General features: G+C 35.9%; 1 pseudogene; it reads right to left on the bottom strand.

The window, feature by feature from the left end:
* Nucleotides 1-47,201: 47,201 nt before the first annotated feature.
* Nucleotides 47,202-50,935, bottom strand: LOC114208832 (small ribosomal subunit protein eS26 pseudogene; annotated as a pseudogene).
* Between the last annotated feature and the right edge of the window lie 21,154 nt (nt 50,936-72,089).

Below are 72,089 nucleotides of genomic sequence, written 5' to 3'. Positions count from 1 at the left end.
TTGTACTGTTACTTTAGTCGGTTAATTTCTACCACTCTGAGCTAGAAGCAAAAAGCAGAGCCATTCAAAAATCTTTCTGAGTTTTCCTTGAAAATCACTGCCATCAAAATAATGATTTAAATAATTCCAAATCATGTTACTTTATCGAATATCAATGATACCACTATGAAAATTTCCCTTAAGCACCAGTATATGCTCTTGATAGAATCCTAGTATACAGGATCATTGAAAATATGTGCCTGTACATCTTTCACACATCCGCAAATGAAAAATTGAAGGAGAGTATATCCAATACTACACGCTCATTCTCATGTCTATTTGAAATTACCCAGTACTAATTATTTACTTTTGTTTTCCCTGGTACCTGGCCCTGAACCCACTGATTATGTCAGTTGTCCTTTACACCTTCTGAAGCACTATTATATCTTTCATGTATTGGGCTAGGTTCTACGTGCAAAATACGACAAGCAAAGTTGAGCAAAGAAGGGCATCTATTTTGTATTTTGAGTCGGCCCTGTGCTATTATACTTAGCATAATGATATTTGTCTCTAAGAATAATATCCAAGGTATTGGATTTAAGGAGCCAGTTTACAATGACTTCTAAATTTTGTTTGTGCTGGTTTCTCATTTTCAACCATATATAATTTATTTTTGCCCACATTATTTGTCTTTCTGTTGTTCACGGTTTTTATTATATGGCGGAAGTTCTAGAGAGTTTTGTTGAATAAAAGTGACCTAAAGGTAATCAATAACATCATTTAAGATAAATCCTATGCATATCAGGTGGTAATAATGTCAGACGCATCTAGCAAAGAATTTATGCAGAAGCCATTATCTTTCTCTATCAAAATAATACTACTACTGAGAAGAACATAAAAGTAAAAAACACAAAACATTTGGTTGCTTTAAATATACACTGTCATTTAATGCTCATAACAACCATTTGATTTGGATATTATTACAAACCTTTTTATCTTTTCAGGGAAAGGGATTGAAGCATACATTAAGTTATATAAATGGGATATGTTTCCTTTTTTTACCATTCAACCTTCCTGATTCATTCTCTTATGAAATACAATCTTTCCCTAGGGGGATTGTGGGGCGGAATTAGGTGGGAGAATTAGATAAAGAAATATGTCAGGTGTGTGTATCATCTCTAGACTGATTCTGCAGAGGTCATATTGGGGAGAGAGAAGGAAATTCTTTTTTTTTTTTTTAAGATGTTATTCATTTATTTGAGATAGAGAGAAAGAGAGAGAGCATGAGGACGGTGGGGGGTCAGAGGAGAGGGAGAAGCAGGCTTCCCGCTTAGCAAGGAGCTGGATATAGGGCTCGATCCCAGGACCCCAGGATCATGACCGGAGCTGAAGGCAGGCGCTTAACCAACTGAGCCACTCAGGCGCCCCCAAAATCCTTTAATTCAGAGATGTCTTGCCCTTTTTGAATTGGGAATTCTGGAAAACGAATTCTGAGCTGGAGGAGCCTGTTCCAATATGGTGGATATGGATGTAAGCTGACTTCACAGTGGCGGGGGTTAATACGGGCGCCTAAATTAGTCCGTTCAGCTATGTCAGATGTCCAGGAGTTCTTCCATGTGCTTGGGACGATATGTAGATGGGCCAAGGGATGCAAGGGACAGAGAGGAAACTTAACATAAAGATGCTGCAGCATACAAGGATTTCAGCGTGGCTGCTCGCCTTGTCCATGCTGATCACAAAGGGAATAAGCTCTATTTGTGAAGTTATCATTCTGGCATGCATATGAGCAATCCTGTGGAGATTATACAAAATCCAGGTTCCACCGCATGAAGCCAAAACCCCACAGCCTCCCTCTATTAGATCACATAAGCTCCCTGATATCGAGACATACCATCTTACAGATGAAAGAGAGGATATGAGACAAGGACATTTCCCCACAAATAACTGATTATCCAAAAGAGGTAATATTGAACAGAAAGACACGGAGATCAAATTATGGGTGGTTATAATATTTGACTGCTTCCCTTCCCCAATTCCTAGTAGGATGAAGGGGGATAGTTCATGAAGAAGTTGAGAATGATTATTTAAAAAACAAACAAAATTACAATAGCTTACATAAAATCTAACATCTTATAAGTGACAGACATCCATCCTCTGACAACATATTGTATGTGTTTCAAGTTATTTCTTGTCATGCATGGTAGGAAACTTCGTTCTCAATGTTCACTAACTAGAAATGGGCCTAATGATAGCAGTTACTTTCTATTTTTTTCCCCACTGTTCTTTTTTTGTTTTGTTTTGTTTTGTTTTTTTGCCTTGTTTAGCACCTCGCACATGGTAAGCACTTAATAGATACAAAATGCAAAATTAAGGAATAAACTAAACCAGACATTTTAGAAAGGCAACCTTGAGCTTCCCTGCATTCAGGCTTTTTCCTTTAAATATGGTAAGATTCAACAATGGGATGAGAATAAAAATGGAAATGATTATTGCAATGTATTTGTTCATGATCAATGCAACTTAGAGCTTGTTTCAGAGTGATATTTTGATGGATAAACCAGAGTTGTTTTCTGTATACTCCTACTCACTGCACACAATGACCACACAGCTTGTCCTTGGCCTGGGTTTCTTGATTTTCTATTTTTTTTCCCACTCCATGCATTTTCAAAGCAACATCTATGCTTCATATCAATCTTGACAATCCACTTATTGAGGATAATGCTTGTGAGGTTTATCTGAAATACAGTTTATAATTCTAGATTGAGTTATTTTTTAAACATTTGTAAACAATTGGGCTATTGAAAATGAGATGTATTCTATAATATATTGTATTTAAAAATGAAAAAAAAGTACAATATCTACACTAATTGCAGCTGCCCTGAAAATTGACATTGAAAATGCAGCTATAAACATGAAATGAAAACGAGATAAAAATGCAAAATAGCTTAATGTTTAATTCTCTGTGATTCTAATTTCCGTAAACACAAAGGTCAAGTATAGAATGACCTTCATCTCGTTTCTAGTCAGGAGACATTGGTCCCACCTGATCTCCACATTCATTACAACTCAAGGAAGCTCTTCCTTAGGAACCCATTGTCGAATCTCCCAGGAAGTAGTTTTCATATTCATAAACATTCCCATTGCAAATTTTTATGCTGTATTTGGGAGTACTAGAATTCATAATTGTCACATACAGAGACTTTTTCTCTTTAATCTCTAACCTAATTTTGGATGACGGATGCTGGTCATTAAGTGATATGTATTATGTGAAAAAACTTTCAATCAATTTTTAAACAATATTCATTATTTTAAGTAATTGTCACTAAATATTTAAGGTATACATTGGTAGATTTGCAGCTCAACATAACTACGATTGGAGCTACTATTTGCATCTTGAAATATGAGTGCCTTCCTTTTCTTCCTCTTTCCTTTCCTCTCTCCCTCCCTTCCTTCCTCCCTTCTTTTCTTCTTCCTGTTCTTCCTCTCTTTAATGTCAGAAAAATATGAAACAAAATCAACCCTTTATAAATCACAAAATAAAACAAGTAATGCTGTGTTAAGGAACATCTGGTATTCAGGTGTAGAGCTGTCAAGTGCCTTTTGAATATTCACTCAGCAGGGTATCTGCAATTTAAATACCTTGTTATAGTTAATAAGAGTTGTCAAAGAAGCATATTAACATGCCTTAGGGATTAATTCTGCACTTTACAGACTTCATGTGTGTGAATAAGGCAAGCCTATAACATGAGTTGCACAATCCCAAAAGGCTATACTTACATCTTTTAGGCAATTATAGTTTGGACAATCAAATATTATGTCTCTGATTGTATTTTAATAAAAATAATTATTTACATATACATTATTGAAGATGCTATTTAAAAGTGCATCTTACACTTACATTTTTGAATTAATAGCAATGTATTTACATGTCTACAACAAATTTTTCTCTTTAAAGGTAAAAAAATATTTTAGTATTTAGTGGACAATGAATTTTTAAGTCAAGAAGAGGGTAATTTAGATAAAAAGTAAGAATTGCTTGATTTAAGCAAGTTCTGCATCTCGCTGCTACTTTAGAGAAAACCTTTAGTTTAACTGTTATATCTTATATCAAACTCTATAGTAACAGAAAAATGACTGGAGATCATCAAAGATGATTGGAGATCTTGCTTTTCGAAAGTTTGCCTGATGCCAGGTCACGTTTACAAAAGACCTACATTAGTAAAGTCTGTAATTGTTGTCACTAACTGAAACTCGAGGACTTTTGCTTTTACAAACAAAAGGTGAAGAGCAAAAATATCTTCCGTGTTTTTTCTGCAGCCTCCCAGTTTGGGGGCAGTGCTTACAGGAGCCGAGAGAGTGGTGCTCTCCAGTTTCTTTCCCAGAACTACCCTCAGCATCTCAGCATCAAGCTGCTAGAGCCTGGAACTGTGTCTGTGAGCATCTGGGCTTTATCTGGATTTATTTTATGCATCTGTTCACATGCATCAGAAAAGCCTAAGAGAGGTTATTTGGGGGTCTGAAATGCTAAAAAAAAAATTTCCATATAAATTAACGGTAACTGCTTCCTTGCTTTAAGTCATTTCGGCTTAACCCAAAGTTTCTTTTCTTTTTTTTTTTTAAGATTTTATTTATTTATTTGAGAGAGAGAGAGAATGAGAGATAGAAAGCACGAGAGGGAAGAGAGTCAGAGGGAGAAGCAGACTCCCTGCTGAGCAGGAAGTCCGATGCGGGACTCGATCCCGGGACTCCAGGATCATGACCTGAGCCGAAGGCAGTCGCTTAACCAACTGAGCCACCCAGGCGCCCCTTAACCCAAAGTTTCTTAAAAACATACTACTTTCAGATAGGAGGGGGAACCTCTCTTTCTTTTCCTACATTTTTGTCATTGAAGGTGAGATTTCTTACACAGTTAATTGATGTACTTGTTTCAGTGAGGTCACAACCATCCCACATTATGTGTTTAACACGATTCCTTAAAACTATATACCCAAGTCTCTTATATGAATACTATTTTATTTCTGCACTCTTGCAGCTAGAAGTAGCTGGAGAGAAACACATAGTCCTGTTGGTGCTATCATTTCAAATGCATAATAACTATCCCCAAGGGAATAACCACACTTCTATTTTGAACTTGCTCTTCCAAATTCCTTGATTTCTATTGTAAGCCTTCTTTTTCCTCAGACTTCGGACAACTTTAGATATTCTTTTTTCAACCGAATGGTCTTACTCCATAGTTTTCTGGCTTGCTAGATTGCTAGTTTGCCACATTCACTACCTGCCTAGATGCATGCATGCCCATATTCTCTGCCTTGAGGGGCGGGGGGGGGGGGGGGACCATATCTTGAAAATAAACACTATTAATATTTTTGTAAGTTTCTTTCAGCTCTTAGATTTATTGCAGTGTTTTCCGTTATATATAGCATAACTGCAATATTATTGCATATAGAATTTGTTTCTGTGAGGGCAAATGATTTTTATAAGCATAATTTTCCCAGAATACATCATTCTATTTGCTTGAAAACTTAGTAGAACTCCAATAGGATTTTTTACACCCTTATATAGTTTATCATTGAGTTCATATGATCTAAATTGTAGAAATAACACAAAGTATTATCTCATTATTCAATTAATAATTTCCCTGTGGGTTCTTTCTACAACATAATAGATAAGTGTATATGATTACGTGTTTTATTAATAAGGTAGTTTTTTAACTGTGTTTAAAATAAGTCTTAAAATAAGTCTCAACTTATTTGCATTACTATTTCTCATCAAAACAGAAGACCACATTCTTTTGAAAATGACAAAAGATGTACAGAATTATATCTAACAATCTGAGCACACAGTTTATCAATAATGTTAGTTTAGTGAACTGGTTTTCAATCTCTAATATATTTTACACACGTGCATTTTACTACATTATTTTTTTTTAAACGCTAATAAGAGATCATATCCATTTAACTTTGGTATTCACCCAGATCTGCCTATAGTGGCTGTGGGCTGCTCACCAACACATTAGATTATCAACTTCGACTTAGAGGCAGTCAAGCATAGGTTGCTGTTGACAGAGGTCAGGGAGCAGTCTATGACCACTGGTCAAGCTATCTCGCTGAGCAGAGAGAGTAAGTGGCCTGTGTGAATTATAATTGTAATGCTCAAAACGTAACATCATTGTTAAAATTGCTACTGCAGTTCACAGAGTTTTCAAAACACAAATGGGCATGGTAAAGTGTTCTGGTGGTTTTGAGGGTAAAATGTCCTCTCTGCCTAAGGAACAAAAGTGATAAAATATTATACAATTGTTTTCTTCTGTTTTTAAATATGTATACACACATGTAATTGATAGAGTAAGCAGTGAGTTAGATAGGAGCAGGGAACAAATGTATTCCAACTGATAAAAAACGTGGAAACTAAGTTCCAAACAAGTAGGAAAGACCCCTGGGGATAAGCATGCATTCTTTGCTGTAACTGCTTCCCCACAGTAGTAACCTACAGTTTCATTATGATATATTTGCCCTGCGGTTTTACCCTCCCCCCGACTCGCGGGACGAGGCCTCCATGACAAGGACCATATAGGAGCAAAAACCTGTAGAAGGAGTCCCTTTGATGATGGGAAGCAACCTCAGTCAGAGACCACACTATGACCCATAACCAATGCAAAGATAGAGGGAAAAGGCCAGCCTGACCCGAGGGGCAGCCTCCAACTCTGGGCCTGCATCGCTCCCCCTCCCCCGGGGGTGCACTTTCACTCTGACCACTATTAAATGCTTGCTTGCTTAAGAGTCTGGCTCTGAATTCATTCTTGGAGGAACTCAAGAACCCAGGCCAGTGAACAGGACTTGCCACTAACAATTACTTTTGAATATTGTAGTACTTGAAAGATATCTAGATAAGATTGAAGCAATCTGTTGCTTTGCAGTCTTGGACCTCTTGTTCTAGCAACAAAAATAACTTTTTGTTTCTTTTGCTAATGACCTCTTCTCCGCACTTTACGGGCAGCCCTACTCATGAACCTGGAGGAATAATAGTAATATACGTCTTCCTCCCCATCAAGTTACTTAACCCATCCATCACCTCACATATTTATCTTTTGTGTATGTGAGAACATTTAATTTCTACTCTCTTAGCATATTTCAACTACACAATACAGTGTTGTCAGTTGTAGTCATTCTCAGACGTTATTCATCTTACGGCTGACAGTTTACTCCCTGTCACCAACATCTCCCTATTTCCTCCATATCTTAGCTTTGGGCAGCCACTTTTCTAGTCTCCGATTCTGTGAGTTTGACTTTTTGTTGGTTTCTTTTGTTTTTGTTTAGGTTGGGAATATAAGCAATACCATGTAGTATTTGTCTTTCTCTGTCTTACTTATTTCACTTAGCATAATATCCTAAGGGCATGGGAATACAGATATCTTTTTGATAACCTGTTTTCATTTTCTTGGGTTATGCTGGATCATATGGTAGGTCTATTTTTTTTAAAAAAGATTTTATTTATTCATTTGCGAGAGAGACAGAGAGAGAACAAGCAGGGGGAGAGGCAGAGGGAGAGGGAGAAGCAGACTCCCTGCTGAGCAAGGAGCCTGATGCGGGACTCGATCCCAGGACCCTGGGATCATGAGCTGAGCCGAAGGCAGATGCTTAACCATCTGAGCCACCCAGGCGCACATGGTAGGTCTATTTTTAACGTTTTGAGGACCATCCATACTGTTTTCCATAGTGGCTTCACCAATTTACCAATAATATTTAAAAACTAAAATATTGGGCGCCTTGGTGGTGCAGTAGGTTAAGCAATGACTTTTGCTTTAGCTCAGATCCTGATCTCAGGGTCATGAGATTGAGGCTTACCACAGACTCCTCACTCAGCATGGAGTCTGCTTAAGATTTTCTCTCCCTCTCCCTCTGCTTCTCCCCCTCATGCCGTCTCGCTCAAATAAATAAATAACACTTTAAAAAAAGAAAACCTAAAATATAACGTGCTGGGTCCATGCTAACCCGATTATTACATTTTAGTGTAATGCTTTACATATGGTAACGTAATCACAGTGAGGCCATTTAGAATCAATTCCAGAAAGTTCACTGGAGTTACACAGAAAGAGACTTGCTCTCTATCCTAAGATTCTTTTTCTTTTTTAAAGATTTTATTTATTTATTTGATAGAGAGAAACACAGCGAGAGAGGGAACACAAGCAGGGGGTAGTGGGAGAGGGAGAAGCAGGCTTCTCACAGAGTAGGGAGCCTGATAAGGGGTTTGATCTCAGGATCCTGAAATCACAACCTTGGCCAAAGGCAGACACTTAATGACTGAGCCATCCAGGCACCCTATTCTAAGATTCTTAACTATAAAATTATTTAAGACTAAATACTAAAAACTGAAATTATGTAAAGACTAAAGTCACTGATAACCACTATGAGGGCAGAATGTCAAAGAATAATGCCAGTCCAGGGAAATCAGCAGCAGATGAAGAAAGAGAACATCTATATGCTAAGCCTTTAAGTACTTAGCCTGATACCATCCAGATGCATGAACCATTTTTTTTCTAAAAATTAATTTGAATTAATTTTATATTGGGTAACATCTGAGAAATCTCTTGGTTAAAACTATTTTATATTTTTTCAATTAATCTGCTTAAAATTTTGAACAAAAATTTGGCATAATATATGAAAACAGCACAGATTGACTGAAGTTTAGTTAATACAAGGTTTTTTAGTTTTGTCTGAAAACAGTGGAGAAAACATATGTATTTGGAATTAATTTCCACAAAGATAAAATATTCTTTCACGTTTTCCTCTTCTTGCCTTATTGTTTGTTCTTTCTCAGAATCAAATAGGCTTTCTTTTTCTCCATAGTCATTTTAGATAATTTAAATAGGCACTGAAAGAAGTTGTTAAAGTACAATTTTATCCCATGATAGAAAAAAAAACATTTTAATAATTACTACAAATTAAAATGTAAATTTTATTCACTTGAAAATAGCACATCATAAAACTAAAAATGACTATTGAAATGTAAGTATTTTGTTTTGTTAGAATTTCCCATCAGAATCAGATTCAGAGAATAAATTAAGCTAGAGAGTTTTATAAAATTAAACTTAATCTCCATTGAAATGAAGGCACAAAATAATGGGAGAAGGCACAACCATTACATCCTGTAATAATATAGTATACAATTCATGTAAAAAAAAATCACTGATTAAATAACTTTTCATTTCTATGAGCAGGAAAAAGAGGAAAACCAAAAAGAAGCATGATAAATATAAAAATTCTAGGGTTAGAAATTCTCATGTGAGGGTGTAAATTGTCATGCAATTTGCATTGTTTAGATTAATGTATTTAATTTACAGTAGAATTAGGAAAAGCCTATCCAAAGGAAATAAGATTGCACTGCTAAACCATCTAATTAGTGTTAGAATCAAACATTACATATATTAGCTATGCAATGCTAGCCATTTATTCCTTACAGTATTTGAGGGAACTTTACAAAAGTAATCATATGCTTAAGATAGGAAACATTTGTCAGAATGAGAAGAAATGTTTCAGAAAACTCATTCTGCCTTTTGGCCTTCCAGTATCCATTTTACCATAGCAGGTGTATGAGTGCAAAATGGCACAGCTGGATCTCTGAACTTTGGTTATTTGACACTTTGGATACATGTTTTTTGTTTTTTGTTTTTTTCTGATAAACTTAATTTGTATATCAAGACACACGAATGGAGGCTGCCTCGGTGGCCTGGTCCACATCATGAATCTAAACTGAAGTCAGCCTGCACTTACGGGAAGTGCCCGTCAAGGAAAGCTAACACAGACAATCGTCCCACTCAACTTTAGCTAGCTTGCCTTCCCTAGAAAACAGAACATGCAGGCAGTGGGGGGGGGGGACACCTGCGAGGCTCAGTTGGTTAAGCATTAGGCTCAGGTCATGATCCCAGGGTCCTGGGATTGAGCCCCACATGGGGCTCCCTACTCAGCAGGGAGTCTGCTTCTCCATCTACCTGCCGCTCCCCCCGCTTGTGTTCTCTCTCTCGATCTCTCTCTGACAAATGAATAAATAAATTCTTTAAAACAAAAAAACAGAACCTGCCCACCTCGCAAGGACATCTTACACCTCGTAGGGAATCATGCCATGTTTCCACTTGCCTCTTCTAATGTTTTAAAAACTCACTCTTGCCCAAAATCCTTTGGAAGAGTATTCCATTGTTTATGAAGCATTGTACTCCCCTGAGCCATGCATTGTTTTCCTTGGATAAATGATATCAAAGTCATTGTTAAATTGTCTGAGTTTTGTCCTTTAAGATTTCCTGCTATCTTAAATGTCCTCTATGGTAGGTATCCTGTGTTCCTGGCTCACTGCATTGAACCTAGTAATTTAATATTTTTAAATGAATATATTCAAATAATTAAGCATTTTTTCACGATAAAACACATCATGAATTTAAATGTTTATTCTTTGTTAAATACCTTATAGTTTTCCTGGCATTATTTGGGAACGGATTCTATCTCTAGACTCGTGTGACTGCTAACTTTGTGAATTTGAGCTAAGTGGCTTGGGATCTTTGGCATGTGAAATATTTGCAGAAATGTCACTGAGCACATGGATGGAGCAACAGAAATGATTCACCTCTTTATTTCAGCATAGGATTTGCATGCCCTTTATTCCCATCAATTAGACAACAATTAGTAGATATATTTTGTAGATCTTCTTCCCAATATATTTTTTTGTTTCTCTGAAAATCAGTGGTTGGGAAAAGTTTTGCAAACCAATCTATTTTGCTATTTAAATAAGAACCAACCAGAGGCACCTTATAAATCTCACCATCTCAGATTGGCAATGAATTTCTGTTATCAGAATTAACTTCCTAAAACACACACATGAGAAAATGGAATAGATTATACACATTTTTGCATGAGATGAATTGCACTTCATAACTTGGACGCAGCTTACCTTTCTACACTCAACCGAAACCTCAAGCTAATTGCAGCTTAAGTCTAAGATATTTCTCCTCTAACTACCAGAAACACGGCTTTTCAGCAAAGAACTACAAGTTCTTTTGACTCTACGTATTTGCTCAATCTCTTCTTACTTCTGAGTCTTTTTGCCTCTTTCCTTTGCTTCAACTGCATGAGTAAATACCATTACTCTCATTTCATTACTTTCTATTAATCTTCGAGACATCATAACTGGCTTCTTTAACATGTTAACAAGGATTTGCAAACATGGGGTTCCACCCAAATGAGTCAGAATGCCCTATCAGATTCATGCAGCTTATGGGAAGAGTCTCGCAATGAGGATATATTCAGTTTTGTATATTCTCCCAAATGTCCCTCCAGAAAACAGCATTGCATGTTTCAGTCTGACTTCATTTATTCAATTGACTGATAAATATCCAAAGCAACAAATTCTGTATGGTAAATATGTTTAATTAGGATTTTTTCACTTTGTAGAGGAAGTTTCTAGGATGAATAAAAATTTATCTAGACTCTTCCATTTACATGTCTGCCATTTCTTCAACCTCATGGCATAGCAATTTCTTTCCATCCTCTTTCTGCTTTAATTGAAGAACTATGCATAAATTGAAGTATATGCGACGTGGTTTGAAGTGTTGGGTTCTGGAGCTGAGGGCCAAGAAAGAATTCTTGAGATGTGTTTGGTGCAAAAAAGGAAGTTTTATTAAAACACAGGGATAGGACTTGGCAGAAAAGGCTGCCCGTTGGTTAAGAGGAATGGCTGAGGGCGCCTGGGTGGCTCAGTTGGTTAAGCGACTGCCTTCGGCTCAGGTCATGATCCTGGAGTCCCTGGATCGAGTCCCGCATCGGGCTCCCCGCTCAGCGGGGAGTCTGCTTCTCCCTCTGACCCTCTTCCTTCTCATGCTCTGTATCTCTCATTCCCTCTCTCTCTCTCAAATAAATAAATAAAATCTTTAAAAACAAAAAAAAAGAGGAATGGCTGATTCTCTGCTTTGGAGCTGGGGGAAACAAAGACAAAGGGACATTTCCAAAAGGACTTTCACGTGGGAAAGACTCACAGGATTCTGGAGGCCCAGCTATTGTCAAGCTAGCACTGTTTTCCCTTTAGCAAAGCATTGACATCAAGAATGTTGGAAGTTCCTGGAGGAACGTTATACTCTGCCGGCCTCACGCATTTGTCAATGGGCTGCTGGTGATAAGGAAATTTAACTTCATCTACATTTCCTTCTGCCTTTGTTCCTCACATCATATGTATCATTGAATTATGTCAACATGAATACATCTTAGTAACCACAAGATCAAGAACATTCCAAGTCTTTCTTGCCTTTGTCCAATTCACTCTCCTAATCCATCCTTTTTTTTTTTTTTTTTTTTTTTTTTTGACAGAGAGAGAGCACATACAAGCACTGGCAGTGGGAGAGGAAGCAGGCTCCCCACTGAGCAGGGAGCCAGATGCTGGACTCAATCCCAGGATCCTGAGATCATGATCTGAGCCAAAGGCAGATGCTTAACTGGTTGAGCCACTCAGGCATCCCCTACTCCAGCCTTTAAACTGTGACCATTGTCTTGACTTGTAATACAGGGATTAGCTCTGCCTGTTCTGAATCATCTATACGAGTGCCTTGGCAGGCATTTTTAATGGATACTTTCTGTCAATCATCCTTATGATTAGGAAATTTAGCTATATGTTTGCATGCAGTTGTGGCTTTTGTAGTGTTTTATTGTATGAACGTACTCTGCTCTTAACAGACATTTAAAGGAGCACCTGGGTGGCTCAGTTGGTTAAGTGTCTGACTTTGGTTCAGGGATCAAGCCCCTTGCCTGAGTCCCTGCTCAGCGGGGAGCCTGCTTGTCCTCCTGCCCCTCTCCTGTCCCCTCCCTGCACTCCTGCTCCAGCTCCCACTCTCTCTCTAATAAATAAATAAAATCTTAAAATAAAAACAACATGCGATTCACTATTGATAAAATTTGGGTTGCAATTAATTTTGAACCCTTGTGAATTAAAGCTGTGATGAATATTCTTGTATAAGACTTTATGTGAGTATATCCATTCATTTCTTGTGGGTATTTACAACAGTAGTACAATTGCAGGATCACAGGCTTAAATCCCTTTTGTTTTTCTTAGAACAATTTTTATAGGATTTTTTTGAGATTGAAGTACAGTTTATGCAGAGCTAAAATCCTCTACCTAATTTGTCTTAAGAATGTATGCGATTTGAATATTTATCTTAGTGCTATATGAAGCCATGACAAATGTTGGATTTGACATGTCTGAAAATAGACATCCTTGGAATCAATCATGTGCAGGAGAGAGTTTCATCAGACACCAAGGAGAAGGTATTACTTAATCATAAAATGACAACAATCCATTTGCAAATGACATATCAGATAAAGGGCTAGTATCCAAAATCTATAAAGAACTTTCAAACTCAACACCTAAAGAACGAATAATCCAATGAAGAAACAGGCAGAAGACATGAACAGACATTTCTGCAAAGAAGACATCCAAATGGCCAACAGACACATGAAAAAGTGCTCAACATCACTCAGTATCAGGGAAATCCAAATCAAAACCTCAATGAGATACCACCTCACACCAGTCAGAATGGGTAAAATTAACAAGTCAGGAAATGACAGATGTTGGTGAGGATGCGGAGAAAGGGGAACCCTCCTACACTGTTAGTGGGAATGCAAGCTGGTGCAGCCACTCTGGAAAACAGTATGGAGGTTCCTCAAGAACCTGAAAATAGAGCTACCCTATAACCCAGCGATTGCACTACCGAGTATTTACCCTAAAGATACAAATGTAGGGATCTGAAGGGGCACATGCACTCCAATGTTTATAGCAGCAATGTCCACAATAGCCAAACTGTGGAAAGAGCCTAGATGTCCTTCAACAGATGAAAAAGAAGAATGTGGTAGACACACACACACACACACACACACACACACACACACACACACACACACACACAATGGAATATTATACTGTCATCAAAAACAATGAAATTTTGCCATTTGCAACGACATGGGTGGGAACTAGAGGGTGTTATGCTAACCGAAATAAGTCAATCAGAGAAAGACATGTATCATATGATCTCACTGATATGAGGAATTTGAGAAACAAAACAGAGGGGAAAGGAGGGAAAAATGATACAAGATGAAACCAGAGAGCGAGACAAACCATAAGAGACTCAATCTCAGGGAACAAACTGAGGGTTGCTGGAGGGGAGGGGTGGGAGGGATGGGGTGGCTGGGTGATGGACATTGGGGAGGGTATGTCCTATGGTGAACGCTGTGAATTGTGTAAGACTGAAGAATCATAGACCTGTACCCCTGAAACAAATAATACACTATATGTTAATTTTAAAAATTTTACAAAAATGACAACCCAGAATAGAGGGTTTGATTCAAAGAAGAGAAAACCTAAAGATAAACCTAAGTGAGGGGAAACAGTGAATGAGTACATAGACCATAGGAAAAAGTAAAGGATCACAAAAGGAAACAATCAAATCGGAATAGAAAAAGATGCAGCAGTATTCACAAGAATTTCCAAAATGTTTCACTTTTAGCACTTTTTATGTTTTGACATTTTAAGTGCACGTTTAAAGAGATTGCCTCAATCAGAATAGTGCAACAGAACATTCCAAGATAAAGGAACTGTTTACCTAACATCGGAAATGTCTTTCATACAATTGAGCCGATGAGTTTCTAACTACTTTTAATTTTAACTAATTAACCTAAATTTAAATAACCACCAATGGCTATTAGCCATCATTAGCTACCATACAGGACGAAATATCCCAAGTGATCCTGAATGAGGTAAGCCAGAGGGACTTTATTTTAGAAAGGCTTCATCTCTGCTGTTTTTCTGCTAAGCCCCATTAACTCACATTCCATATTTTGCCGCTGAATAAATCAAAGAAGCTATGTTCCCACTTCAAGGGGGAAGCAAGAAAGTTCATCATTCTCTGAGCTTTGTCCGAGGCCCCAGACACCTGATAACACCTAAGAAGAACTAGATCTAAAACACATTCCAGGATATTAGCTTCAAACACATCTTTGCTGATGCTGGCATCCATACCCTGACCTTCTGTAATTTATGAAATAACACTCATTGTCCACCTGCCTTTGATTGGACTCTACCCTGGATTCCTGGAGGAATACCTCCCACAAACCCTTTTCTAATTTAAACCCCATACACCCCAGCAACTACCAAGACTCATTCTTCTCTCCTTTCTAAGTCTCCAAGACACTCCATCTGGTATTCTCTGTCACTCACGCTTTCAATAAACTGTTTTCATTTTCTATGACTCACATTGGATTTCTATCCTGTCTGAAGCCAAGGACCCTCTTGGTTGGTCCTGTGGGACCCTCCCCTGGGTTTTCAGACCCAACCTGCCTGCAATCAATATATTCATTGATTTTTTCTTCATTGTGTGTCATTTACAAGTATTAGAAATAGCATGTGTATCAGTTTTATTGAATGTAATTTAATTTTATTTATATTTTTAATAATTTTTTATTGTTATGTTAATCACCATACATTACACCATTAGTTTTTGATGTAATGTTCCATGATTCATTGTTTGTGCATAACACCCAGTGCTCCACTCAGAATGTGCCCTCTTTAATACCCATCACCAGGCTAACCCATCCCCCCACCAGCCTCCTCTCTAACACCCTCAGTTTGTTTTTCAGAGTCCATCATCTCTAATGGTTCCTCTCCCTGTCCGACTTACTCCCCTTCATTCTTCCCCTCCTGTTAACTTCTTTTTTTTTCTTAACATATATTGCATTATTTGTTTCAGAAGTACAGGTCTGTGATTCAACAGTCTTGTACAATTCACAGTGCTCACCACAGCACATACCCTCCCCAATGTCTATCACCCAGCCACCCGATCCCTCCCACCCCCCACCACTCCAGCAACCCTCAGTTTGTTCCTGAGATTAAGAATTCCTCATATCAGTGAGGTCATATGATACATGTCTTTCTCTGATTGACTTATTTCACGCAGCATAACACCCTCCAGTTCCATCCACGTCATTGCAAATGGCAAGATCACATTCCTTTTGATGGCTGCATAATATTCCATTGTGTATATATACCACCTATTCTTTATCCATTCATCTGTCGATGGACATCTTGGCTCTTTCCACAGTTTTGCTATTATGGACATTGCTGCTATAAACATTGGGGTACACGTACCCCTTCGGATCCCTACATTTGTATCTTTGTGGTAAATACCCAGTAGTGCAATTGCTGGCTCGTATGGTAGCTCTATTTTCAACTTTTTGAGGAACCACCATACTGTTTTCCAGAGGGGTTGCACCAGCTTGCATTCCCACCAACAGTGTAGGAGGGTTCCCCTTTCTCCGCATCCCAGCCAACATCTGTCGTTTCCTGACTTCTTAATTTTAGCCATTCTGACTGGTGTGAGGTGGTATCTCATTGAGGTTTTGATTTGGATTTCCCTGATGCCAAGCGATGTTGAACACTTTTTCATGTGTCTGTTGGCCATTTGGATGTCTTATTTGAAAAAAATGTCTGTTCATGTCTTCTGCCCATTTCTTGATTGGATTATTTGTTCTTTGGATGTTGAGTTGGATAAATTCTTTATAGATTTTGGATACTAGCCCTTTATCTGATATGTCATTTGCAAATATTTTCTCCCATTCTGTCGGTTGTCTCTTGGTTTTGTGGACTGTTTCTTTTGCTGTGCAAAAGCTTTTTATCTTGATGAAGTCCCAATAGTTCATTTTTGCCCTTGCTTCCCGTGCCTTTGGTGATGTTTCTAGGAAGAAGTTGCTATGGCTGAGGTGGAAGAGGTTGCTGCCTGTGTTCTCCTTTAGGATTTTGATGGACTCCTGTCTCACGTTTAGGTCTTTCAACCATTTGGAGTCTACATTTGTGTGTGGTGTAAGGAAATGGTCCAGTTTCATTCTTCCGCACATGGCTGTCCAATTTTCCCAACACCATTTGTTGAAGAGACTGTCTTTTTCCATTGGACATTCTTTCCTGCTTTGTCAAAGATGAGTTGACCATAGAGTTGAGGGTCCATTTCTGGGCTCTCTACTCTGTTCCATTGATCTATGTGTCTGTTTTTGTCCTAGTACCATACTGTCTTGATGATGACAGCTTTGTAATAGAGCTGGAAGTCCGGAATTGTGATGCCGCCAGCTTTGCTTTTCTTTTTCAATATTCCTCTGGCTATTCGGGGTCTCTTCTGGTTCCATACAAATTTTAGGATTATTTGTTCCATTTCTTTGAAAAAAGTGCATGGTATTTTGATGGGGATTGCATTGAATGTGTAGATTGCTCTAGATAGCACTGACATCTTCACAATGTTTCTTTTTCCAATCCATGAGCATCTTCTTCAATTTCTTTCATGAGTATTTTATAGTTTTCTGAGTACAGATCCTTTGCCTCTTTGGGTAAATTTATTCCTAGGTATCTTATGGTTTTGGGTGCAATTGTAAATGGGATCGACTCCTTGATTTGTCTCTCTTCTGTCTTGTTGTTGGTGTATAGGAATGCCACTGTTTTCTGTGCATTGATTTTATATCCTGCTAATTTACTGAATTCCTGTATTAGTTCTAGCAGTTTTGGGGTGGAGTCTTTTGTGTTTTCCACATAAAGTATCATATCATCTGCAAATAGTGAGAGTTCGACTTCCTCTTTGCCGATTTGGATGCCTTTGATTTTTTTTGTTGTCTGATTCCTGTGGCTAGGACTTCTAATACTCTGTTGAATAGCAGTGGTGACAGTGGACATCCCTGCCGCGTTCCTGACCTTAGGGGAAAAGCTCTCAGTTTTTCCCCATTGAGAATGATATTCGCTGTAGGTTTTTTATAGATGGCTTTTATGATATTGAAGTATGTACCCTCTATCCCTATACTCTCAAGAGTTTTGATCAAGAAAGGATGCTGTACTTTGTCAAATGCTTTTTCTGCATCTATTGAGAGGATCATAGGATTCTTGTTCTTTCTTTTGTTAATGTATTGTATCACATTGATTGATTTGCGGATGTTGAACCAGCCTTGCAGCCCAGGGATAAATCCCACTCGGTCATGGTGAATAATCCTTTTAATGTAATGTTGGATACTATTGGCTAGTATTTTGGTGAGAATTTTTGCATCCATGTTCATCAAGGATACTGGTCTGTAATTCTCCTTTTTGATGGGGTTTTTGTCTGGTTTTGGGAGGAAGGTAATGCTCGCCTCATAAAATGAGTTTGGAAGTTTTCCTTCTATTTCTATTTCTTGGAACAGTTTCAGGAGAATAGGTATTAATTCTTCTTTAAATGTCTGATAGAATTCCCCTGGGAAGCCATCTGGCCCTGGGTTTTTGTTTGTTGGGAGATTTTTGATGACTGCTTCAATTTCCTTAGTGGCTATAGGTCTGTTCAGGTTTTCTATTTCTTCCTGGTTCAGTTTTGGTAGTTGACACAGCTCTAGGAAAGCACCCATTTCTTCCAGGTTATCTAATTTCCTGGCATAAAGTTGCTCATAATATGTTCTTATAATTGTTTGTATTTCTTTGGTGTTGGTTGTGATCTCTCCTCTTTCATTCACGATTTTGTTGATTTGGGTCATTTCTCTTTTCTTTTTGATAAGTCTGGCCAGGGGTTTATCAGTATTGTTAATTCTTTCAAAGAACCAGCTCCTAGTTTCATTGATCTGTTCTACTGTTCTTTTGGTTTCTCTTTCATTGATTTCTGCTCTGATCTTTATTATTTCTCTTCTCCTGCTGGGTTTAGGCTTTATTTGCTGTTCTTTCTCCAGCTCCTTTAGGTGTAGGGTTAGGTTGTGTATTTGAGACCTTTCTTGTTTCTTGAGAAATGCTTGCATTGCTATATACTTTCTTCACAGGACGGCCTTTGCTGTATCCCAAAGATTTCGAACAGTTGTGTTTTCATTTTCATTGGTTTCCATGAATTTTTTTAATTCTTCTTTAATTTCCTAGTGGACCCATTCATTCTTTAGTAGGATGCTCTTTAGCCTCCATGTATTTGAGTTCTTTCCGACTTTCCTCTTGTGATTGAGTTCTAGTTTCAAAGCACTGTGGTCTGAAAATATGCAGGGAATAATCCCAAACTTTTAGTACCAGTTGAGACCTGATTTGTGACCTAGGATGTGATCAATTCTGGAGAATGTTCCATGGGCACTAGAGAAGAATGTGTATTCCGTTGTTTTGGGATGGAATGTTCTGAATATGTGTGTAAAGTCCATTTGGTCCAGTGTTTCATTTAAAGTCTTTATTTCCTTGTTGATCTTTTGCTTAGATGATCTGTCCATTTCAGTTAGGTGGGTGTTAAAGTCCCCCACTATTATTGTATTGTTGTCAATGTGTTTCTTTGCTTTTGTTATTAATTGCCTTATATAATTGGCTGCTCCCACGTTAGGGGCATAGATATTTACAACTGTTAGATCTTCTTGTTGGATAGACCCTTTAAGTAGGATATAGTGTCCCTTCTCATCTCTTATTACAGTCTTTGGTTTAAAATCTAATTTGTCTGATATAAGGATTGCCACCCCAGCTTTCTTTTGGTGTCCATTAGCATGGTAAAGGGTTTTCCACCTCTTAACTTTCAATCTGGGGGTGTCTTTGGGTCTAAAATGAGTCTCTTGCAGACAGCATATTGATGGGTCTTGTTTTTTAATCCAATCTGATAACCTGTGTCTTTTGATTGGGGCATTTAGCCCATTTACATTCAGGGTAACTATTGAAAGGTATGAATTTAGTGCCATTGTATTGCCTGTAAGATGACTGTGACTGTATATTGTCTGTGTTCCTTTCTGATCTATGCTGCTTTTAGGCTCTCTCTTTGCTTAGAGGACCCCTTTCAATATTTCTTGGAGGGCTGGTTTTGTGTTTGCAAATTCCTTTGGTTTTTGTTTGTCCTGGAAGCTTTTTATCTCTCCTTCTATTTTCAATGACAGCCTAGCTGGATATAGTATTCTTGGCTGCATATTTTTCTCGTTTAGTGCTCTGAAGGTATCATGCCAGTCCTTTCTGGCCTGCCAGGTCTCTGTGGATAGGTCTGTTGCCAATCTAATGTTTCCACCATTGTAGTTTACATATCCCTTCTCCCGAGCTGCTTTCAGGATTTTCTTTTTGTCTCTGAGACTCGTAAATTTTACTATTAGATGTCGGGGTGTTGACCTATTTTTATTGATTTTTGAGAGGGGTTCTCTGTGCCTCCTGGATTTTGATGCCTGTTACTTCCCCACATTAGGGAAGTTTTCTGCTATTATTTGGTCCAATATACATTCTGCCCCTCTCTCTCTTTCTTCTTCTTCTGGGATCCCAATTATTCTGATGTTGTTTCATCCTATCATATCACTTATCTCTCGAATTCTGCCCTTGTGATCCTGTAGTTGTTTATCTCTCTTTTTCTCAGCCTCTTTATTTTCCATCATTTGGTCTTCTATATCACTGATTCTTTCTTCTGCCTCATTTATCCTAGCACTTAATGCCCCCATTTTGGATTGCACCTCATCAATAACCTTTTTGATTTCGACTTGGTTAGATTTTAGTCCTTTTATTTCTCCAGAAAGCGTTTCTGTAATAACTTCCACACTTTTTTCAAGCCCAGCTAGTATCTTTAAAGTCATGAATCTGAACTCTAGGTCCGACATCGTACTAATGTCAGTGTTGAGTAGGTCCCTAGCAGACGGTACTACCTCTTGTTCTTTTTGCTGAGTTGATTTTTTTCGGCTTGTCATTTTGTCCAGAGGAGAACAGATGAATGAGAGAACAGAATGCTAACAGGTTAACAACGTCTCCAGCAAATATACTCTATACAAATCAGAAAAGTCCTGAAACCAGGGGACAAGAAAGGGAAAGAAAGAAGAGGAAAAAAAAGGAAAAAGAAAAAGATAAAAACAAACTAAAACAGAACAAAACAAAAAATAACAGAATATGATCAAATATGATCAGGCTAGTGCATAGATCAGTGCCACACACTAGCTTTTGGGCATATTTTGGTCTGTTAGAAGAAAGTGCTTGCTAAAATTTTAAAGGAAGAAAGACTTATATATGTACAAAATAAGGGTTGAGACAATGAAGGGATGGAAGATGACTGTAAAGATGAAAATTATAAAAGATTTATAAAAGGAATTTATAAGATAAGAAGTTGATTTTAAAAAGAAAGAAGAAGATTTAAAAAGAAAAAGAAAAAAGAAAAAAAAAGGGAGGGAATGTGATCAGGCAGGAGACTAGAACAAAGCCATACACTAGTGATTTACGGTATATTTTGATCTGTTAGGAGAAATTGTATCTCAAAATTTTAAAGAGAGAACAACTTATATATATATGCCAAAAATAAGGGTAACTACTATGAAGGGATAAAAATATGACTCTATAAATGAAAAATAAAAAATGTTTTTTTTAAAAAAAGGGATTGATAAGATGTTGTTTGAAAAAGGGAAAAAGAAAAATTCAAAAAAAAAAACAACAGTTAAAAAAATTAACTTTGAAAAGCTAATGAATTATGGTAAAAAAAGCCATGAATTCTATGTGCAGTATTCCCCTAGCGCTGGAGTTCTCCCGTTCTCCTTGATCGGTAAACTTGGTCTTGGCTTGCTGGCTGTTCGTGCTGATCTTCTGGGGGAGTGGCCTGTTGCCCTGGTTCCCAAATGTCTTTGCCGGAGGCGGAATTGCCCCGCCCTTGTGAGTCCAGGCTAAGCAAGCTGCTCGGGGTGCTCTTAGGAGCTTTTGTTCCCTGCAAGCTCTCGGTACAGCTTTGGAGGACTGGGGTGAAAATGGTGGCCTCCCAATCTCCGCCCGGAGGAGCTGAGAACTTGGGGCCCCACTCCTCAGTGCGCCCCCAGAGAAAAGCAGTCAATCACTCCCGTGTCCCCGGTCTCCGGCCGCACTCCGTGCTCACCCGGCCTGTGACCGAGCGTTTCCATCTCTGGCACCCGACCCCGTGTGGAGTCTCCAAACCCAGCAGATGCCTGCGGTGCGCTCCCGCGCCGCTCCTCCTGGGGGAGGAAGGGGAGTCTCCCCGGATCTGCCGCTTGTTGGGTCCCTGCTGGAGGAGCAGTGGCCCGACTGGGCCGCGGATCACAGTTTATGGCCACCCCGAGCTGAGAGCCCGCGCCTCAGCTCCGTCTCTGCAGCCGGCTTCCCCGCTCCGATACCTGGGAGCTCTGCCGCACTCAGGCACCCCCGGTCTTTCTGTGACCCCGAGGGTCCTGAGACCACACTATCCCGCGAGGGTTCCACCCCCGCTTAGCCACGGGAGCGACGTCCCTCCGCAGAGCTGACTTCTAAAAGGTCCGATTTTGTGCTCCGCGGCTCTAGCACTTGCCAGAAGCGGCCGACGGAGGCCCCCTCCCCCGCATCTATCCTCCCGAATATCGCCTCGGATTCACTTCTCCGCACGTCCTACCTTCCAGAAAGTGGTCGGTTTTCTGTTCAGAGAGTTGTTGCTATTCTCATCTTCGATCTCCTGTTGAGTTCGTAGGTGTTCAGAATGGTTTGATCCCTATTCAGCTGACTTCCTGAGACCAGACGAAATCCAGGTCTCCTACTCCTCTGCCATCTTGCTCCGCCCCCTGAATGTAATTTATAGTATTACTTTTGCCTCCTTATGAATGTTAGTCACGATTTATACTAAAATATTGATTTTATTTTTCTTTATAGAAATTTTCAAATTGATTACTGATGAAGCATATACGTGTGTTGTCTAGTAAATGTGCAGAATTTGTCATTCATTTAAAGATGTTACATTTACTCTCAAACTCATCTTAATTACCTGATGTGCAGCGCTTTTATATCTTTCAGGGTGTGTTTATTTTGTTTTGTTCTGTTGTGTGCATAACTCCCTGATATCAAGGTGCATATAAGTTTGGTTCACCATGGCATCCTTAGTACAAGCATGGTGCCTACATATACAAGTTACAAAGTAAATATTTATTGGTTGAAAGAATTAATTATTGAGTAAGCTGCTTTCAAACCTCTTTTAGAATTTAATTAATTCAATAAGTATTGAATAAGAGTCTGAGGAAATATATGAACACTTTGTAAATGTTGAACTGCAACAATGAGTCATTTTTTGAGATTACTTTTTCTCTTAGTAAATCCTCCAAATGCTATGGCTTATTTTTTTGTAGATTATTTAAAATATAAGGACAATTATCTAAAGACTTAAAAGGCAATCACATGTATATCTTTTTGTTTGCTAATTTTCTGAAGGAATAGTTTCTGCATATGCTAATTGAATAGATACAATTTGAACCACCTGCTGTAAAATGAATCCATTTAGCAACATTCTCCATATAATAGGACTAATCTCATTTACAATTTCTCTTCTGTTAGAACAATAATGAATGCATATGGTGTTCTAAACAGTTTATTTTCATATGGTTGGTGAAGGTTAGCTGGTTGCAGAGTAAGTAGGCAGGGAATATGTTAGTGTTAATTTTTTGGTAAAGGTATTGCCTTATAACTGAACAGAGATCAGGTTCATAAAGAAGTCGATTTCTGGAGGTGGACTTTCTAAGAAAATACCCCTGTAAGGCCCTGTTACATTTTGTAGAATATATCATGGAAAAACGAAACAAAACAAAACGCTGCTAGAATGGAAAAAGTAAGCTAGACTAGCAGGAAACAGCGAACTGGGTTTTATTTGCACTTCCTACATGGTAACAATGTGAGCTTATACTTTTACATCCTATTGCCTTAAAATATGCTGAAACTCAAAATGACGTCCCAAATAATTTGAAAAAAAAAAAAGATCTAATTTGACTTTCAGATTGTGGAAGCATTAATGATTCATGATCCAAATAATATTCCATTTATCACAAGATAATTTATTGAATGTAATGTATCATTTTCTAAATTTTCTATTAATTGTTCCATTCTTGAATCCCTCTCTCATATATATATATCTTTCATTGTAATACTTGCCATAAAAAACCCATCTTGTAGATAAATCTAACTCTTCTCACTGCATCTGCACTTGTCACTGATCATGGCTGAAAACAAACAAACAAAACATGCAACCTTACAGACCTATCAGCATTTGGGAAGGGGGTTAATAAGGACAGTACAGCTTTTGAGTAAGGAGCAAAGCCTGGCATAGGCATAATTCATGAAAAATTGTCCCAGTAAATTGCGTTTCCCCATCACCAGATAGATAAATTGGAATGCCCCAGTTAGAAAAAAAATAATAGTTTTCAGACTCTGTGAATGCCATAACATTCCGATTGCTGAATGCTTCAAACCAAGCAACAATAAACATACAAATACATAATCAAAATCTATAGTATGAAGCAATTGCTAAAAATCCATTTGGAGGTGCCCAAAGTTTCTCCCCTTTCACTTTTTTAAACTTCCCAGGGTTACTTTGCTTAAAAAGAAGGCATGCAACAGCAGAAAACACTGTTAGCTAAAAAAGTTTCCCCACTGATGTTTGTTCAAAATACAACCAACTTGTCCTATACGTTGTCCCACAGATTTTGGCAATCACCTAATTAAGATTATCTGGTGCTCCCAAGGAGATCACTTGATTTTACCGGGTTTTATGAACCTCAGTATTCTTAAAATTGTTTAAAACAAAAATTGTAGCATTGTCTAATAATGATAAAGTATATAGATGTAATATATATGAAAATTTTCATAGAAGAATGAATAGGTAACCCTAAATGGTTATAAGGTTTCCACATTTCCCATTAACTGACACATGTTAAGTGTAAGTAGATTAGGCAAAATCAAGGATGTATGTTTTAATCTGTAGAGTAACCACCATGATTTAATACACAAATGTAGGACTAAAAGTCAAATAGACACATTTTTTTTTTAAAGATTTTATTTATTTATTTATTTGACAGAGAGACACACAGAAAGAGAGGGAACACAAGCAGGGGGAGTGGGAGAGGGAGAAGCAGCCTTCCTGCGGAGCGGGGAGCCTGATGTGGGGTTCGATCATGACTGAGCCACACAGGTGCCCCAATAGATACATTATTTAGAATTTTAAAAATGCACTTAATCTGAAACAAGGCACAAAAAGAGAAACAGAAAACAGATTAACAAAAGGAATATAAATAGTTTAATGGTAGATGTAAATCTATGCTGATAATTATATCAAATATCAAACATTACAATTAAATATTGTCTTAATGAATTTAAAAAAGCAAGATCAATTAGATGCTGGACACATAAGAAGCAAATAGCAGGAATGAAAGAGTGGTAATGATTACCGTAGATTTTAAATTTATGAAAGGGGATATTATGAAAAACTTTATGCCACCAATTATTAGATAAAATGGACATCTTAGATTAGACAATTTTTTGAAATATATATTTTCATTTTGACACAACATAAAACAGAAAATATGAGTAGCCTTATATCCTTAAAAAAATGTTTTTCAAATTCTCCTCAGATAGAAAACTCCAGGTTCAGGCATTTAAAGTAAATATGGCACTAATATTACATAAATTCTGTCTGGGAATGAAGAAGGAGGAAGTGTCTCATTTGTTTTATGGGACTCAGCCTCATACCCGAACTTGGCAATGTTATTACAGAAGAAAAAGGAGAAGGAGGTGGAGAACTGAAGGGGCTACATAAGAAGAGTTTGAACAAATCCGACTTAATGTACACTTTTCCTCAAATATGTTCATGTCTTTTGAAATTAGCTTCCAAGGAGCCTGCTTTGATTGTCCTATTTCTTAAGGTTTCCTGGGTACAAAAGCATTTCAAGGTTTAATGGGTGTTAGCATTTTAAACTATGGAAGGCAGAAAGAAAGAGAAGTCAAGTATTAACTTAAGTGTTGAACCTATGGGATTATAAAAGGATGATGCTTCAGAAAATGATTGCAGGTTAATAAAATTTGGACAAGGTCATAATTTCTGGTTAATTTCCACACTTACCCTTTGGGTACCCTACTCTCCAGGCTTTTATTGAAAAGATGGAAAGGTTTTTTTTTTGTTGTTGTTGTTGTTGTTGTTTTTAACCTATAAACATAAGAGTAATTTTTAAAGTTCCCACAGTGGGAATTTTTATAGGATGAAATAATTCAAATTTAATAGTCAGACCACGGTTGATCAGTAGAATTTTGGTGTCAGAATTCCATCTTGTAAAATTTCCTTTGACCAAATAATTTAGAGGCCTGTAATGGCTACCTGTATTATTTTAGGATAACCATACATGCTGTTCTGGTCTTTTCTTTTCTCTTTCTAAAATCACCCTTGGTTTACCAGTTAAATTTTTGCAAGTTTTCAGTGCATCTTAGTGCAGTCTGTGGGTAAAGAAATAGAATTCATTAATTATATTCAATACACATTAAAAATACATCTGTGTGAATAGGAAACTATGATAAATTGCTATATTGAATTACAAAGTATACCATCAAAAAAGTGTATGAACTATTAGTGGAGAAATCAGAAATATAAAATGGCAAAAGTCATGCAGGAAGCAGGTGAATCACTGAAATATACACAAAGGCAGAACATTTGAAGTTGCCAAAATGAGTTAGGAAATTACAGAAAAGTTGAGGCAAAGTGTCTTTTCAAAGGCACTTATTCATTGAGTTATTCACTAAATATGTGTCTAGTACACATGTTGTCTTTTGTAGTGCAGAGTCGTGAACTAATTAAATATCATCCCTGACTTCAAAGACTTCACCATCTAGGGGATCCTTAGGAGCAAGTAATTTGAACAGGTAACACTCTTCATGATCAGTAATAGGCTGCACTTAATGTCCTAAGAAGCAGCACCCCAGAAAAAGAAAAATAACATCCACGAAGATGGCTTAACCATCCAGAGCTCCGTATAATGCCAATTGGTCTTTCCAGTTCCAATGCCCATCTGCATCCATCTATTCTTTTAATACCCATAACTGATTATAAATTTTTCCAAAATAAATTACAAATCTTCAAATTTCTGATTATAAAAACAATGCATAGACCTAGAAAAAAAAATATCTTAGCCCACAACAAAGAAAACTATAGTCCACAGCAATCCCACCATAGTGGATTAATGAATGACCCCCTCTCCACATTCAAATCCACTGGAACCCTCCGGATGCCACCTTATTAGGAGATAGGGCCTTTGACGATAGATTTAAGGCAAGGATCTCTAGATGAAGTCATCCAGGAGTAGGGTGGGCTTTCAATCTGATGACTGATGCCCCTAGCAGAATAGGAGAGGACACAGAGACACAGAGAGAAAGCCATGTGGAGACGCAGGCCGAGGCGGGAGTTACACTGCTCTAAGCCGATGACTAGCCATCACGAGCTAGAAGAGGCAAAAACGGATTCTCCCCTAAAACCGTCTAGGGAGTGGGGCCCTGCTGCCATCTTGATTTTGAACATCTGGCCTCCAGAACTGTGAGAAAACACATTTCTTTTGTTTTCAGCTTCCCAGTTTGTGGTAAAGACCTTCCTTGACTTACGACGGGGTTATGTCCAGATAGACCCATCATAAGTGGAAAATATCTAAATCAAAAACACTTCAATACATATAGCCTACCAAACATCATAGCTTAGTCTAGCCTACCTTAAATGTGCTCAGAACACTCACGGTAGCCTACAGTTGGACCAAATCACCTTGCACCAAGCCCATTTGATAATAAAGTATTGATTATCTCATGTAATTTATTGAATGCTGTACGGAGAGTGAGAAATAGTGGTTGTGTAAGTGCAGATGGTTGTCAGTCTATCAGTTGTTGACTTTCATGGTCGCTGGCTGAGTGAAGCCTGTGGCCACTGCCCAGCATCACAAAAAAGGATCATGCTGCATATGGCTAGCCCAGGATTCATTCAGAATTCCAGGTATGGGTTCCACTGAGTGTTCATCACCTTTGCACCATCATAAGTCAGGGCCATCTAAAATTTGTTGCATCAGGCCTATATATAAAAGTTATATACCCATTGTCCCAAGATACCTACTGACAACTGAAATATAACCTTTCACATTTTTTGTATGAATACATTCACACATATATGTATTTATGAAAGAGTCCATAAGTGTTTATCTAACTTTTAAAATATGATTTACAGTATTTTAAATAATTTAATTGTGCTGACATAAGAAAGGTCATCTGTAGGGTGCCTAGGTGGCTCAGTCAGCTAAGCGTCTGCCTTTGGCTCAGTTCGTGATCCCAGAGTCCTGGGATCGAGCCCCGCATCCGGGCTCCCTGCTCAGTGGGGAGCCTGCTTCTCCCTCTGCTCCTCACCACGCTCATGCTTTCTCTCTCTCTGTCAACTAAATAAAATATTTTATAAAAATAAATAAATACATACATACATACATACATAAAATAAAATAAAATAAAAAAGGTCATCTGTGAAATCAAGGTGTACCCTTGGTGCAAACAAATGCTACCCTGAGGAGGTACCAAAAAATAGAAAGAGCTGAGTAGAGAAGAAATATAATAGCACAGAAGAGTTCTAGCCAGAAAAGAAAGACAATGGGTTAAAATCCTTCCCAGGTCATTGAAGGGGATGGATTAAATGTTAAGGTGGATACCTCACATAGTCTGTATAATGCTGGCATGCTTGCCAGTTAACCCCTATTACTTCTAAAATATTGAGACATGTTAAAGCTATTCTATAAAGTTTTCCCCTTTTCCACTTATCTTTTCACGAATTGTTTCAGTTCGCCCAGTATGCTCCTTCAAAAGCATTCGGAGTGCAACTGTTATTTTTTTTGAAAATGAGAACTGCCTTTGTATAACAATGTGGAATTGGTAGGCTGTGAATTATACCTTGCAACAAAATGTTTCCTAAAGTCTTGGAATTGGCACCCTACAAATCACCTGGCATGGAACCTTACTGATTTCTCAGGTGTAAGTGAAGGGGTGGGAACCTGGGGTGGGGAGATCATTTGCATATGTTAATATGAGGAAGAATAGGGAATAAGGAAAGAACACCTAATGAAATTTAATTTCATTACAATTTTGACAGCACTTACACTCTTGTGGAATTCCCCAAACTGTTAAGGAATGAATATACTAGGAGTAAATATCTCTCAAATGCATTCTGCAAAACTCTGCTGTCCATTTCTTCTGGAATGTGGCATATCTTCCTTCTCTACTTATCTATACTAAATTCTCAAATAGATATGTGTTTCTAAGGCATATCTTCCTTCTCTACTTATCTATACTAAATTCTCAAATAGATATGTGTTTCTAAGTAACCCTAATATTAGAAGTTACCTTGGAAATGGACTCTTTGATTCCTATAAAGTCAATAGGAATTTTTTAATTTGAAAAAAAGTAATTAAAGCTTATTTCTTTAAATAAAATAATTATAATTTCAAAACCTAATGTTATTTAAGAAACATTTTCACTTGTGTTCACGTGAACATCCCTTTTGATAAAGGCTTTATTGGAAACACCAGTGATTAATATTTCATGAAAAGTAAAAATGCTTAGTTATATTTGTGAGATTTAAAATAAAACAGGAAGCAGGTGCCTGGGTGGCTCAGTTGGTTAAGTAACTGCCTTCAGCTCAGATCATGATCCCAGGGTCCCGGAATCAAGTCCCTCATTAGGCTGTCTGCTCAGAGGGGAGTCTGCTTCTCCCTCTGACCCTCTCCTCTCGTGCTCTCTCTCATAAATAAATAAAAATCGTTAAAAATTTTTAAAAATATAAAATAAAATAAAACAGGAAGCAAAATTAAAGAACAGAGCCTCTGAGCGATGATAAAATAACCCCAGATGAATATAACTCACCTAAAATCCCAAAAGCCGGTGACTGGGAAATGCATGCATTACAAGGCTAGATAGGAAAGAATTTACAATCTGACACATGGTATCAAGGAGGGGGCAGCAACCACTGCTCAGTTTAATAGCCTCTCCTACCTACGGGAAGGCAACACAAAGAAATTCACAAGCTAGCTGCACAATTTCAAGAGTCTCTCCTCTAGTCTGGTAGCAAGGACATGGACTTCAGTTCTACAGCCCTAAGAGGTTACAAAGAAGTTCAGTATCTATGAAGAAAAATGACTCTTTTCCCAATTTATATGAGAAAAAGCGGCATAAATTGTCATCTACAATTTTGGAAAGATATAAAATTGATTGTGTTCTTTAAAGAGTAAAAATAGAAAATGCATTCATGTAGTTTTAGATTATGTAATGTATGCATACCTATAACTAAAGTCTTATTAATATTTGCACATGATATTTTCATTTGGGTTATTACTAACATTGGGTTGAAAATACACTAACGTTTTAGTGTCTCAATCTTGTAACATCTCAATTATATAAATCTTATAAGATAACTCAATTATAATATTAACAAATCATTTGTAAAAAAATTTATTAGGGGTGCCGGGGTGGCTCAGTCGGTTAAGTGTCCGCCTTCAGCTCAGGTCATGACCCCAGGGTCCTGGGATTGAGGCTTGCATCAGGATCCCTGCTCAGCAGGGAGTCTGCTTCTTCCTCTGACCCTACCCCTCTCATGCTCTCTCTCTCATTCTCTCTCTCTCTCTAATAAATAAAATCTTTAAAAAAAAATTTTTTTTTAAGACTTTACTTATTTGACAGAGAGAGAGAGCATAAGCAGGGGGAGTGGCAGGCAGAAGGAGAGGGAGAAGCATGCTTCCTGCTGAGCAGGGATCCTGACACAAGGCTTCATCCCAGGACCCTGGGGTCATGACCTGAGCTGAAGGCGGACACTTAAACGACTGAGCCACCCACGCTCCCCTAGCAAAACATTCTGAAGTGTACTTTTTATTTAAAATGTGCAGTATAGAAATGATGGTTTTATGGTGGTGTTAGATTAAGATTATTCAAAAATTCTTACTAAATAATATTAATCCCTAAACGAGATCTGATAAACAAAACCAAAGATGGTATCTTAGTCCATTTGGGCTGCTATAACAAAATACCACAGACTACATGGTTTATAAACAGCAGGAATTTATTGCTCACAGTTCTGGAGGCTGGGAAGTCCAAGATCAAGGTGCTAGCATGGCTGGGTTCTGTGAAGTCCCTTTTCTGGGTTGCAGACCGCTGACTTCAGCTTCTTGATGTGTCCACAAGGTGGAAGGAACAAGGAAACTCTGCTGGGTGACTTTCAAAGGGGCAGTAATCTCATCATGAGGGCTCTGCCCTTAAGACCTAAGCGCCTCCCAAAAGCCCCATGTCTTAATAACCATCACCTTGGGCATTAAGTGATGCCTGATGAATTTTGGGGGACACAAATCTTCAGATCAAAGCAGAACATAGTAATGTCTGTATTTTAAAGAAAACTTTACCTTTAAAACCAACATTTTCTGCACGTATTTTATTTCAGCTGAGGGGAAAGGCATTTGACTTTGCAATCAGTGATTTTGCGTTTTGTGGTGAAATTTAAACCGACAGCTTATGTAAACTTTGTTAATTCGTTACTAAATCATTAAGTACATAGGCCCATTAAATAATGATGAACCTCATCTAGTACTTATTCGCACCCAGTGAAATGTTCTCTTTCTTTATTAAAAATAGTTTAGCAGCATCTGAAATAGCTCATGTTTAAAACATTCTTACGATAGTGATATATAATGTGTCTTTTTCTGTAAGAAAAGCAAATGGTCATTCAGCTTGTTCTCACTTTTCAATATTCCGTATCATACCACAGATGTCTTAAAAATAACCTAAAGAAAGAGTATTTGCTGTGTATTGATTTCATTTATAAATCTAAGAGTTGTTTATGCCGGTATGTGAGAAATATAAATGTTTACAAGATGCAAGTTTATATAAGATATCTCAATTTTAAAAGGAAATTTTTTAAAAAAAGATTTCCCACTTACTAGTATTAAAAATGATTTAAATTTTCTTTGTGGAAGGAAACATTAGTTGAACACTTAAAACAGACATATTTTATTCTGAACCCAAAAGAGAATCATGAATAATAAATAAGCAGCAAGCCTATTAACTATAAAAAATAAGCTTAAACTGCATAGTTTAAATATATTGTTATCAGTGAACATTGGTTCAGAAAAACAAACAACCGAAGAAATCCTTAAGAGTAAAGTTCCATACCGTACATGTAGTATGTGTGGTATGTCTGTGTGTGTGTATACATGTATACACACACACACACACACACACACACACACAACACTATATTTGGTCCTACCAATAAATAAAAAATGAGCTGAAATATATTTGAATTAGTAGTGTGTAGACAATGTATAAATCAGTAAAATATGTGTAAAGAAATGAATATGAATAGATTCTATCATTGTGTTTTAGATTAATTTTGTTGTTGGAGTACTTGGTATTGCTGCATTCAGTTATTAGGTGGAAACATCATGGTGACAGTTTACCAACAGTAAACACATATTAATCTGTTAAAATTTTTGTTACAGTAATATTCATTAAAATTTTTCCTAAATAATGTCCTAATGTTTCTTTGTGCAGACATAATCTAAGAAATAAATTGAGGCCAGGATATTTAGGATGTAAATGTGGTAGAGAGAGAGACAATTTTCCTTCCACATTTAAGATTCCTTAAGATTATGAGGTTATGATTTTTCAGCCTTACTTTTCCTTCAGTAATACTAAAAATAACACTTGTTTTAATTTAAAAGAACATCAGACTCCAGTGCTTACTCCAGATCCATTAAAAAGTAACCTCACTTTCCCTGCTTGTTACCTATGCAATGGATGCAGGTCAATGAAAGAAAGTATGGAGGGGTGCCTGGGGGGCTCAGTCAGTGAAGCATCTGCCTTCAGCTCAGGTCATGATCCTGGGATCTGGGGATCTGCTCAGTGGAGAGTCTGCCTCTCCCTTTGCCCCTCCCCCCATGCTCTGTTTCTTACACAAAACAAAATCTTTAAAAAAAAGGGAAGAAAGTGTGGAGATGTAGTTAGTTTTATATAAACAAATGATCTTATGTGCTAGAGAACATTGGAACTGTGTGAAATTTGAAAGGACAATGGGACTGGACAAGAAGATTACAATTATGATGTATATTTAATACTACTAGAATGTACTCAGGTTACCATTTTGTAATTCAAATCCAATTAATTGTTTCCTCAAGTAGTTCTAAGAAATGAATATAGCCATTTTTCCAGTGACCAAATTCCCCTCCTTACTGTGGACTCAGAAACTAACCAGTTGTTTTCAGTTAATATGCTTAGATTTTAAATCCAAGTACCTCTACTTTTCTGAAACTTGTTCCAGAAATACTTCTCCTATGTGGAGTCAGTTGTTATAATTTATTTACTCTGTTTCTTATAATGTTGGCATAATTATAAGAGGGGATTTGCTGTATTTACTCTTATTCAAATTTGTATTTTCTCAACTGCTGAGAATAAAAAAAAACAACCTTATTGTGTATTCTCTCCTGTACAGTATGAAAGAACAAAATATCAAAATACTGATGATTCACTGTAAATAACTTCATCTTGATCAAAATAAAACACCATCTTTATCAGGATCATATATTTTTCCTAAATACCAAAGTATTTTTAAAATTTTATTTACATATTCTGAAAAATTCCCTCTTCCACATTCCAAGTATTATAGATAAAATGTTTTTAGATAAACCTGTAGGTAATATTATTTAAAAAACTGAGCAAAAGAGCAAACCTAACTTTCAAAATAAATGAAGATCATAGACAAATCTGATATTCACTTATTTGCATAATAAGAGTTGACTGGTTTGTCCCTCTATGACTTCCTCCTACTGTCTGGGGAGGGGGGGGGACATCCCTCACTATATTCCAATTCTGTACCCATTCTCCTTCTCTGCACCTGGACCCACACTTGGATGGAGAAAAATAAAACCCAGAAACATGATATCAGGTTGGTGCTGCTTGATGAACTGGCATTGCCTTTACGATTCCCGGCTGTATTTGCTTTCCCGTTTCCTAAATGGTTGCTTCACCAAATCTCCTCTCCCCTGTGTTCCCACATCCCTTCACTCTTCCTCACACACAGGGGTTAACCTTGCTTCTTATTTCACTAAGACAATTCCAGTTATCATACAAAAACGTCCACAGCTTTCCAAAACCATAGCTCCCCACGTCCCTGCACTGGTGCCCATACAATGTCTTCCGTTTTCAGAAGGCGGCAGTGCGGGAAGGGGGGGTGGGAGAGGGGGAACGGGGGCGGGGGGTACCTATACAAGGACAGCTCATAACAAACTATCGATGCTATTTATTTTTTTAAAAGGTTTTATTTATTTATTTGAGAGAGAGAGAATGAGAGGGGCGAGGGTCAGAGGGAGAAGCAGACTCCCCACTGAGCAGGGAGCCCGATGCCCGCGCTCGATCTCGGGACTCCAGGATCATGACCTGAGCCGAAGGCAGTTGCTTTACCATCTGAGCCACCCAGGCGCCCTCGATGCTATTTAATGTAAAAGGCTTCAGCTTTTGAACTAATTAAAACACACATTTATAAAGCCTCCAGAGCACTCTTTTCCCTGAACAGCTAAGTATTTATTTTCCATTCATTTGTGTATTCGGGATCTTCATCTGCAAAAAATGTGTGTGCCCCAGCGGCACTAAGGCGGTCCACCCTGCCCTCCCAATGGCACCAGTCCACCTGTGTTCCCCATCACCTGCCTCCTGTCTTCACTCTCTTCTGGATCATTTTTATCAGCATTTACCTATGCTCTTACCTTTCCACGTAAACAGGAACCTCCTCTCCTCAATGCCCCCCGTTGAGATCCACATTTATCTAGGCTTTCCTTAACTCTCTAACACGTCTCCCAGTTTCTATGAAACCACATATTCAGGCTTTCGCTGCTGTCTGTCCCTGCACTGAAACTAGTCTTGCAAAGACCTCTGATGCCAGACACATGACTATATCTGCCAAGGAAGTGTTTATCCCTCTTACAAACTTACTGGCATTATTGAACCCTGGTCATTTCCTTCTCCTTAAGACACCTCCTAGACCATGCTTTCTGGGTTGCCTTCTTATGTCACCATTGCTCACACTCATTCTTTGCTGCTTCCTCTGCTTTCTCTTAATTTACTAACTTTAGGAGATTTCCCAGGCTCAGTCTTGGTTACTCCTCTTCTGCATCTATGTGTACCATCTTGAGGATCTCCTCTAGGAATATGACTTCAAATATATCCCAAGTTTGTGTCAATCCTGTTACCTCCAGTATCTTATGTCTGCTGCTAATGTGACATCTCCACCTGTTCATCCAAAGGGGCATCCTAATCTTACTATATTCAAAGCTAAGTTCCTGGTCTTCGTGCTTGACCTGATGTAGTCATATGCTTCCCATTCCTCACAAGGAAAAGTAAAATGAGGTCATTGCTGGCTTTTCTCTTTTGCATCCAAATCTATTTGACCAATAAATCCTCTTGACTCAACCTTCAACACATTTAGAACCTGACCTCCTGGCAACCACCGTACCACTAGATTTACAGTATCTTCTTAAACCAGGAGCCAACATGGTCTTATTAAAATGAAAGACAGATGATGATGTCACTCCTTCCCTCTAACCCTTCAATGTCTTCCTGTCCTTTCTGGAGTAAAAGCTAAGTCACCTTCCCCACTTCTACCTCCTCCACTCTTCCCAGTCTATTCTGTAGGGCACGGCAAATGTGCTCTCTTTTCAAGGTTTTGCACGTGTCAGGCTGTCTGCCCAGAAAAATATACTCCCAACTCCAAATGGTTTACTCACATACTTACTCCAGTCTTTGTTCAAATACCACCTGCCCAGTGAGACCAACTCCTACTGCTTTCTTTAAAATAGTAACAACCCTACCGCCCCAGCAGTTCCTATTACATTCTTCCTTACATTGCCTTGTTTTCCCCCTGAGACCTTAACACCTTCTAGGATACCATAAAACTACTTTACTATGTTTATTTTCTCTCTCTACATTAGAACAGAAAATGCATGAGGGGGATTTGTTTCCTGCAATAGTCCCAGAACCTAGAACAATTTTTGGTACAAGATAGGTAAACAACAATTCCTTCCAGAATTACAAATAATTTAATGAGTTAAAGTAAATGAAATTTAGCCTGATATGACATTTTATTCCACTGTACAAATAAATTATATTCAATATTTTTTTCAGGAAAAAAGTTGTCACCATAAGACTTTGAGGTCAGATATATTTTTTTATGAATTAAAGTTTTATAACTTCATCAAAAAATAGAATTATTTTTAATTTTGGCAAACTATAACAAAAGTATGTATGTGCACGTGTATGTGTATATATGCTTAAAGTAGTTTAATTAAGGTTATACACATAGTATAATTTTACTAGTTAGAAGTCTGAAGCTTCAATATTCATGAAACACACATTTAAAACATGATTTAGGGAAAACTATTACTCTTCTTTTCATTGATTTCTGAGGTGCTTTCCAATTTGTATATTGCATTACGTGTTTTTATAGAAGTATTCAAAAAATACTATATTTGGAACCCAAATGGTTATTATGGTTATTTTATTAGAGCATATATTAAAATGAAGTACATAAAGCTATCCAAAAAAACGTTTATTTTTGTGTGTGCTTTTTTTCCAAAAGGGCATGTGAATGCAGTATTTTCTACTCTATTTGCTTTGGTAGAGAGGGCACAGGGAGAGGGAGGAGGAAGAGAAGGTATAGCACAGAGAGGGGACATGCAGAAGCTCAGTGGAGACATTTCAAAATAACACATCTGCCTATCTCATTTTTTTCTTGGTTTATGGTTTGGCCATAAGATATTCCATAATTTTAAATCAAATTTTCAGTAGTTTGAAATATTTATATTTATAGCTAAATTAATGTAATGTAGAAATATGGGCACTGAAAGCTCCCGAGGAAATAATAATTAATTTTGCTATAGAGTAATGTTTTAGATTTATCTTTCTATCTGCATGGAATTTAAATCATATTGTCCCTTATGAGTACAGAATAGCTTACCTGCAATTCCAGTTCACTTTGAATCAATGATGACAACTGGTAACAACATATTTCATGTTTCAGGGAAAATCTGCTGATAAATTTGTAATATTGAAGTCATTGGCATAGGTGGCTTGATGAGAGATGTATGTTTTTGTTAGGCTTTTTCTATAATTATTGGATTTAAAATTTCAATTTATCTTAAACTGAGATACTAGTAAAGGAAACTGATTGTAATTATGCTGGCACACTAAAAATAAGAGACCATTGGATTGCATATGAGAGAGGATATATTCTATTCTTTACGTGACTTAGATATCATCTATAAAAATACAGTTGAACGATAGACATTAAAACACATTTTATTTTCCAAAAAGTCAGCTTTTCTTAATAGCTTTGGATGGCTAATCTGCAAAAGATAAAATAAAGAAATAAGAGAAAAATCATTGAATGTGTATTTCTGATCCATATTTTGGATGCAAAATGATCTAAAAGTATTGTTCTATTGTTGATTTTTGAAGAAAATTTTCAAAAAAGAAAAAAGAAAGAAAATTTTCTCATCTGGAAGATAAAGTAGGATAAAAAGCAGAAGCTATAGGTTATATAGAAAAATAAATATGATTATCCTTTAAGTTTTAATGTAAGATGTTAAAAGTGTTAAACTCTGGTTTGCATTATTTTCCAGTTTGTTTTTAAAAGCAGAATTTCCATAATTAACACTATATTGAATCTTCCTTCTTCAATGAACCGTGCTAAAATGTGCTGGACTTTGGAGATGGATAGAAAAGAGAAAAATTACGATGTTTGCTTCCATATTTGCTAGAACTGGATAAGTAATATCAGAGCAAGTTGCCAACATGCTCTCTATATTCTTATGGAAATCACTGTCTTAAACTGTTTAAATATTTTTCTTTATGGGTGCAGATGTATTACTGTTTTCAAAAATATTCATGGTTAATGGGTGCCTCATGGCTCAGTCGGTTAAATGTCTGACTCTTGATTTTGGCTCAGGTCATGATCTCAGGGTCCTGGGATCAAGCCCATATCATGCTCTGCACTGGGCATGGAGCCTGCTTAAGATTCTCTCTTTCTATCTCTCTGCTCCTTCCCCCTCCCATGTGAGCATGCTTTCTCTCTTAAAACAAAAACAACAACAACAAAAAAACATGGTTATATGTGCAAGAATACATGCAATCATTTTAGAATGGGTGGGGGTAAAATTTCAGTTTAGGCATTAGTATTTGACAAATAATTATATTCTAATTCTCTAATTCCCTAAAAAAAAGAATATGAACAACCAGTTATTGCTATTATATCTTTTAAAGATATTGTTGTTATAACAAAAGCTTAAATTATTTAAAAATATGGAAATAACTAATTCAATACTGATAATGTTGGATATTGCCTATGACTACAACACATTGTCTGTTGCAAACTATTCTGATAGTTGGAAGATAAAATATATTTGATTGTCTCTTTGCTTATGGATAATCTCTCTCTCTCTTTCTCATCCATCTATCTATCCTCTATCCTCTGGTAAGTCAAAGCATATTTTTCCCCTTGCTGGTAAACTAATGTTATTAGACAAACAAAAAGAAAATATCCTGCACCATGATAGGTATTTATTGAAGAGAGAAAAATATTATTAAGGCTTTAAGCCCAGGACATGGAGGAATTTTGTCATTTTATACAAATCAGGGACATTTTCTCCACTTCTAAGAAGTGAAAAAGTGTTGACACATGACAGACAGCATAGTATATATTTTACCAACTTCCAACACATATAATAGATAAAATGAGTCCTTGAATGATACCTTTGATGTTTTCATTCCTTTTGCCATCTTTCAGAAAACGAGTTGTAGACAACTTTTTCCTACTGCGTGAGTCTTCAGGGCCATTGTCTGAAAAGCACAGCTTTCAACAAGTTGGGATTATTCTCCTTTTATCTTTGACTTTGTTTTATCTAGAAAATTGGTGTGACAACCTTTTCCAGCAATAACCTAAATGGTTTTTAAAATGATCACTAAGTCTGGATGAGCATAGATTTTTAAAAATTATTATTTTACTTAACCATTAGTAAAGGTTAAAAGAATAAAGGTTCTTTTATAATTCACTTTTAGATGGTCTTCACAAAAGTTAATGCTTGTTTGTTTACTTAAAATTACATCAAACAGTTATTGAAATGAATGAAGTGTTATAATATACAAGGATTATAATATAATCAGTCATCTCTCCTATTTCTAATTTGGCACCTAACAAAGCGTAGATGCTCATAAGTCACTTGAATGCTAGGTGAATGAATGAATGATTACAAATATGAAGAGAGTTAGAAAGTTATTCAAATCATGACAAATTTAAATCTGGATTACCTAACAATATGAACTAGGCAATGAGCGTTCACTTTCAAAACTAATCAGTGCACATTTCCATTAAATAGAAAATTGTTTGAGTGCATCTAAAATGCTTTTTAAGTTCTCAAAACTTGATTTGCATTAAACATTTTTCAGAAACACATTTATTATAAATTGCGAGGAAGCCAGAGTTTACAAATTACTATGGCTTTTGCAATTAGAACAAAATAGAAATCAAGACCATTGCTGGATTCTGGTATTTTAAAACATCTTTTCTCATAACTAGTCAGTGAGAGCTACCCCAAATCCATCATCATCTTAAATTTCTAAACGATCCCTCAAATGCATTCCTCTGTGAACAGTAGCATAATTCTAAATTTATAAGAGGATTTGAATTAAAGTTTAAAGTGAATGAAAATTCTGAGTATTTCTTGAGTTAAAAGAACCTGTAATATAAGTCCATTCATTCCCTACCTTTTGAAATAATTCCAAGTATACTTACAGCTAAGAGCACAACCTGAGAGATCAATGTCATTCTTGGTACTCTTATGCCCCCTGCGCCCACTAGGCATTGTGGCATCATTTGGATTCAACGTAACTTATAAAGATCGACTCACACTATGTGGTTGAGACTGAAAATTAATCGCTCCAGGCTAATTCTTGGCCCCTCACAGGAAACTTTGTTAAGTGAGAATCAATTCCACATGGAGAATGAAAACTTTTTGTGATGTTTTCATGAAAATAGTTTCAGTTCCTCATTTGTAAAATAAATGCAAAAGCAGCACATGGATTAGAAGATTTGTGGGTGATATAGAAGTGAGGAGAGGGGAAGAGATCCAATAGTTTCTGCTAAGCAGAGACCAAAGCATGATACATAGTCTCCCTGTGCACCACAGGCAGAAGAGGACTCATGGATCATTTTTTCTGTGTGTTTTGTGCATCTTATTCCTAAGCTATCAGTCACAACCCCCGGACACCAATTAGAGGAGATCAAGTGAGAAATACCCACCTGAGTCTCCTTGAAAACCCTAGCTGAGAAACATTTTTAGTGTAAATGGAGAATACTATGCATGTGTTTTCAAATGACTCATAAAAGGAAACCTAGTGTTCTTTCTGCTTAGGCTTGGAAGATCACTGTAGATACTCCTCCTGGCTGAGCAGAGAATTAGAAACTGGAAATCGTTTTCAAACAAACATTCCACCTGCTGGCACAAAACTGTTAAATTCATCGGGCCAATACATTTCAAATGAAATGTTTACAGTATAAAAATAAAGTGAAATGGTTTTTACAGTTCTTTTCAGGCACTGGTATTACAATCTGTATAGGGAGATAAAGGCGAATGGAAAACAGTAAATACACTATACACTAATTTAAACTGAAATGAAAATGCACTTTCCTATATCTACCTCTTCACATTCAAATTATTGGTAAGGGACTTAGGAAAGGAGAGAGTGCGTATTTGGAAAAAAAAAATTATAAACGTTTATGTGCAGTGAATAGCAGTAGATAACGTCCTTATTTCTTAAAAATGAAATTAACAGCGTTTTGTGTGAGGTTAAAGTTAGGATTAGTATTACAGTTAAGGGAACAATTCAGAGCCATGACATAAAACTCCTCTTGTTAAAGGGTTTAAATGTAAAAACCAGTCATTTGCATGTGTAACTTTCCCATCCTAAGAGTGAAGAAAACATTTTACTTCAAAGTTGTGATAAATTTATACTTAATATTTTTTGAGTACCACTTATGTCTCTGATGTTCATGGGGGGAAGTAAACTGTTATTTCTTTGTCCTTCAATTTAAAGACTGAGATCATGGGCATGGAAATATTCATAAGTATAAGCCAGTTCTTCTAATGCAACCAATCCTAAATTTTTCACACTGTCCATTATAACTCACTGTCACCTGAACTTGGCAGAAAGCTCATGCTTCAGCATCTCTACTCACACTTTCTTTGGTAATTATCTATAGAAACGTTCTCCAAGATAAAGAGAGGACACTCTCCCTCTGGCTATGTTGCATGTAGCTAATTTTACAGCACCATAGATTGCCATATTTCTAGAGGAACTCTGTGTCATGGCTTTCTCTACAAACTGACATCATAATGACAGTGAATATTACAGATAGCCATACTCCTGGAGTGATCTTACAACCTATGCTTTAAAAATTTTAATCTGTGAAGTAAATTGATTATAAGCACACTATGGTGTCTCATTTTGCTTATTAAGTTTCACTGATAAGTATATGATGACTCAGATTACCCTTAACTTTGGAATAATAACCACAAGTTCCTTTGTTTTTATATGTTGATCATGGTTTGCATTTGCATTCTACATAGGAAATGATGCCACATTACCTGTTTACTGAGTAAGAGCTAAGATGGAAATATTTATAAGATTAATTCTTGATCTGGTTTCTGGGTTTCAGGGATTTTATTGATTTTACTCTCTTAATTGAAAAAGTGCTTTTCAAGTGTTCTTTGCAATGTTTTGTCATAAATATATAAGTTCTTCTTGATGTACTAAAAAAATATAAAACTTATTCCCTATAATAGTGCTAACAAGACATAAAATATCTGGTCCTAATATCTATGGATCTTTCTGGTTTTTGAGACAGATTGGCTATTAATATTGAGGCTGTCACTGATATATGATTTTGATTTGGGGAATATAATAAAAATTAGAGGGGCTCCTAGAAACATTTCTCGTTTGTTCTCCCTCAATGAAAAGATGAGCTAACTATGAAAGGTTATATGTTGAATTACTAGCTCAACTCCGGGGAAATCTCAGAATATTCAAGATCTACCTTTTTCTTATTATTTCTTTTATCTTTATTGATGTATAATTGATATATAAAAATGAACACATTTGGGGCGCCTGGGTGGCTCAGTCGGTTAAGCGACTGCCTTCGGCTCAGGTCATGATCCTGGAGTCCCGGGATCGAGTCCCATATCGGGCTCCCTGCTCAGCAGGGAGTCTGCTTCTCCCTCTGACCCTCTTCCCTCTCGTGCTCTCTATCTCTCATTCTCTCTCTCTCTCAAATAAGTAAATAAAATCTTTAAAAAAAAATGAACACATTTAATATATATATATCATGATCAATTTTGACATATGCATACATCATGATACCATTACCACAACCAAAGTATTATCTATCACCTCCAAAAATTTCCTTGCATTCTTTTTTGTTTTTTCAATTGTTATTAAAGTATATTAGCATACAGGGTTCTGTTAGTTTTAGGTGCATAACATGGAGACTTGACAATTCTGTACATTATGCAATGCTCACAACCATAACTATCACCATGCAACATTATCATATTATTTACTGTATATCTATCTATTTACTGTATATTTACTTTTATCTCTCTGATTTATTTATTTAATAACTGGAAGTTTGTACCTTTTAAGTCTCTTCACCTATTTTTTTAGTAAGAAGACTTAACGTAAGATCTCTCATCTTGATATATCTTAAGGTACATGATATTTTTAAGTGCACAAAATTTAGGTATATTGTGAACCACAGGTGTTATGCAGTAGAGCAGGTCTCTAGAATTTATTCAACTTGCATAATAAAAACTTTATACTCTTTGAAAAACAATTTCCCATATCCCCCTTCCCCAAGCCCTTGGCAACCACCATTCTATTCTCTGATTCCATGAGCTTAACCATTTTAGATACCTCAAACAAGTTAAATCATTCAGCATTTGTCTTTCTGTAACTGGCTTTATTCCCTTAGCATAATGTTCTCTAGGTTCATCCATCTTGTCTCAGGTGGCAAGATGTCCTTCTTTAGGGCCAGATAGCCTTCCACTGTCTCTATGCATATTTTCTTTATCTCTTCATCACAGTTGTGGAATGCCAAGCCCCATCTCACCTATGTGGCTGCAATCACGATCAAACCTCTCTGCTGGGCCCAGCTCAGAGAACATCATTCAGAGATATTGACAAGTACTCGTTTAATGAGTTAAGTCTTACTTTAAAGTAAAAATATTAAAAGGGGAGACACTCTGTCAATTTGGATAGGCTAGGTTATGCTGTAGTGACAAATGGCAAATTACGGGCAGCTTAGAAAAAAGGAACTTGGGGCGCCTGGGTGGCTCAGTTGGTTAAGTGACTGCCTTTGGCTCAGTTCATGATCCTGGAGTCCCGGGATCAAGTCCTGCATGGGGCTCCCAGCTCAGCAGGGAGTCTGCTTCTCCCTCTGACCCTCCCCCCTCTCATGTGCTCTCTCTCTCTCTCTTTCAAATAAATAAATAAAATCTTAAAAAAAAGAAAAAAGGAACTTGATTTCTAGCTCATACTGTACCCCCTTTATACCTCAGCTGTGGTTATGCTCCCATGTTTTATTCACTCCAGAAGCAGCCCGAAAAAGCTGCCTCTAGCTCAAAGAAAGGGCAGAACTAAACACGGCAAAACACACACCAGTCCTTAAGCGACACCCATCCCTTTGCTTATGTTGCCTAACTTTACCAGGGCAAGGAATTGGACCCACTTCCTAGAAGGGCAGCACTTACTGGTCGACAATAATACATTACAGACATCTATCAGCACAACTCACTGAAATATTGCATGTATAAATCCTTTTGTAAAAGGAAATGCAGATCTACCTTTAGGTTACTTTACATATGATCTTCAAAATTTCTCAGTCTCCCTTCCTCTCCACGTTCCTGAAGGATATTCCCACAGGTCTTTAGGGCATATGCCCAGGATCCATGCCTTGTCATGGCAATTGTTATTTGGCACGATGTAGTTATTAAGAACATGGGCTCTGGAGCTGTATCTCTTGAATTCAACTACAGTGTCATATTAAAGAATCCCTGGTCAATTTAGATAATCTCTTTGCACCATTTGTCCCTCTAGCAAACTGTGGATAATAATGTCTGTCTACCTCATAAGATTCTTGTGAGGATTAAATCAAAAACATGTGAAGTGTTTAGAAGAGTACCTAGTGTCTATTGGGTGCTCTTTAGTTTCATATACTAAAAGTTTCTAGTCTTGTTAACATACATGTGAACCATAGTAACATCTGTGTTTCTAACAGATAAATAACCATCAATCTATCAATTATTAGATATTATATGTAGTTGAATAAACCAAATGCTGATTCATACTATAATTCTTTGAAAAATACCTTCTCTACCTCAATTGTTATGTAATAAGGATTTCTGTTTGTTTTCTTTTGGAGGAGTTGATGATATTGATGGACACACTATAACATGTTTGGTGAAGTCTTAATTCCTTCCTTCTCCATGTTCAGCAAAGACACCTTTTTTTTTTATAATTTTATTTTTAAATAATCTCTCCACCCAACTTGGGGCTTGAACTTACAACCCCAAGATCAAGAATTGCTTGTTCTACTGACTGAGCCAGCTAGGTGCCCCGCACAAAGGCATTTTTAAAAAAAGCATTTTTATATTAAAGAATTAATATTAATAATGAAAAAATAATAACAGGTGGCAGTGTTAAAATGTACTAAGGTATGAGTCAGTCATCATGCCAAGTTTATTGTACAACATTATATAATCATAAAAATAATTAAACGTTTTCAGTGCTAGGTAGTATCATCTTTATTTCACAAATGAGAGCACTGAGATCTAGAAAGCAAAACCACTTACTGGACGGACAACTTAGGGTTATGTATGTGGCCGGAGAGGATTTATCCCTGACAGTGTGACCTACAGCTCCTCTATTCACTACTTTTACATTTGCATATAATCTCTTGTAGTTTAAATTTAAAACTCTAAAAACTCTAGAATTAAATAGAACAAATATTTGTGAGCTTGAGCAAGGCAAAGATTTCTTTAAAAAGAAAAGACCAAACTATAAAACTAAAAACTTAATAAATTAGACTCCATCAAAACTATAAATACAAAAATATTTTGAAAGATTCTATTTAGAAAATATAAAGGTAGGGTGCCTGGGTGGCTCAGATGGTTAAACATCTGCCTCCAGCTCAGGTCATGATCCCAGGGTCCTGGAATTGAGTCCACATCAGGCTCCTTGCTCAGCCAGGAGTCTGCTTCCCTTCCCTTTCCCCCTGCCCCTCTCCCATGCTCATGCTCGCTCGTGTGCACGTGCTCTGTCTCTCAAATAAATAAATAAAATCTTAAAAAAAAAGAAAGAAAATATAAAGGTAAACTACAACCTGAGAGAAGATATTTGCAAAATATATATGATGAATATCTTGCATTTGGAATGTGAAGTAATCTTACAACTCAATAATAAGAAAACAAACGAAAAACTTGGATAAAAGGTTTTGTAGAAATTCTTCATCAAAGAAGATGTACAAATCCCAATTAAGCACATGAAACAAGATTTTCATAAAGAATCATTACAAGGATGCAAATAAAACCCTCACCAAGATACCACTATATATCCACAAGAATGGCTAAATTAAATACCTTGGCAATATCAAGTGTAGACAAGAATGTAAAGCAAATAGAAATACCATAGATTCCTTGTGGGAATGCAAAGTAGTATAGCCATGTTAGAATATATTTGGCAGTTTCTTGTAAAGTTACCATATGCTTACCATACATCCCAGTAATTGTATTCCTAAGTATTTACTCAGAGAAATGAAAGCATATGTCCCCAAAAACTTGCATGCAAATATTCACAGTATGTGTATTCCTCACTGCCAAAACTGGAAATAGTCAAGATGTCTATTATATCAGTGGATAAATAAACTATGGCATTTCCATATGATGGAATGCTACCCAGCAATAAAACAGAATGAATCACGGATACACACAACAACAAGGGAAAGGAGTCAGACAGAAAAGATGACATTATATATATATATATATATATATATATATATATATATAATTGCTAGAGTGATAGAAATCAGATCAACAGTTACCCTGGGCTGTGGATGGGGGGATGGTGGTCTACAAAACTACAAAAGGGTCTTTTTTTATATTTTAATTCTATTGTCATTTGATATATACATATATATGCATGTGTATATATAGCCAAAATTTAACAAACTGTACACTTAAAATGGGTTAACTGTATGCAAGCTGTATGTTAATTAAAAGTGATTTTTAATGTAAATTTCTATCACTTTTATACAAAGATTGAACATTTAAAAACTTACATATCACATTATTTTGAAATAAATTTGTAGATATTTGTAAAAAAAAAAGCATTTTTGTGAATTTCAGTAAATACAAACCCTGGTAGGATTCTCATGCCGGTTGACATAAGAAATAAAGATCACAACAAATGATGCATATATATGTTGTCCATAAGAGTAGGGGAAAATTGACCTAATGAGAGTTTGGAATCATATATAACTTATATAATAGCATACATGGAATATGTGTTTATATATATATCAATCTAGCATGAGGTCCATAAATTAAGTATAAATTAAGTTGGTTTGTTCTGTTTGCCTATTATGTGGCATCTCAAAATGAGTAGTAGAGACCTTGGAAAATAAAAAAGTGCAGTAAATTAGCTGATGTTTCTTGCATGACCAGTCTGAAACCCAAACTTTTACTATGAGACTCATATAGTATTCACATATTAAGGATATGAATTGTCACACTGGTTTTCAACTTATTCTTCTCATTTGGAAGTTTTTGAAGAGGCAAATTTTTGCTCAGATTTCAACTACTAATCCAGTCAGATGCATGCGACTCTAGCTGAATTGCAGTGGAAGCCTGAACACCTGATGTTTTTTTGTCTTCTCCATTTTTCAAGGAGTTGGCCCCTTGGACGCTGGTTCACAGTTTGAGTGCAGCTTATCTGAAACAATCTCAATAGGAGATCTTATTTCCACTTTGGACTTTATGAAATCAACAAAAGGATTAGTTGAGGATGATTTAACTCAAACTATGAAATGAAACATACAGTCTTTTCATTTAGGTAATTTTGCATGTGACAGCCCATTATTGGCAGTCCATGTTTGGATAATTTCCAATTCTTATTTTTTAAGTTTTAATGAGAAAAAAAGCCCTAAGTAGCTGTGATTAAGGACATTGCCACAGTTCTGCCTTGTTTGGCTTCTAACTTTTTCTTTCTTTCTTTCTTTTTTTTCTTTTTGAAGTGTAATCGCCATTTATTTTTTTTCTGGAGAATAGCTTTTCTTCAGTCCTTAAGGACTTAGCCCCTTACGTGGGCTTTGGTGGAGGTCGTGGGGCAGCACCCGCAGGTCTAAATCCGGGTGGGGGTGTTCGGTCCCTCCGTGCTTCACGAGAGCGATTCCTGACTACCTTGCTGTGAATGGCACAACTCACACAATAATGTAGATTCACATACAGCTTGGGAAGCACAAAAGCATCGAAGACACTCGCTTCAGAAATGTCCCTGACGGCGGCGGCCTCTACCACGTTCCGAATAACGAACTTCTTAATGGTCTTATCCTTGTGCACACAACGGGCGCGGTTGGCGCAGTGAATAAGCTGCACGTGGCCGCGGCCCTTTTTGGCAAGACCATTATTCCTTCTTTTCTTGGTAGAGAGACCTGAGAGCTTTTTCTCTTATTTTTACATAATTTGTGAAATTTGGGGGAGGGTTTGTTGCTTTATATCTTGTAGATTGCATCAGTCATTATTATTCATCCCAGGACATTCTCAGTTCTTTTTTAGCAGGGTAATTATTTTTTCAAGGTTCTCGGCTAGATGCTCACTGTTTATCACTGAAAATCAGGAAATATCTATGGCTCTGTTTGCCCAGTCTTCCAACTTTTTGACTCTAAGCACTCCCTCTGTATGAAGCCCAGCTGTCCATGCATTCTGTTTGGCCTGCAGGATTGTGGAGAGCTTTCTATTGACTCCTTTCCTTAAAGAGAGAATCTTTCATACTGAGCCTGCCCTTCAAAAGGACATCCCCCACTCAGTAGAGTCTTGCATATCAAAACATTTTCTACATAACATTAAACATCTCCGTGCAGTGCTGTTTATTTCCCATTTGTTATTATGTCTTAAGTTTCTCTTAAATGTCTAGTTAAATCCTGTTGATATTAAGAATAAGGGACTTTTTCTCAGTTTACTTGCCCCCAGATCAATGTGTGCTTGTATGTGTATTTTATTTTGCATTTAATTTTTACTCTATCTTTTTTTTTAAGATTATTTATTTATTTATTTTTTTGAGAGAGAGTGAGTGAGAGAGGGAACACAAGCGGGGGAATGGCAGGGGCAGAGGAGAAGCAGGCTCTCTACCGAGCAGGGAGCCCAACATGGGGCTCAATCTCAGGACCCTGGGATCATGACCTAAGCCTAAAGCAGATGCTTAACCACTTGAGCCACCCAAGTGCCCCAATTTTTATTCTAACTTCTTAAAACTTGTGCTATATATCTCAAATATCCCCAATTTCATAAATATTTCCTGCTTTTACTCTTGTTCCGTAATTTTGTCATGTTGTACACATTTTATAGCATGCATTTCACAATAGTAAGATGATCAAAGCCACTTTTACCCTTTGAAATTTCTAATTATTTTACTCAACAACGGATAATAGATTGTTCGATATGGCTTATTAACAATTTCTTACTCTTTCAACACTGTTTATAATTTCAAAAATAATAATAAAGAATTCCTTACTGGGTATATGGATATATACTCTCAGAATCATTCATCTAAAGTTTATCTGAAAACTCTTTACAGTGAAATATCTATCGGATACAATGATGCAATCAAATACGTACTTCTCTACTGAGGAGTATAGGGGAATATCAGATATACTATGAAGTAAATTCTGGCACATTAATGATAGTGTAATATAGATAGGAGAGTTTTTCAAATTAATGTAAGTAGTGATGATTTTAGGTAAACTGACTCTTTTTAATTATTTCATTAATAATGAAGATCTATAATCATGATAATACCATTTTAAAAGGATTTAAGCCATAAAACCGTCCAACTTCAGTTATTCTTCTATTAATTTTTCTTCATAAAGGGCCCTCAAAATATTTCTAAGGCTTCATTTATACTTCAGGCAATGGTTTGGCTTACCCTTCTGTCCTCCTTAATTGTAAATAAAGCAACTGAATTATATGTAGCCATGAGTATGTAACTGTAGTACTAAATAGTAAACAAAGCTTTCCACTAAGATATCCTCTCATCACTCTTTTTAAACATTGTACTGGAAATCCTTGCTAATGCAATAAAGCAAAAAATGGAAATAAAAGTATGCTGGTTGGAGAGGAAGATATAAAACTGTCTTTGTTTTCAGATGATATGATTAGCTATATAGGATATTAACAAAAAAAACTCTTGGAACTAATAATATATTATAGTAATGTTGCAAGATATGAGGTTAATATGCAAAAGTCAATTGCTTTCCTACATACCAACAATGAACAAGAAGAATTTATTAAAAACAAATACCATTTACCTTAGCACTCCCAACAAAAAAATACTTGGGTATAAATCTAAACCTTGGCTCATGCCTGCCTTCCTCCATCTTCCAGCCTGCAACAATGGGTCGACTTCTTCTCTAGTAGTTTCCCTCTGAAACATTTAACTGCCTCTCTCTACTGCTTTTAAGAACTTACAGGAGTAGATTGGGCCCACCTAGAGAATTCAAGATGATCTTCCTATCTCAAGGTCTGATGCCTTAATCACAACTTTAAAGATTTTTATTTATTTATTTTAGAGAGAGAGAGACCATGCAGGTGAGTCAGGGGAGGGAAAGCAGGAGATAGACAGAGAGAATCCCCAGCCGACTCCTGGGCTGAGCACAGAGCCTGAGGCAGGCTTAGGGCAAGGCTCACCAGGGGGCTCTATCTCAGGACCCTGAGATCATGACCCTGAGATCAAGACCTGAGCCGAAACTAAGAGTTGGACCCTTAACTGACTGAGCCATTCAGGCGCCCTCACTTTTAAAGTCTCTTTTGACATATAAGAGTATATAGTCACAGTTTCTGGGCTGAGGATGGGAACATTTTGGAGGGAGGGCATCATTCTGCCTACCACAGCCTGTATAATTAAAGTGATAATAAAAGAGAAATATGAAATAATAAAAAAATATGTGATTAATTTTTTAAAGTTATTTTAAAGGAGATATAACAGGAATGAGAGCACAAATGGGACAAATAGAAAAATAAACCAAAGGGAGAAGATCTGAACTCAATGAAAATGAAAAATGTGTTACATGAATAGCTTAATATATTGTGTAAGTTGATTTAATAATTTTTGCTTGCCCTTGAAAGAACTCTAAGTCAAACTAATATCACTGATGAATTTTTCTAAACCTTTAAAGAAAAAAAAGTTCCAAATTTGAAAACAGATTTTCAGAGAATAAGTGAAGAGATAGGATTTTCCCACTTATTTTATAAGAAATATAGCATAATGTTGATAGCGAGACCTGCCAAGGAAATTAGAGTAAAGAAATAGTTAAGAACAATGTCGTCCTCTGAGGACACTTGTGCAGATTCAGTAAAATAATACAGGTAAAGTTAGCTGGGAGAAAAAGAGGAAAAAAGAAAACTATAGGTCCATATTTCTAAAATTTTTAAACCAAAAGTTCTTAGGAAAAAAAATTCATCCAGTGTACATAAAATGAATCTATAATGATCAATTAGGTTTGTTTCAAGGACATGCTATTGCTTTTACAGAGAAAAACCATTCAATATAAATCACCAATTAACACAATATAGGAAAAGATATGTGATCATGTCAGTAAAAGCAAAAAAAGAATTTACTGATATTCAACACTTTTTATACTAAAATTTTTCATCTACTACCAAATGGAAGTGAACTTTATTAAACCGGTATAAAATATCTATCAAAATAATACCTAAGAGTTATTACCAATGCTAAAATAATAATTATGTTCCCTTTGGTTGGGAAAATTATGATGATCACAGTCACTTTTACTACTTGGCATGGTACTGGAGGTCATCGCCCAAACAGTCAAGGAAAATAAATTTAAAAAGAATACAATTTGTACATACTTCTATAATTGAATATTGCACTGAAATGAGAAATAAAGTACTAAAATATACAGTCACATGAATAAATCTCACTAATGTAATATTGAGCTGGGAAGCCAGGTACAGAATAGAAGAATCACTATTATTTTATTAATAGGATGTTCAATAACAAGTGATTCTGCTCTATACTAGCAGATAGAGTACTGTTTGCCTTTCAATGAGGATACATTAACTGGGAAAGCACAAAAATTAGCCTTCTGTGTGGTGGTAATGTGCTGTATATTTACCTGTTTGTTGTTTATATGGCTGAAATTAAGTGTAAAATTTCCCTCTTTTAAATTCACATTCTTTTCTGTTTATCTGCTCAAATCCGTGTTTGTAACAGCAGCATGTATTTCCAAACACTTTTAGTTTTATAGTGAAAATGGCATAGTTTCCCACAAGGAAACTGGCAGGTAGGAAAATGGGGTTTGGAGGAAAAACCTCAGCCATGAACAGGGGTCTCATGTCAAAGTGTGTCTGAGGGGGTTGTTATTGAAAAACTGTATGATGGTATTGTTAATGTTTTATAGTGTACTTTTAAATGGTCAGGTTTTTGTGTTTGTTTGTTTTTTTTTTTTTTTGAAATTTTAGTTAGGTAGTATAGGAATCATTCATGCCCTGTAATTCTGATAGGTACCCGGGCTAAATATTTTAGTCTCATCTAGAGTTGTGCTATATGTGTATCATTTCTATACTAAGAAATATTTATTCTCTCCCTAATGACTGAAGACTCCTAGGACGGTATAAGGTATTTCAGTGATTGCTCTAAAGAGCAAAATGGATGGTTAACTAAGATAAAGTACTCTTTGGGAGCTAATTCCTTTGCAGTTGCATTATGATTAGAGTTTTTACTCCTTAATACTTACTTGTAAGCATTGCTGACAATAGAAAATAAGAAGACATATTTTTCCTTCAGAACAGTTCTTGTGTAGGAGAGTCAGGAAGAGGGAATTGAGATCTACTGTTGAGAGGTTTTCTAGCACATCTTGAATACCTAGGAGGCTTCATAAAACTACAAATAAGTAAACCATTATCATTCGAGATGGTAAATCTGAACTGAGTGAAACTTCCTACATTTTGGACTGCCCATTATTACTAAGAAAATCTTAGGGTTTTAAAAATAGAAACACACTCTCACGTTACTACAATTTGAATAGCTTTACAAAGTTGATTTATATAATTTCTTTTCTGTTATATAAGCATCACATATTTAGAATATCTTGATTAAATCTAATGTGCACATTCAGTTGAATTAAATGTAACCAGTGAGAAATAAGACATTCATCAGCATGCCAGGTTTGGATAACTGCAAGGTTAGTGGGGCAGAGCCAATAAACATATTATGGAACATAAAACCCCTATTATAGATCCCTCATACCAAGACATATGTATTTTAGGTCTGAAGGATGGCATGAAATGTGATCTGGCCCATCTGAGTCATAATTAGCATATCTCAGAGCTCTGAAGTCTTAGTGAGCTAGGCTCGTTTGGGCACCACAGAATGATCAGTGTTGCCCGTCTGTATTGCACCTGCTCAGTAATTGCTCAGTCCTGCCCATGGCTACCGTCTTCTTGCTCTTTTTAGAGAACATTGTTCTAACATGGTGAAGGTATATTTTGGACTGTGTGTTTCAGTCTCGAATACATGTTTTCTCGAATTTAAAGAAATAGAGATGATATCATAGGAATAAAAGCAAGTTGGAACTTTGTCTGGAAATCGGAATTCTGAATTTCCTCATATATGCTTGAAGGGGCCACATGAAAGAAGAACCTCAACTTCTGTCTCAGTACCTGGAAAAGTAGAATAGTTACAAAACTGTTCTTCTCTGACTTGTCTAGAAATAGTTTTGTGATTATTAGTGATTTATTTTTAATTACTTAAACCTCGCCAATGTCCTCAGAAGCCTCAATTTACTGTTTAGGGCTTTGGCCTTCTACTGCCCTGGAGAAGAACAACGGCTGCTAGTCAACTCGACTGAGAATGGCGGTGCCCTAAAACGACAAAGGCGCCCAATCAAGCTTGAGACATGAGATCAATAAAACAAACTGCAACACACAATGAAAATCTATTTGCTGTTTGTTTTATCGATCTTTGATGAAGCCACATCGCATGTATACTGTTTAGGATTAAATGTGTGTCTTTGTGTGTGGTGTGTTTCCTCATGGATGAAATTGGTTACCATGGGAAAGCAATGTAAAAGCATAGTAGAAAAGCCAGGGTATCGGATTGAGTGACCTTCTAAAACCTGTATCACCACTTGTAAGTTACTTCTGTTGCCTTTGTTAAAATTTCCTCATTTGTAAAATGAGGGACTAGAACTCCCTAACTCATCTTGTGGTTATGATGGTCTATGAAGATAATGTCTGGCCAAGTGTTTATTTACATTGGTGCATTAAATATGGCCATATTCGGCAACGGATTATTTTACTAGACAGAGTTACTAAACAATATGTCATTTCTAGAGGGGACTGGGAGTCTTTCAGAAATATTCAGCCAGTCTTCATTAAAAAAGTACAGAATTTATAGCAGAATTAGTCTTTGGGTTGGGTCATTGCTGATTCTTTATTCACCAGCTCATCAACATTAAATGTTTGATTACAAATTCCATACTATCTACTGCCTTATTTGTATGAGCCCAGATGAGATGGTGGTGGGCAAAGCACATTTAAGTAAATGTGGGAAGGAGGGACTCTATTCGCTGCATTACTGGTACAAGTCATGTCGGTGACTGATAAGTTATTGGCCAAGGAATGCTTAGTCGTATAACATACGTTCTACCATCTTCAAGATCTGAACGGATGGATTAAAGAAATGACATGTCTAACTGTGGCTTATGCTCTTTTACTTTTTCATTTTTTTAAACTTTTTGTCTTATGCTCTTTTAAATGAAGATGAAGAGAAACTAAAAAAATGTTACTTTGCTGGAACCTAAGTCTTCAGATGTACAGAGCATTTTTTTTAAAGATTTTATTTATTTATTTGACAGAGAGAGAGAGAGACACAGCGAGAGTGGGAACACAAGCAGGGGGAGTGGGAGAGGGAGAAGCAGGCTTCCCGCCGAGCAGGGAGCCCGATGTGGGGCTTGATCCCAGGACCCTGAGATCACGACCTGAGCCAAAGGCAGACGCTTAATGACTGAGCCATCCAGGTGCCCCTGTACAGAGCATTTTTACACTACAGGTGACTACTACATTCTCAAATACAGAAAATATTTTATAATTGTATTTTATAAATAGCATTGGCAGAAAAATACAAATATTAACAATTTCCAATTCAAAAATATTCCTAATATCTGATTAGATTATTTTATTTGGTCTTTTAAAATACAGTTATATCTGAAATAAACACAAACTAGCTCATGGTTTTGTATATGAGAGGGGCGAACCTGCTTTCTAGAAGTAAGTAGAAATGAAAAGAAAATGTAAATCCAAATTCATAGATTTTTATTTTCCCTCTGGAGTATATCAACTAGATTCTATATGCTTTCATTTCCTTTCATTCCACAAATGTTTACTGCCTATCCTGAGCTTGAATGTTAATAATATTAGGTGAAATATATAATATAAAAATGTGAAATGTCAACATCGAAATGACTATAACTAAAATAATTATAATCTGTAATATACAAAATATCAGAATATTACAATAGGTTACACGACAACATACTACATAATTCTCTGCTAAAAGAATGCAATATGTATAAGTAGTATCTAGTATGAAATTACATTAATCAATTACTTCATTAATTAATAAGTATAATACCCTATTTTAAGTCTGGTAACAAAAGGAAATAAAAATAGGATGACCACTATATCAACTTTAATATCAAGTACACTTTTGGTTTTATATTCTCAAGGGTATATTCCTTGTCCTGAATATTAGAAAAAGAATGAAAGATTTAAAATATGTTAGAAGGGACCACTAGATTTTATTTTTAATGGAAATAATATTTATTATTTCCATTAAAAAAGAAATGGACTATTAGTTCCGTTCTTAATCTCATAGATCTAGTGTTGTGAAGAAGGAAATTTTTTATGTGCATTGACATACAACACTGAATTGTGATTTCCATTCTCTCCTTAGTCTCGGTACGGTAAATGCCACTGCCGTCTGCAAAAGTAGCTTCTAATCCTATGAGAGTTGCCAGAAACTTATCTAGTTGGAAGGGTAAAAATTTCCTTGCTCTAGGGAAAGTGTGTGTGTATATATAAGAGAATGCCCATATGCACAATGACATGCAGTAAATTTGACCAAATCAATACATGTCAAACGTTTTCTTTTTGTTGTAAACTTTCGAGTGGAAAAAAAGAAAAAAAAAGTTTGGTGAACACATATCTGACTTGGGTCTCTCTACAGGTATCAGAACTTGAACTTGTTAGAGATGCAGATCTTATGCAGTTGATTTTATGAATTTATGTCTCTTTGTCACATTGTTCTCGTTTTATTGAGATCTTCAGGAAAGAGCAAAATTAAATTCAAATGTTCAATTGATCATGTATCAGAATCGTATCTTTTAAACTTACTTTTATTCTCTTTTCTGCCTTCTATTTATAACCCAAACTGGTAGTTATCTTTACCACTAACAATGTGATCTATGAACTAATCTCAACACCTTGGCCCCATTCTGTTCAAAGTTTATTGACGTGAGTAGGAAGGGAGATATATACCTAAATCTAATCTAAAAGTGCTTCTAAAGGCATGGATAAACTAGATTTCCCCAAGAGTTTCAGAGTGAAAAAATACTAAATTATTCCTGATACTTTACAGGAATATTTTTATATGCTTTTTTTTAGTAGGATTCTAATTTAGATAAGTCCAAAATTTACCATTTCTCCTTACCATGAAAATTTGGATCAAATGTTCCCTGTCAGCTGATGTTTGCCCAGGAAAAATTATGAGGAGATGATTGAACTTACACTTTAAAAAGAGAACGAGGGGCACCCAGGTGGCTCAGTCAGTTAAGTGTCCAACTCTTGATTTCAGCTCATGTCATCATCTCGGGGTCCTGAGACTGAGCCCCGCATCGGACTCCACACTCGGGGGTGTGGGGAATCTGCTTGTCCCTCTCTCCCCATACCCTGCCCTGCTTGTTTTCACTCTCTTGCTCTCAAATAAATAAATAAAATCTTTAAAAAAAGTAAAAAGAGGAGATTTAAATTTGGGAGCCCATGTTTCAAGCATCATTGTTTGTTTTAGAAGGGGTTAGACGGTTAAGGACAGCAGCAGTAAATAACAGAAGCAATATCAAATCAAATCTCTTGTCTGATAGTCCAGACTTCCAGGAGCTAATGCCTGCTAGAATTGCAAAGTGTGACCAATTTTTCTATTCTGAATAAAATTCCCATTTTATTAAGTATTTTGGTAAAGGATAATGGAGAAGCTAATAAAAATAAATCCTTGATTGCATGATCAGATGGAAATTCGAGGAATTAAACAGAATGTAAAAGTGAGGGCACTTCGTATATAGTACAATACATACACACATTATCTATCTAAATATATTATAATATATGCATATATAAATGTATTACATTACAAAGTTTATATTAATGGTTAGTTAAGGATAGAATTTTTGAGACTGGTATTAGAAAAAGGAAGATGTTTTTATTTAAATTTTCAATATGGTTTAACAATTTAAATGTTAAAAAAAATCACAGAAAAAGAATATGCAAGTGAACTATTATGTAAGTGAAATACCTAAAGCCGAAAGCACTCAGGATTGGAAGGCTAGTCAGCCCATTGTTGATAGTTCCCTCTCCTACACCACAAAAGATGCATCCATCATAGACCCAGTCTCCTACAGTGACAGGTCTTCTCTTTCTTGAGTCTGCCAGGTTTCCCATCTCGAATAGTCACCCTGGATACATTATGCTAGTTTTTATTTAAAGGGATTCACATTTGTTTACATGCTGTATCTGGGGAAAATCTTCCTACTCTTGACCTTTACATTTCTGAGTAAAAAGGAGCACAAATTCCTTTCTGCCCCAAGGCTGCACACATTTTCTGTTTTGGAATAAATTACAAGCATTCAGGGGAAAATTATATATGATTTAACATTATTTGAAGAATCAGTAGGAAATAGTTGATAAATGGCTGAAAATAGAGCTCTGAAGGACCAGTCTAGGACCGGTATATGAAGTGAAACCATTGACATGGTTGAATTTCCTTTAAGAAATAGGTGTATAAGAATATGCAGATAACATGCGAAGGAAAACAAAGAAATTCTGACAGCAGGAAGACCAAGGGGGTGTTATCAGAACGATAGGGAAGCAAAATGTAAGGGTAACTAATCTTGTCATTGCCTCAGGAAAAGTGAAGTAACGTAATTGTTGTTGCTCAGGAGAAAAATCCATTAGATTTTGTATTAGATGAGGACACGAAAGATGAAAACAGAAACACTTTTAGTGAAGTGGCAGAAGGCAGAGAATAGATTACAGTTGGTGGAGAAGTAAAAGTTCTAGACCACTTCAAACTAAAACTTGTGTTCTATTTTTGTTTGTTCAGAAAACTGCATTTTAAGAGGTGCTTAGAGACTCAACACCACATCCAGAGAATAATCATCATGTGGGACGATTCAAAATTCTTACATAAAAAAAGAACATAAGAAACTGAGGACATATGGGTTAGAGAAAAAAAAATGCCATTATGGATGATAAGTATTTGCAAGACATTTACATGTAATAAACATTGAATGTGTTTCCAATGTTTCCAGAGGAAACTGATAGAGGTATTATTTTGAAATTAAGAGATACATATTTGAGAAAATAAAAAAAGTTTATATTGAAGATGAACTCGAATATTTCCATCAGCTTCTCATTTCAATGCAGGGCTGGTGCATTCCCCCCAAAAAGCTATAAGGAAAATAGTACTATGGTAAGTACTATGGTTACTATGGTCAGGTTATTTAATACCTCCATCGCTTCATATTATTTTCATTTTGTGTGTGTGTGGTAATAACATTTAAGATCTACTCTCTAGCAACTTCAAGTATATAATACAGTATTTGTTTACTCTTGTCACCATGCTGTACACTAAATCATTTCTTAATGTATATGTGTATCAAATCATGTTGTGTACCTTAAACTTGCATGTTTTATGTCAATTATATTTCAATAAAACTGGAAAAAATAAAATGGTAATTTGTGAACGGACACAGGAATACTCAAAAACAAAAGGTACCCTTCTGTATGTCTTTGCTGTCTTGTATATTTCTGGCAGTGAAAAAGTTGCCATCATATACTGAGGGAGGTAACATTTCTTAAGTGTAAGCAGCCATGTTATAAAGATGGCATATTATACCTGAAAATGTTGCAATGCAATAGGTAGAACTTTGGTTTAGAAAAGATGTTATGCTTACTGACTTCTTGGGAGTGTTTGATTTAGTATAACTGAGGGAATACTATACTGATAAACCCTGGGTATGTACATATAAATGTGTACATGCATATTGATAAGACATTTCCTCTATCTTTATTATGGTTTATACCCTAACTATATTATTATTATAGTTAGTTAGACATATAAATATAAGAATATATGCAGTGTGATGAGTGTTTCATTATCTGTATGGTTACAGAGCATGTCTAAACAATAGAAGTGTGATTAATTTTTTTTTTAGAAAGGGATGGGGAAGGGATGTGTTAGTCTGGAAGCGATCGGAGTAGATGTGGTATTTGAACTATAATTTAAGGTGATAGAGGACATTTTTAACTATTGGGAAGGAAACATGAGTAAGAACAACAAAAATATTATAAAAAATATAGCATGTTTAAAAAAATCAAAGATATTTTGGAATGTCAAAAGCAAAGGATTTGTCAAGGAAAGTAGGTACGATAAGGGTGAAAAGTTAGGGGGTGTCAGCCTGAAATCACAGAAGTCCTGCAGGCTGGCCTTTAGAGTGTAAATCTTAGAGAAATAAGAATTTTACAAGTAAACAGTTAATTATAATAAAAGGTATTGATATACAGATTCTCAATAACAGATATTGGAAAAGTAATGCCTATACATCTAAATACACCTAAAAATAAATACATTCCCCATTTTCCCTCAATGACTACAAGCTGGACATGTAAAATTCAGCAAAGTTACCTGTATATTTTTTAAATTTTTTTTCAGTAGTTGGACTTTAATTGCCATAGTTTTATAAGGTCTGGTTTTTTTCTTAAGAAACTGTGGACACGAAGAAAAATGTAGGACAACACCATCTGAAATTGACATTTGTCACTAAGCTTAAACAAGACTGAATCACCAAAATAATGTATAATTCATCAGTGGTAGAGTAATCATATTAATGACTCATATCTGAAGTAAAAAAAAATTGTAAGTGTATTGCCAGGTATTAACTTGAAAATTGCCACCAGATTTATGGATTATCTAAGCAGATTGAATGCAATCTTATTAAACGTATTAATGATGTTTAAGTGGATAGGGAAAATAGAAAAATTAATTATGAAACATTAACTTTTACCAACACAGATTTCCTTCAGCAAGAGGAAATAAACTCATGCTATTTTTAGTAAACAAGAATATATTCTTCTAAAGCCAAACCAAAAAAAAAAAAAGTTTTCTGAATGACAATCTTTTAATGTTGTTCAGTCCCTTAAATACAAAAAAGAACTAGCATAGTTCCTGTGATGTATATAATAATATAAAACAGTAACAGTTATCACTAGAAAAATCTCTAAACATTTCAAGGTATAAAATAATGTACATATATTCTACTTAACTATATAAATGTGTATATTGCAACTGATATTATCTAAAGCAAAGGTCAAATTTATTTATTTTTTTTAAAGATTTTATTTATTTACTTGAGAGAGAGAATGAGAGAGAGCACGAGAGGGAAGAGGGTCAGAGGGAGAAGCAGCCTCCCTGCTGCGCAGGGAGCCCGATGTGGGACTCGATCCCGGGACTCCGGGATCATGACCTGAGCCGAAGGCAGTCTCTTAACCAACTGAGCCACCCAGGCACCCATAAAGCAAAGGTCAAATTTAAACAAATGATCCTATTACGTGGTTGGCAAAAAAAGGAAAGGCAATTACTTTCATGTAATTTATATAGAAAAAAATCATGTTTTATTTTATTTAAATCGTGATTTTCAAGGATGTAATTTTATACACTGTGAATGACTTATTTTATAAACAATCAACAAAAGATAACAGGTATGGATATTGAAACAAGGAGAAAATAACCAGGGAAAAGAGCATATATGTATATATAGAGAGAAAGCCGAATGAGCTGCATTAAATATTAACATCCAAGTACACACACACACCCATTGAGAACTGTTTCTGAAATAATAACTACAGAGAGACTTCAAAATACAACTTTGACTCTTAGGAATCTGGTCTTGTTTGATCACTGCTTAAAAATATATTTCCATGCTATATTCATTTCATTTCTGAGTAAGAGTCTAAATCCTATCTTTTTTTTTTCAAGGCAAATGACTAAAATATTTGGGTTAAGATATTCTAGCTTTAAATCTATATTGTTGATGTTCGTGTACACAGAGCATATTCTTGAATTAGTATGCCTTACTCTTATGAAATTAAATGATCGATCGATAGGACCAAGGAGTAGGGTTGAGACTATTTTGTTAATTAACGAAGAATGGCAACCTGTCAAAGCTGCTTATTATTCCAAACATACTCTGTAAAAACTTTTCCCTGTATCTTAAAAAACTTCTCGGAGGATTATTGTGCATCCTCTATTTTTTGTGTATTCAACTCTATGATTGGGAATGAATCTATATTTGCAGAGGATTTTTTTTTTTCCCAACTGGGACAAATAAATGTGCCAATTCTTTGATGACTAATGTATGGTATTATCTATAATGTTTTTATTTCATCTCATTATTTAAATCACATTTATTTAATCACATTATTTAAGTAGCATTTTAAAATATAGCTTCCATAATTCCTTTGTCTAAACTTCATCGATACCATTGATTTATCACTAAAGAAATTACCCACTTTCAAGAAATCTGCATGGCATAGTGTCAACTATATATACACATATGTATATTGAATTTGTTCTCAAGTTTTTGCCTCCAGAAATTTGTATTCTGATAAGCATTTACCATAAACACATAATGTTTATGTGACAAATATGTGAGAAGCAATGTAAATATAAATGTCTAATATACTTTAAAAAGTCAGTTGAAGTAAAGTGATAATTTATTTTAGAATTTGAATCTATAAATGCACAGTTTTTTTTAACCAAATGTTGTACTGTTTCCATAGCTGGCAATGGCATTCTAACACATGCGTGGTATTCGCATTATATGTAGAATAAAGTGAATGTGTAAATAAAAAAGCCAATGCTTCTACCAAAGTTGGGTATGTGTTTTTCTTGCAAAAATGCAGAGAAAACCACACTTATTATTCAAGTCTGAGTTCCATAAACAACATCAAATGCCAACTTTAAACTATGAAGTAGTGAGGAATGTTATTCCAAAGTATCTGGATTTTTAATGTTTCTTTATTTTGGACATTAACATTCCTTTTCTTTCTGCTAGCATATAATAGCCCAGAGGTGCTCATGCCTCATTGCTTTAACATATGCTGTTTTCAGTTGCTGAGAAGAAGGTGAGGCAACAGGTTTTGGGGGAAAATACAGATTCTGTCCATCTGTAATAAAGGCATTAACACGAAAGATCATGCTCAGATAAGGTATTCCAAACCTATGTATCAGGAGAAGATGAGCTCATTTTAAAAATGATCTCAACTCCTGTTGATTGACTGCCTTTGTTATAGCAATTCTTATTAACTCTTTCAAAAATGCAGACTTTATGATAAAGAAAAATTTGAAGCAGACTTGTATAATGTAGTAAATTATCACTTTTCCCTGGCTGAGTATTTTAAACAAAGCATGCAAATAACTTGAAGAAACACTTACATAGTAAATGCCAAGTTTCCTTTAAAATAATGCAGAAGAAAACCCGAGTTTCTAAAAAGAAAAGAATAGTTTTTTGTTTATTGGGGTTTTTTTCTGTCTGTTTGCTTGTTTTGCACAACACAGTGAATTTCAATGCCCCCCCCACCACCACTTTGGGAATCTAAAAAGAAAAGTTTTATATTAAATTATTTTTCCCGACTTTAGAAAAGACAACTTCTCATTTTAATCTGGAAACAGTCTTAAAATCAACCTCTGACAGACACATAATCTGAAAAGACCTTCTTGTGATTGAAATCAACCCTCCTGATGGAAAAAACTAGATAAGCCAAACAAAATATTATGAGAAAATCACTGGACTTAGCAAGCAGTGATGATATGAGGGGTCAAGATCCAGAGACGAAGGAAGGACCAGATATGCGAGAGCAATGTTTGATGCTGCTTTTCCCACTGAAAAACCTCGTTTATCTAAAAACTGTAGAGGAAAGGCTGACAAAGCTACACCGAGTACTTGGCAATCTCCTGGGTCTGTAGTGTCAACGGTTGACATCAGGACCCAGTGAAGAAGAGAGAAACCTGTGAAATATGTTAGAACTAAAGGCTAGAACTAAATCCTTGAAAGACTGTGCATTTACAGAAACCATGAACCACAAATAGAGCAGCTCTCCAAAAATCAGCTCAAGTGTATATTCTACATGTAGCATGTGGCCAGTGACATAGCCCTAAAGTATATTAAACCAGAGCAATAACCAAACCACACTCACCATTGGGATATTTTGCCCGTATATCTCAGAAATTGATAGAAGCAGCCAAAATATAGGATTTACGAGTATCAGAAATTTGTCAATCTCAACAAATTTCAGTGAATCAAATTTGTACATGCTGTGCTTTCTGATAACTTACTAAAATGTGCGGGTGCAGCTTTAGTCATGGTAAGAAGGAAATCTATAGCCTCGGATACTTATGGTTGAAGGGAAAGGAAGTCCTTCAATCAAAGACCAAGCAACAATCTTGAGGAGGCAGAGAAGGAAGACCAACTTAAATCCAACGCAGGAATTAATGAAATAGAGAGCAATATCCACCAGAGGAACAACAAAGCTAAATTAAGATCATTTCACAAGACTAATAAGTTTCATAGTACAATATCATGACTGAAAAGTAAATAAATGGAGGAAAGTAGAAATCACAAGCATCATGAATAAAAAAATAGTCACTAGTAGTAATCCTAGGGACAATAAAAGGTAAAAAGAGGACAACCTGATAAACTGATACCAAAAATTTTAAAAAATTTGAAGTTGAAAAATTCCCTGAAAAATGTAATACCCAGTTTAACTCAAGAATTGATTCAACTGACATAATTATGACACACCTTCTAGAAATTGAATTCATATTTAATACACATTCGTGTGAAAATCCAAAACTCAAAGGATTTCTCAGTTTCTTCAAACACTGGAAAAAGAAAGAGTATGCATCCTAGAAACACTTCTAGAGATTTAAAACACAAAAATGGTACAATAGCTAACTAGTTTTGCGAGGCCAGCATGACACTGATACCAAAACCATGTAAGGACATCACTAGAAAGGAAAATTGAAAGCCAATATTTGTTATAAGTTTATATTTAAATCTCATTACTGATTCTAGTGATTTAACTTAGGATGTGTATCAGATAGGAATATTTAATAAATAGGGGACAAGGCCATTTTTTTCCTCACATAACAAGCACACTGGACATTGGCAGCAGGTGGTGGTGTGTACAGGGTGTGGTATCAGGGTAGTCTATCTCTTGTTCTCTTGGCATTTTCTGCTTTTCACGCTGGCTGACACAGCATTCCACATCACGATAGGAAGAAGGTTTTAAAGCATCCCACTCTTATATTTTTATTCCCTATTGTGAATTGAATGCTAGGTGTTATCGTTTTTGTCATTACTATATTATTATTATCATTGAGAATATTGATAATTTTAAATATTTATTTTGTATTCAGTTTTCTCACCAATTATTTTATCAAATCTTGTTGGGTTTTTAAAAAAATCCTTTTTTTTCAATTGTGTTGTTTGTTTAAGTACAACATCAGCAAAATAGATTTGTCTACTCTTTGAAATTTTGCATTTGTTTTTCCTAAATGTTATAATTGTTTTACGTATTTGTATTTGTTTAATCCCTGCCATCCTTATTTTGCTTATGACTTTAATTAAAATGGTATTAGAAAAAAATAAAAAACAATAAAATGGTATTAAAATCCTTTCACTTTCAATGACATTTACCATTTGAGTAAATATGCTTTTTTAAATGTAACTAGTTGCTTTTTTTTATAACTAGTTGCTTTTTAATCCATTTTTTATTTAGATATTTCATTAGGAAATTCTTCTGAGTATCATCAAATCTCATTTCAGTGTATATTAAAGAAAGCTGAATAAAAGAATTCAGGTAGATGAAAGGAATCTTGTATAACTGTAACCCACTAACAATACCTGTCTAGTTTCTGTTTCTGTGTGTTTGACAATTTTAGATTCCTCATATAAGTGGAATTATGCAGTGTCTCTTCTGAGACTGGCTTATATCACTTAGCACAATGTCCTCTAGGTTCACCCGTGTTGTCACAAATCACAGGATTTCCTAGATTATTAAGGCTGAATCTGTACAGCATTGTGCCTATATTTCACAATACTGTATTGTGCATTTTAAAATATAGGAGGGTAGATCTCATGTTAAGTATTCTCACCACATACATGCGTGCACAGACACACACACACACACACACACACACACGGAACCCAAGGAAACTTCTGGAGATGATGGATATGTTTATTACCTTAATTGTGGTTTTGATATCACTGGTCTATGCACATTTCCAAATTCAAATCATATGCCTTAACTATGTGCAGGGTTTTTTCTATCAAAAAATTAAAACTTAAAAAATAAAATTTAAAAATGAAGAGAATTATCCCAAGGCTCTTTATAGGCACTCTGTTTTACGATTTTCAGTAAAGTAAGTAGGCACAGGAAGAAGGTAGAAGACTATGAAGTATGATGCTGAAGGTGGAGTATGTGTCTGAATGAAAGAAGGGAAGCAGCAAAAGGGATTTAGCAATGTGACAACACAGAAGCAGCCCTCCCCTGTGTAAATGGTAGAGGCTGGAGCCTCAAACCATTCTCTCTTTCCAATCCTTATTATAAGATACACGATATTGGAAAACTGCAGGTTCTATCAGAAAGTTGACCCTCGATTAAATATTTTTGATCCATTGAATGAATGAACTGTCTTACCTGATTCTGTAGTTTTTAGTCTAAAAAACTAGGTCTAAAAAAAGACTAAAAAAGACTTTAGTCTAAAAAACTAGGCAGAGTTGCATGCATTTCTCCCATTGCTACATGTTCTTTGTACAACATCTAATACAAGGTAGTTACTTGTGATCTGTGACCTCAGAAGAGCCTGAGACACACAGAGGACTTTGAGCTTTCTGCACCTGTCTTGTTTCCTCATTTTCTTCTTAAGCTTTCCTCTTCTATAATCTTTATCAGCATCATAATAAATATGTGTATACATGCTTATTTTCCCCACCAGACTGTGACTTACTCGAGGGCAGAAATAATTTCAAACTAAAGACTCAAGACACATGTTTAATGAATAAGCACTTAATGTGCATCCAGGTCAAGGAGCAGATAGTATGTAAAATGCCACAGTGTATGGTCAGATTGAAGAATTGTTCTCTGCAGTCAAAATTCAGAGAATTCTGCATATGTTTGCTTTATGCAAACTTATTATGCATTCTATGGTGTACCAGAGGCATGAAAGACACAACATTGTGGTCATAACAGTAGGTATATCTTGACAAGTCTCCCAGCAAAAATGTCCTGTTTTTGTAGCTTAATTTTTTATGAATCTGTTCCTTGCCACTCTGTTTATATCTTGGGGCCAAAGCCCTGGCCTTCTAATTTGGCACAGGAAAAGTTCCAGAAAGCCAAGAGGAAGTTCATCTTCTCTTCCCATCACTAAGAACATTTAGCTTGGACTGGTTCTTTCACACAAATGAAATCTACACTAACAAACCAGAGAGCTGGATATTAGTCAGATTTGATGAGCAGTGATTAATAAAGCAGCAGAAAACAATGAACAACAATTTGGCCTATTAGCTCTGCTGGATTCAGTCAGTTCATTGCCGAGCAACTGAAGCACCTTACTGAGACAAGGAGGCTGTTTTTCTGTTTGTGATCTGACATAGCCAGGTACACCATGGTGATGTAGCACCAGCGCAGTCAAACCTGGCAAGGCTGGGTCCTAGCAGGTGTCTAAAGTAATGGGGTGGATCTATTTTCACTTCAGAATGTGATGAATGTATCATGGAATGTTCTTTCTTGTTGTTAAAATTAATAGGGAGAAACGCTTCTTTTTTCCAAGAAGCAGGAATAACTAAATTTAATCATACCAGAGGCCTTTAGTGCCTTATTATAGGTAGTATCTCTTGGCACTTTCTTGTTTTTTCTTAGGTACCAAAAGATTATGATAATGGTAAAATTCTTCACTAGGTCCTCTCATGGCTTGTAAATAAGATTTAAAGGTAATTTTGTCCTTCAAAGTCTAAAAATTCAAGGGTAGAATCTTTATCTTTGAATCAAGATTAACTTTAGAAATAAACACTTTCTCCTGGAAATGGTTTAGTTATGACATCATTTTTTTTAAAAAGAATTTGCCTTTTTAAATTTCTGATACGTTGTTCTTCCTAACATGTATTTTGGCCTTTAGGCTATCCAGCTTTGTGCAAATAGGAATAAGTTACATGTTGCTATTTTCCATCTTTTTAGTATAAAAATCCATAGAAATGAATGGTGTTTTCTCCCATGCACTACCATAAAAACAGCTCTTTATGTAGTGAAAGTTAAAAAACAAACAAAAGTCTTACTATATATAACATGGTCATCTACTCTAATATTCGTCTATGACATTCTCTATTCTCATTCTTTTATAATGAAATAATTTATACTTTATTCACATTTCTAGGCACACTCTCTTTAAAGGTGAAAATATCTGATTTCTTGGAATAATCTTTGCATAACCTAATACCCAGGAGATAGCAATACTTTGTGTGTGTGTGCCTTACTTTGGAGTCCTCACTATTGTATTTTTATGGAATCATTGGGATTTGGAGGAAAAAATGTGCATAAGATAATTGAGAAATATGCTATAAGCCTATCTTCAATTATTTCTGATTAAAGGCTGTATATGCAACAAATGTGGTGGCCATACTTCGTTCAGTATTTGAGCCCATATCCTGTCACTGTAAAATCAAAACAAAACAAAAATTCGAACATGAAGCACATGTTAAATGTGCCCAGAAGACTCTTTGTTGTGCACATATGCACCTTTACTGTATAATATTAATGTACCTCTAATAAATTGAACCTCTCCTAACTACTTATTGTATTTACCCTGCTAAACCATATAGTTGTGATATTTTCAAGAGTCTATCTGGCATAGTTGGCCTAGAGTAAATGCTGAACCATTTGACAATAGCAAAGACTGCATTTATGGGAATACTGCAGGCTGTTGCTTTTTTTAAAACAAGAATTTTAAGGTACTTCTTGGGAAGCAAAGGCAGGAAAAGCATTGTCTAAATAATTCCTCTCTGTAATTTTGTTCATTTAGCATTCAATATTTTTCCACCTCCAAAAATGCTTAATAGGTACATAACTAATATTTTGACAAACGTATTTTTATTACTACTGTCAGAGAGTGACACATGCTCGTTTTGCAGCAGACTAGTGATGGGCATATTACATCATTTTAAACTTCATGAGCTTATAGACAGATGAGAAAATCAAAATGAGAAAAAACTTTAACATTGCAAGAAAATCAATCTCTTACATATAAGGCAGATAGATCATTTCTATACAATTTAACATATGAAATATAATATTGGTTGCAAGGGCTTCCATAACAAAATACAACAGAATGGATGGCTTAAACAAAATTCATTTCTCACAGTTGTGGTGGCTGGAAGTCTAAGATCCAGGGATCGGCAGGGTTGGTTTCTCCCGAGTCTTCTGTCCTTTACTTGTGGATGGCCACCTTATCACTAAGTCCCCACCTTTCCCCTATGCCCACACCTCCCCAGTGCCCTTTCTTCTTCCTATAAAGACAGCAGGTCTCTTGGATCAGACACTACCTTGATGACCTTATTTATTTTTAATTACTTCCTTAAAGGCCCTGTCTCCAAGCACAGTCCCATTGGGGGTTAGAGCTTCAACATATGAATTCCAGGGGGGACAAATTCAGTCCATACAGTTACTTACTGAAACTAATCGAGATATTTTTCAAGCTTGTAGTAGGGGGGCAATAAACCAAAAAACTTTTATTTTATTTACTCTCTTCAGGAAAAATTTACTTTATTTTTAGTACCCAATTAATGAAATCCACTGTGATTCAGAGCATTAGTGTTTGTGTGATATACTAGCCTTCAAATGTTCTTATTCTCTACAGCAATAAGTCTAGTTTGAAAAGATATGCCATTGTTTTCTAAGGAAAATAGACTATATAATTGTATTTGAACTAAAAAGTAATAATTACTTTTAGGTGGTCTCAGAGTAAAATATTAGTAGTAAAATTACATTTTGTATGTATAAATGAACATTTTACTTTCCTCAAGTTTTTTTTTCCCCAATCCTTGAGGTCATAGAATATTAATTCACAAAAGCACTGGATGATAGGCTTATTGTGTTCAGGGGGAAATAAAGCAAAACAGCAGTATCTGAAATAAAATAAACTACAGGGTATTTTAAACATCTGACTTAATATTCTGAGTCACAGTGGAAAAATATCTGCATAGAATAGAAGCACGTCTATCAAATATAACATCAAATGACTTATTTTTCTCTTTGATTCCTGGCAGAACCAATATTTTCCTAAAATCAGAGAATTCTAGGGTTGGAGTAGACACCTGAACATCTTTCATATGAGAAGTATCCTATTTTGGTGATGAGTTTTTGAATAAATATAACTTAAGATTAAGAACAGATAGGCGTCTTTCATTGTATGTTCTTTTCTCTCACTAATGTAATTTTATCTTCTAATAATTTCATACTATTTCTTCTACAAAGAGAGGACATGAATAGAAATCTAAAACTTGAGGCCCCATTGGGCCCCTTTAAATAATTCAAGAGTATATTCTGGCTATTGTTGCTTCTTTTCAGGATGGGTTAAGGCTTTGCCTTTATGGAGAGCTGTAACAATAATGGTGGGGGAAATATTTGTTTAGTTTTGGAATTACCAAATTAGGGAATCACAATAACAGGGACCCAAATCTTATTAGTACTATTTTCAAATAGCTCTCTAAAGCTATATTCTTTATTTAGGAAGTCTACCAAACTCATCATCCACAAACATTACAAAAAGTAAAGATGGCTAATAAGATAATAAAGCTACAATGAAGGGCAAAACTTTCAAAAACCCTTAAGCTTCCTGTGGCTAAATCACTGTCATTGCATTCAATTATGTTAAGATCAATCCCATTAAGGATCCACAAGCTATCATTTTGTAAGTTAATAAGAGGATGCCCCATACATTTGGAAATTTTATTCCCTGGATCTTAGGTTCTATCTCATTTGGGCTAATATGACTAAATACCACAAGAGATAAGTACCACAATATCACTAACACATTTAAAATGCATTTTTTAAAAGACTTAACTGACAAAGGGATATTGGACTTCCAGAATTAGCATCAGAGAGAAACTCTCCATCAATGGACACCACTGAAAAGGACCTTATCCCAGGTAGAGGAAAACTCCAAAGACTTGATTCAGAGATTCACATTTGCCACATAAAAAGAAATGCATAACTTTCTCCTGAGTCTTGGAGATCCATCCCATCAAGAGATTTAAAGCTCAGAATTCTTAGAAATATTTCAGAAGCCATGGTTTCAGATGTCATTAAAACACTGGCAGCAAAATTTAGCCCATCAGGAATCAGAATTGTATTAGGGCTTTTCTTGCTACAGTAAACAGTTTGCTCTATTCAAAGGCACTCCAGACTTCTATGCAGGACTGTTTATCTGCACTCAAACATTTTTCTCACCTGAAGGGAATTACTTCATTTGAGATGAATTATGCTTCTATTTCTGATGGGGTCTGTGCTTCTTTAAGTCTCTGTTTCCTATGAAAACACAACTTCTCCCAAATCCCAACTGATCAGTTGGTCTTGAACATTCATAAAAGCCTTGGATTCCTCTTAGCTACCCAAAGGGGAACTTGAGAGATAGCAATATTTTTTTGTTTTAACTGCATAAATACCGTAAGTTAAGTGGAACACAGCTCATAAGCAGACTAAACAAAACAAAACAAAACAAAAACCAACCAACAAACGAAAAGACCGAGCTGGGAAATTTCACTGTGTAAATTAGGTAATCTAAGCTCCTAGCTTTAGGGTCTATTTCAAAGGTTAATTACCATTTTGTTTCTGGTAATCACTGTGTTGGAGTTGACCAATTTATCTTTAACAAACTCATAAATGGTCTTGCATAGATATTGTCATGACATGATGATTCAGTAACCATTTTGAAAAAAAAAAAAGGAAAAGGAAAAGGAAGGACTTGCTCTCATTCAACTATAAGAAGCATTCTCTATATATGTAAGTGATGAATCACTAAATTCTGAATCACTAAAATCTGAAACCAATTTTACCATATATGTTAACTAACTACCATATTTGTTAACTAACTAGAATTTAAATACAAACTTGAAATTTAAATATATATATATATATATATAAAACCTCTAAATTCCAGGTAATTCTCTTTTAATATTACATAATATAAAATTATAAAAATAAGTAGTTTGGAACTATTTCCAAGGGAGAATCCCACAAAATAATCCCTAATATCTGATATTGGTGTATAATCAGATCATTAATTCATACCTTTATAATTTCTAGAAGTAGGTACAATAAAAAATTATTATAACATTGCTTAAATACAAAAATAAAATAAAATTTAAAAAAAGCATTCTCTGAACAATATCCTGATCAACAAAATCTTTCAAAATTGTATATAATGGGTCCAGGTGTTCCAATCTAACTTTGTGTGCTTTTGGCCCAAAAGGGTAACAGCATGAGAAAAGACCTTTCATCTGAGAGCTATTCTCACACTCAGAACTAGACCTTGGTGTTCTTCTGTTGAACATAAACAATTTCACAGACTATCAGCATAGACAAGACTACTATGTGAGCATGATGAAGCAAAACAAAGACAAGATTACTTCCATAACCGTGTTTGAATATAGGCAATAAGAATTTTCCCTTACTCATCTGAGTAACAGTGGTTTCTATGAACAATCATAGCTTCCATCCCTTTTCCTTCTTCCAACCATTAAGAAGAAATTATTAAGACATCTAATCATAAAATTAACCCCAATTCCTGAGCACAAATCCTTGCATCTGTGAACAGTTCCTAGATCACCACATCCTGTAGGCAAGTTTTTCTAACATCCTCTGACTGACAGAAGATCAAGGTAGCTTGATCTTCCCAAGTCAATAAACTCATATATGTTTGGCTGCATGTCTGCTCATGGCTGTCATTGGCTGCAGCATCTTAACAGTGGTTTAAACTTGAATACCCACAGTAAGATTGCTCTCCAGAAAGCTCACAAGAGAGTCCATCCAGCTTTAAAGAACTAACAGAAAAAATTTGAGATTAGAGGATCATCCCGCCAACTGTCATCTGATACACTGTCTCACCCAAGCCTTTTGTCAAAAAAGAAATATTATGTAAGATATTCTGCTTAAATATGACTTTTGAATAATTTTAAAAAGGAAAAAATATCAACAATGTGATATAGTTCATGTATAAAATCCTTTCAAAGCAATTTGGGGTGAAAATCATACAACTCAGAGGAGCTATTGCTGGCTTAAGGTCACACATCTAATAAGCAGCAAGTAGCAGAGAGAAATTTGAATCAGATTTTCTGACGGCAGATCTATTCATTTCACAATCTATGCTGACTGGCAGCATAGGGAATGAAGTACATGTCCTTTTTGATAGGGCTTCATAGTTTAAGATCAAGGAACTCTCTTGGTCCAAAACACTGTTCACTTCTCTGCACCATGCTGACTCACTCTGCAGAAGGTGCAGAAGAAAGTGATCGCAGTGGTCAAGGGATATAAAACAGCCTAAGAGAAGTGAAGTTAAAGAGATTC

The sequence above is a fragment of the Eumetopias jubatus genome, unplaced genomic scaffold (genome assembly GCF_037043125.1).
Source record: "Eumetopias jubatus isolate StellerSeaLion01/CBP00866 unplaced genomic scaffold, mEumJub1_p1.0 scaffold_16, whole genome shotgun sequence".
NCBI lineage: Eukaryota > Metazoa > Chordata > Mammalia > Carnivora > Otariidae > Eumetopias > Eumetopias jubatus.
Note: the sequence above shows the minus strand (reverse complement) of the source record. Positions and strands in the feature narration are given on the sequence as shown.